Source organism: Silurus meridionalis, chromosome 13 (genome assembly GCF_014805685.1).
Source record: "Silurus meridionalis isolate SWU-2019-XX chromosome 13, ASM1480568v1, whole genome shotgun sequence".
NCBI lineage: Eukaryota > Metazoa > Chordata > Actinopteri > Siluriformes > Siluridae > Silurus > Silurus meridionalis.
Window position 1 is genome coordinate 22,859,325 of NC_060896.1, and position 57,716 is coordinate 22,917,040.

General features: G+C 37.7%; 4 protein-coding genes across 7 annotated transcripts in view; 3 read left to right on the forward strand and 1 right to left on the reverse strand.

The window, feature by feature from the left end:
* Positions 1-1,643, forward strand: part of pex16 (peroxisomal biogenesis factor 16) — a 12,817-nt gene extending 11,174 nt beyond the window's left edge. Inside the window, exons 10-12 of one of the 2 annotated variants that reach the window (XM_046864974.1) lie at positions 385-449; positions 552-643; positions 1,473-1,643. In XM_046864974.1, coding sequence (XP_046720930.1) covers positions 385-449; positions 552-610 — 124 coding nt within the window. In that variant the 3' untranslated portion in view covers positions 611-643; positions 1,473-1,643. Of the gene's footprint in view, positions 1-384; positions 450-551; positions 1,436-1,472 lie in introns of those variants that run through there. The other variant, XM_046864973.1, reaches the window with a different exon arrangement.
* Positions 1,644-6,288: 4,645 nt separating this feature from the next.
* On the forward strand, positions 6,289-19,079 carry si:ch211-71n6.4 (para-nitrobenzyl esterase). The gene is made up of 9 exons (XM_046863988.1): positions 6,289-6,435; positions 9,570-10,267; positions 10,473-10,568; positions 13,486-13,682; positions 14,083-14,282; positions 14,373-14,431; positions 14,532-14,699; positions 15,784-16,005; positions 16,107-19,079. The coding sequence occupies exons 2-9, from the start codon at positions 9,574-9,576 to the stop codon at positions 16,247-16,249; spliced, it is 1,779 nt and encodes a 592-aa protein (XP_046719944.1). The 5' UTR covers positions 6,289-6,435; positions 9,570-9,573; the 3' UTR covers positions 16,250-19,079.
* On the reverse strand, positions 19,080-37,552 carry arfgap2 (ADP-ribosylation factor GTPase activating protein 2). Of its 2 annotated transcripts, XM_046863989.1 has the most exons (18): positions 37,423-37,552; positions 35,137-35,368; positions 32,446-32,564; positions 30,420-30,492; positions 30,188-30,319; positions 29,210-29,290; positions 28,741-28,858; positions 27,763-27,819; positions 25,394-25,438; positions 24,413-24,465; positions 24,075-24,211; positions 23,509-23,640; positions 22,568-22,696; positions 22,239-22,394; positions 21,980-22,106; positions 21,722-21,812; positions 21,513-21,634; positions 19,080-20,336 (listed from the first exon to the last, which is right to left on the reverse strand). In XM_046863989.1, exons 2-18 carry the CDS (start codon positions 35,206-35,208, stop codon positions 20,316-20,318), a joined length of 1,665 nt encoding a protein of 554 aa, XP_046719945.1. In that variant the 5' UTR covers positions 35,209-35,368; positions 37,423-37,552; the 3' UTR covers positions 19,080-20,315. The 2 variants fall into 2 exon arrangements, with proteins under 2 accessions (XP_046719945.1, XP_046719946.1); XM_046863990.1 differs by lacking the exon at positions 25,394-25,438 and having other exon boundaries at positions 37,423-37,550.
* Positions 37,553-38,023: 471 nt separating this feature from the next.
* Positions 38,024-53,549, forward strand: cep126 (centrosomal protein 126). Of its 2 annotated transcripts, XM_046863985.1 has the most exons (12): positions 38,024-38,316; positions 39,443-39,562; positions 40,784-40,929; positions 42,520-42,625; positions 42,824-43,010; positions 45,776-47,693; positions 48,368-48,436; positions 48,787-48,875; positions 49,200-49,251; positions 49,354-49,512; positions 50,692-50,756; positions 52,707-53,549. In XM_046863985.1, exons 1-12 carry the CDS (start codon positions 38,285-38,287, stop codon positions 52,803-52,805), a joined length of 3,042 nt encoding a protein of 1,013 aa, XP_046719941.1. In that variant the 5' UTR covers positions 38,024-38,284; the 3' UTR covers positions 52,806-53,549. The 2 variants fall into 2 exon arrangements, with proteins under 2 accessions (XP_046719941.1, XP_046719942.1); XM_046863986.1 differs by lacking the exons at positions 38,024-38,316; positions 39,443-39,562 and having other exon boundaries at positions 40,814-40,929; positions 42,895-43,010.
* The last annotated feature ends 4,167 nt before the right edge of the window (positions 53,550-57,716 follow it).

Sequence of the window (57,716 nt, forward strand, 5' to 3'; positions counted from 1 at the left end):
TCTTTCTCTCAAGGTTTTGTCTCTCTCTACTTTTATCCACTCCATCACTCACTGCAACAGAGAATACTAGTTAGTAAAACCAGGTGTCCGATCCTTACCATATATAAACCCTACCACAGTATGGTTGCATAAGAACTCATCCATATTTTTTTTATTGAGGAAAAAAAAATAATAATTAGTTGCAGATGGATGCTACCATGACCAGGTTGCACAATGGGGGTGGTAATTAGGTTTCCACCCAATGTGGTGCTTTGGTCAAGGCCAAAACAATCAGTTCTGGTTTTTATCAATTTAGAGAATTTGTTTGCCACCTGATTCTTTATTTTTAATTTTTTACTCCAGCGTTTGGATTAGAGCAATCAGTTTGTTCAATGTCATTTACAGAGCTAAGATCCTGTTCCTTCTCCGGTTTTTGGCTGATTATATTCCCGGAGTCGGTTTAGTTGCACGTAAGTGAGATTATTTTTCCATACTCTCGGTTAAGAATAACACTCGTACCCGCTATTGTGTTCTAGCACGGGCATAATTATATGTGCTTCCTGTCTGCTCAGGTCCGCTGATGGAATACTTACCCATTTGGCAGAAGATCTACTTTTATAACTGGGGCTGAGGCTGAACATGCTGAAAAAGGTCATCCAGCCCTGTAAGCATAAAGGACTCCAAGTGCTTACATCTGCTACTGAACCACATGGGGAAGGGCGCACATGAGAACATCCTGCGACAATCTGAGTCGTAGATGAAGTGGAAGCTCTTTGACTCAACACAATATTTCAGTTTGTTAAACTAGCATGTTCGATTGTTTTCATAAAATGGACTATTAATTATTCGGTTCAGAAAATCATTAATGTCCTTATCCTGTTTTGTTTTTTGTTTTGTTTAAGTTTTCATTTTTTTTTGTTTGGCATTTCAAGTCATCAACTCACCCAGTGCCACATTTTACACCCATATTTTCTCAAGTTATTCTTCCTTATGAGCACAAAAATCTATTCTTTTTTTTTTTTTCAATTATTATTTATTTAAGAGATAATGGTTTCACGCAGCAGGACAGTGATTCTCCCTGACCTGCTGAGTCATTATTGCAGCTGATTTATTTTTCCAGCTGCGGTATTACCATTCGGTTAAGTAAAACTGATAAAAAGCTTCAGAGGGCATCCTGTGTTTCTGGACACCCCTTAACATCAAACCAGCATTATAAGCAGTGAACTGATGAATGTCCTCTGTTTTTCCACTGTGAACCGACTAAAAACCTGTTTTTGATAATTGAGTAAAACTGACTGGTGCAATTTCAAGAAATGCATTATGATTATAAATATTCATGATTTTATTAAAGGCATCTGAAAAAAAAATGGACTACAAAGCCAATGTGTGGAACAGATGATGGATTTTCTAAACACCTTTAAACATTGAATAAATCAGCCAGTGATGGGAAAAGCAATTTACCCCTTCCGCCTTTTTTTCCCTTTTCAAAACAGATGGAGATCAGAAGGTTCATTTCATCATAATGGTGCATTAAAACACAATGAGGAAGGATCCCACAAGTTGCATGCTCAAAAACAGTCCATAACTCAAAGTCTAATTTAAAATGAGTGTCTTTGAACTGAATAAAATAAGACAGCTTTTACACATGCATAAACTGACAAAAAGACCCTTGCAATCAACTCTGTGAGAAGGAATAGCCAGGAAAGGTGTCTGTTTTGTCGTCTTCAAATTCTACTACTTGTCTTTTCCATAAAATAGCTTTCAAGACATGGATTAGATTATATTCACTATGTACATTGGTGGACACCAGCCATTGTACCAAAATGTGCTTTTTTGGCATCATATTCCAATCATAAATATTTCCATCTCCTCCTCTTCCCTCTTTTTCCCCTCACTATTATAAGAATCTTCAGATTCACAAAATAATCTTCTTTTTGTAAAGACTTTCACTCCAAAAATGATGATTCTAGAAAGTAAACATACAGATTTCAGACATAACATTATGACCACCTGCCTAATATAGCTGTCAATACAGTCCTGACCTGTTGAGCATAAACATCATTAACTTCAGCAATTTGAGCTGAAGCTCATATGTTGACTTGAAACACAAGGGCCAGCCTTCGCTCCCCACATGCATCAATGAGCCTTGACTGCCCATGACCCTGTCACCAGTCACCACTGTTCCTTCCTTAGACCACTTTTGATAGATACTGACCACTGCAGCCCAGGAACAGCGGACAAGAGCTGCAGTTTTGGAGATGCTCTGACCCAGTCGTCTAGACATTACAATTTAGTCCTTGTCAAACTCGCTCAAATCCTTACACAACACTTGTTTTTGCCCCAATTTTTCATGAGCTGAACTCAAAGATCTAAGACTTTTTCTATGTACACAAAAGGCCTATTTCTCTCAAATATTGTTCACAAATCTGTCTAAATCTGTGTTAGTGATATTGGTAGGAACTGAAACATGCAGTCATATACGCCAATCCAGAGCATCCCAATTATTCTCAATGGGGTGACATTGCGTTTATAATTTTGTTCAGTGTATATGTTCTTAAGGGACAGTACTATAGAAATGAAACGTGGATCTATTTTAAAGTAGTCAATGTGCAGCATGTATAGCAGTATAGATTTACTGTCCCCTGAAAATAACTCAACATACAGTTGTTCTCTTTTAAATAGCTGGCAACAACAGTGAGTACAACCTAAGTGAACATGTCAAAACCAAAGTGTCAAAATTTTGTGAGAGCACCATTGTTATCTAGCACTGCCTTAATCCTCCTGGACATTAAAAATTCACCAGAACTGCACAGGTTCTTGCAGGGATCCTCTTCCAACCCTCCATCATGACATCATGGAGCACCTGGCACTTCTCCACCTTCCGCTTGAGGATGCACCACAGGTGCTCAATAGGGTTTAGGTCTGGAGACATACTTTGCCAACTTATCACCTTCAGCTTCCTCAGCAAGACAGTTGTCATCCTGGCGGTGTGTTTGGGGTCGTTATCATGTTGGAAAACTGGTTTGTCCCAGTTTTTGAAAAGAGGGCATCATGTTCTGCTTCAGAATGTCACAGTACATGTTGGAATCCATGTTTCTCTCAATGAAGCTCCTCAGAACCAGCAGCACTTATGCAGCCCCAGACCATATTGCTACACCACTATGCTTGACTGTAGGCAAGGCACAATTTTCTTGGTACTCCTCACCAGGGCGTCATCACACTTGCTGGACACCAACTGGGCCAAACAAGTTTATCTTAGTTTTATCAGACCACAGGACATGGTTTCAGTAATTCATGCTCTTGGACAGGTTCTCTTCAGCAAACTGTTTGCAGGCTTTCTTGTGAGCCAGTTTCAGATGAGGTTTCCTTCTGGGACGACTGCCATGCAAACCGATTTGTTGCAGTGTGAGGCGTATGGTCTGAGCACTGACAAGAGGGCCTTCCGCTTCTGCAACCTTTAAAGCAATGCTGGCAGCACTTATGCGTTTGTTTTTTGAAGCCAGCTTTTGCACCTGACTTCTTTGATCTACCCTTGCGAGGCCTTTTCCGAGTGGAACCCGTCTTGGAAAACATCTAGTTAAAAAAAAAACTGTGCTAAATCGAATGTGTGGACCAATGATTTGCTCTGGTGATTCCTAAAGAGAGCAGCTGAAGGTCAATAAAAAAGTGTCTTCGGGACAAACGATTTTGCATAATATGAGAAGGAACGGCTTTTCTAACATCAAACATAACAAAGGTTTCCAGGAACACTTAAGGACATCATCAGTTAAAAAAACTGTCCAGGATGAAAAATGGAATTGGGCTCCAATAAAGCCACATGAAAGGGACTTAATCTTGACAATGAATTTCATTTATTTTTTCCAAAAATTATTTTTTCAATTCCTCTCTGATCCTAATGGCTTACTTGATACATAAGAGAAAAAGTCCTATTCATTTTGGTACCACAATCAAGGCAATTTCTGACTGCCTTAAAGTCCTTCTCCACTGCATTTTATATATATATATATATATATATATATATATATATATATATATATATATATATATATATATATATATATATTTAACAAATACTTTCAAAAATCTACTATTTCCAATTATTTTATCATAATGGCATATTAAACCATAATGAGGAAGGATCCCAGGAGGGCCGGCTCAACAGTCCATAACTCAAATCCTAATTTAAAATGACTGTCTTTGCACTAAACATAATAAGATGCCCGTTACACACAAGTAAACATGAACCCTCAATATCTATTAAAATAAAAATTTCCATAGAACATTCATGGAGTAAATAATTAATGCTGCTGAATGGGTGTCTTATTGAGAAATGAAAATGGAACAACAGGACATAGATGATTTTAGATGGGAAGAGACAAACCACAAGATACATTCACAAAAGTTTGCTGTCTTCTTTACAGTATTACAGAGGTTTTGAATAAATATATAATTTAGTATTCTGAGTAATATATAATAAAAAAGCTAAGAGTATGTATAGCAACTCCTTGATAGAATTATAAGGATGTTAATTCCAGATTAATAGCATGCTAGCCTCATAAAAGATATTATACTGCAGTGTATTCTCTTAATTGTGGTAAAGGAATTTAAGTTACTTCACTTTACATTACATTAGTTATAATGTTACCAGAATGGCCTCTGATCTAATTAAAGTGAGAAATGGATAATGTTAGGATACACATAAGCCCAGAAAAAACCTCAGTCACATGACAAACATCTTAAAAACTATATAAATATAATACATTTAGTCACTGATTTAATCGGCATTTCAGAAAACTTTTCTAACTACTAATAACTCTGACTAATAGAGCAATTCTCAAATTTGATTGGTCAGAAACTGCTTTCATTTTTTTTTTTTAACAGCATCTATGACAGTAGTTCTGGCTTCAAGTCTTATATAAATGTGCTCATTCTAATACATTACCATATTTACCTTGTAAATGTATAAACTGATTTCAACATATGTATTATATGGTGAGATTTTCTGAGACTACAGTGCCAGTATTCTGTAACAGCAACTAAACCTACTCATGAAATCTCTTCGAGAGCTACTGGTATTGTGGGTGTTGCACAAAATTAAACAAAACTATAAATAAATTCAAGCATAACATGAACACTAAATGTTTATGGTAAAATAATCAACAATGGGCTGAGAGCATGGAATAGATTAATGCACAGGTCATGAAAAAAAAAGAAAACAGAAGGCCCAAAGAGCTATACAATTGTTATATATAAGTCTTCTAGTATAAAAATTGAGTCAGTAGGAGTAAGACAGAGTACATGTGTGTGAATGAGAGGGAGGGCAGTGGAGTGGTGCGGTTGCAGGGAGAAGAGGTGGAGAAGGTGGAGGAGTCCAGGTACCTGGGGTCAACAGTGCAAAGTAATGTAGAATGTGTTAGAGAAGTGAAGAAAAGAGTGCAGGCAGGGTGGAGTGGGTGGAGAAAAGTGATAGCAGGAGTGATTCGTGAAGAGTGAAAGGGAAAGTTTATAGGACTGTGGTGAGACCTGCGATGTTGTATGGTTTAGAGACAGTGACATTGAGTAAAAGACAGGAGGTGGAGCTGGAGGTAGCAGAGCTGAAGATGTTGAGGTATTCGTTGGGAGTGACGACGATGGACAGGATTAGAAACACGTTTATTAGAGGGACAGCGCATGTAGAACATTTTGGAGACAAGGTGAGGGAGGTGAGATCGAGATGGTTTGGACATGTGCAGAGGAGGGACATGGGGTATATCGATAGGGGAATGCTGCTAATGGAGCCACCAGGAAGGAGGAAAAGAGGAAGAACATGGAGGAGGTTTATGGATGTGGTGAGGGAAGACATGCAGGTAGTTGGTTTGAAAGAGGCAGATGTAGAGGACAGGGGGGGCTTGGAGACAGCTGGTCCACTGTGGCGACCCCTAATGGGAGAAGGAAGAAGAAGAAAATGTATATAACTTTTTTTACTTTTTTACTGTTTATATTTTCTGTTATAAAGTCTATGGAAAATACTGCACAAAAGTGCTGAATTTACCAGGTCTAGTCACGTGACTGAATTTTTTGCTGCATTCTCACATACTCTATACTAGATGCTATGCTGCATACTACTTGAAGAAATAATGAAGTATACAGGTTTCCCTGAAAATTGCAATAAAATATTCTCATAAAAAAAGACAACTGTGAACTGGTTCAAATACAGTGCTGTCTGGACGCTTTGCAATAAGTTGCCCTAAATCAGCCATCTTTTCTTTAAGACAATGGGCGGGGATTCTGCTTTCAGGACACTCGGGTGGGTTTGGTCCTAAATCCCTTAGTACTGTCTATAGACGTGCACTACACTAGGATATGAAATAATGGGCTTCTAAAGCGTATGTAGTCCACTACTTGTAAAAGAACACTATTTTATTACTCAGCCTTTAGCAAGGAAAACCGTTCACCCAATGCGTACACACTGCAAGGGTAAGTTTATAACATTTATTAATCAGGGTTCTTTTCAGTATATTGTACTACATGTTAGAAGTGTGTATTATATATTTTATAGTTATTTAACTGTTCAAAATGAAATTGTTTGAGTTTTTTTGTATGCTTTTGTATTCGTCTCTTCCTTGTGTCAGATACATTCCTATAACTGTACATATGATAGAAAGTTTCTTTATTATAATATTACTGTATAATATTACAAAAGAAAGGGACATTTATAAATCAGGATTGGACTCTTGACATGACTTTAAATATTACACATTACTAAACATGCCCAGATTTAACAATAATAATGATTTTATATCATTATAATCCTTATACATTATACTAATAATTATCATTTACATCATTCTCACTGTGTGCGTTTGTATGTCTGTGTGTGTGTGTGTGTGTGTGTGTCTGTGTGTCTGTGTGTGTGTGTGTGTGCCTTTTCCTGCTTTGCTTCGCACTGCTATTTGGTTGAGCACTTCCTTATTTTGTTCAACTTTATGTATGTCTGTATGGAATATAGCTTCTCCAAGGGTACACAAACTTTTTCACCTGGCTTACTTTGTGTAAAGAATCAAAAAAATCCAGGTACTAAAATGCTTACAGATTTCCTGGCCAGAATTACATTTTATTTAGAGTTTGTCGATTACATTTTGTTACATTAAATACATACTAAAATATCATTTGTTTTTAGTGTATAATAAAATATTATAATGATCATACATTTAATATAAACATATAATTAGTTGGGGTTTTTTGTATTTGTTGGATGTTTGCAAATATGTCAAGAAGATTCTTCCCCCAATAAATTATCAGCTGTTACCTCTGGCTGGCCTTCACTCACTGTCAGTGTACAGGAAATTAAGAAGGGATTCTTCAATTAGAAATAAAAAAACAAGTATACACCGATCAGGCATAACATTATGACATTATATCATTATGACTGATGATTAAATAACACTGATGATCTCTTAATCATGGCACCTGTTAGTGGGTACGATTTATTAGGCAGCAAGTGAACATTTTGTCCTAAAAGTTGATGTGTTAAAAAGCAGAAAGAATGGGCAAGCGTAAGAAGCAAGTTTGACAAAGGGCCATATTTTGATGGCTAGACGTCTGGGTCAGAGCATCTCTGAAACTGCAGCTCTTGTTCTCGGTCTGCAGTGGACAGTATTTACCAAAGGTGGTCCAAGGAAGGAACAGTGGTGAACCTGCGACAGGATCATGGGTGGCCAAGGCTCATTGATGCACGTGGGGAGCGAAGGCTGGCCCGTGTGATCCGATCCAACAGACGATCTTCTGTAACTCAAATTGCTGAAGATGTTAATGATGTTAATACTCAAACTGTTTTGGCAGCTAAAGGGGAACCATGACAATATTAGGCAGGTGGTCATAATGTTATTCCTGAACGATGTATATTTATAGGAATGTCATCATATACTTTTATCTGCGAACATACAAAAATGGAAACAAAATCTAAAAAGAAAAGGACTGCATGTGTTGACATTTAGAAAAATATTTCTCACATTTGTGCAGTTCTGCTCACGTTCTCTTCTGGAAATGTAAATTATAGTTACTTTTGCTGTGCTCTGACACTCAGTGCTGACATGTTTGCGCAAGTTTGAGCAGCAGTAAAAATGAAGGGTGTGATTATTGGGGTTTTTTTTATTTATGTTTTTTTTTTTTTCCAATTACATGCATTTTACTGCCTTACTTTTTACCGACATGTTTACCATGATTTGGCAAACTCAATATACAGTTTCATATCCTTTTTTTTTTTGCTTGTCATGCTTCTTCAAGAAAAGAAAAAAAAAAACAGCTTTGTGAAGTATACAGAAGTATGATTGTTTTGTGAACAACTTCCCTTATCTGAGCTGTGGATCACTGAGAGTTACCCTTGACATCTTGCTGGCTTCTCTGACTAACATCTTTCCTGTTTAATAGCTTTTGATTGCTGTGCATTCTTCTTTACATTGTTTGCATCATGGTTCGAATGTTGCTCCGCAGGAGGTTAACAGCTTGATTTTGTTATTTCACAGCAAGTCCCAGACTTGTTCTGTCATGTCCTTGGTCTTCAGGTTCTTGTTTATTTAGTTTCGCTCTCTGATGGCAGATAGTTAAAGCAGAACACATTTTTTTGGGGTTTTTTTTTAGTGTTTTTTTTGTTTGTGTTTTTAGGAATTTAAGTTGTATTAATACTTAATCAAAACACTGTAATTCATATGGTCCCTGATAAATGAGGTGCGTTTGTGTTTGGCATGAATTTATCCCAGTCTTTACACCGATAACAGTGTTTTTTTAAGTGTTATTGTTTGTGTTTTAGTCAGGGTTGCAACAGGGCAGAAATGTTCTGGTAAATGTCTGGAAACTTTCTGGAAACTTCAGTTGCGGAATTTGGGAAATATGCAAAGTTGGAAATTTACCAGGATGTTACGTGAATTTATGGGAATTGATTAGAAATTTTGGGAAATGTATATAAATATAAACATTTGAATTAGTCATAAGCTGACATGCATGCAAACTAATACAGGTTTTAAAAATAAAACTTTTGAATGATTTAATTGTTAGTATAAATTTGTTAGCCTACACACAGCACAAAGTTTTAAACATACATGTAATATTTATGTAATTTCCGTGGATACTCAACATTGTTATTAAGGAATACACAGTGTATGCACGGTGTGGTTTCAATAAGTATGCATGTGATTGATGCATGTGCAGGGTAGAAATTCTAATGAAATTGCATTAAATCTGGCTGTTTTAAACAAGATTATCCTGCAAGATTTATTTTTTCAACTACATTTTATTTCCTTGTTATTGGCTAACCTGCAATTTTGTACATTTCCTGTTAATTCCCCATATATTCCTGTTAATTCCCATGGAAAGTTTCCAGTCTTGAACATTCCTGGAATTTTGCAACCCCTGGTGCTACAATCACCAACAGTAGAATATGGGCAATTTGTAACGGTGTTAAAAGGGTGATTATTGAACTTGACAAGTTTGTTTTCATATTTACTTTATTTATTTATAATATTTACAATAAGGTGATCATGAAAAAATGACAACTATATTATATGTAAACTGTATAGATATTAATATGAACTGTGTAAACCTGTGTGGCTCAGAGAGATGAACGAAGACGCATTTGAGGTCCCTGAAAGGAACGAGTACCGCTACCTCGTTCAGGATGAAGCTGAAGATGAGATTCAATATGTCCGCCGCTACTACGTCAGCCCATTCCTGCAGGTGTCCCGCAGGTGCATGTTTTTGATCGGCTGCGGCATTCTCGGCCTTCTCACTCTCGCCGGATACCTGGCTTACGTGGCTCAGACTCCTCCTCATGGTTATGCTGAGGTGCTAACAGACTGTGGTTTGCTGCACGGGCAATGGAAAGACGGCGCATACTCCTTCAAAGGTATTCCGTATGCCGTGCCACCGGTCGGCGAACACCGTTGGCGTCCTCCAGCAGACCTGAAAGCTAATGGAAAGTGCTGGGATGGTGTTTACAATGCCACATATTTTCGTAGCATGTGTGCCCAGGTCCGACCTCTCAGGGAAGACGGGCATGTGATGGGTCACGAAGACTGCCTGCACTTGAACATCTGGACACCCAGCTTGGTGCCTAATGGTGCTCTGCCTGTCATGGTGTGGCTCCATGGAGGAGACTTGCACATGCTGAGTGGGCAGGAGAATGGCTATTCGCCCACAGAGAAGCTGGCGAACCAAACACAAACTGTGTTTGTCAGCCTAAATTACAGGCTTAATGCATTCGGCTTTATGGCTTTGGAGCTACTAAGAAAAGGTTCTCCAACTAATACCTCAGGTCAGTCCTTAAAACTTTTTGAAGCTTCTGTCTGATTAGATCTAGATTTGTCCGAAATTGTTGAGACCTTCTTGGAGAACTAGTTACAATATTTATAGACTGATGCTAGACTGAGGCTGAACAGCCTTGAAGTGTTTATTCCTTGTTATATAACCAGGGGGATTTGGTACACAGAGACTAATGTGGATAATATGTTTGTATGCAGGCAACTACGGCTTCATGGACCAGATTCAAGCTCTTCATTGGGTTCAAAAAAACATCCATGTGTTCGGTGGAGACCCAAAGAAAATCACCATATTTGGTCAGAATTCTAAATAGTTTTCTAGCAAAACAACCTCCTCTATACATCTTTTTGACACATACTACATACAGTGCAGTTTATAAGTAACAGTTTTTGTATTTCAGAATGTTGGCCTTAATCACTCATATGTTGTTTGTCCATATTAGGTGAATTGTGGTATGGTGCATTATCACTTCGATGGTGAATATTAGCCTGTAAGCACACATACTGAAGTGTTTTTTTATTTATACAACAGTAATAAGGCCAACAATTATGTTAAGAAACCACATTCATAGGTTATATATCAATGTTGTGGATCTCGCAAAAAAAAGTTGGTTCCTGTTACCACTAGTGATGTACAGTAAATTTTTACAGTACATTTTCAAGGAATCTGGACTTTAAAGTTTTTGGGAACACAAAAGAGGAAGTACACAAACCATGTATTTGAGTATAGATACACTAGGTAAATTATTACTCCAATAATATAAAAAGTACAAAAGTATTGGCCTTCAGATATACTTAAGTTTCCAAAGTATTATGATTTATTATGGCTATAATGTTCCTATTATAATTTTTGTCACAAGAATCTTGTTTATTTAAATCAGTTTATATGAAAAGACTCTAATGTTACTCTAAGCACACAGATTATTTTCTATTAAAATTATCATGAGCCCAAAACCTACTTTTCAACTACTTTAACTAAATCGTGCAAATAAGGCCACGGGTGTTGTGGCAAGTCAGATTCAGGAGTTTCTTCATAATTTATTCCTCTCAAAATGTTCTGCTTGCTGTTGAACTGACGCTGAACTGTATGTCGGTGATGAGTAGATACCACCAAGCGGCCATCAAAACAAGTTCAAAACAGAGCGCATGCTCAACCCTGATTGGTGGCTTGCTGCGTGTTTGAACAGTTAAATTTTGATCTACTGATAAATAAAAAGGAACGACTGATTTTGCAAAAATGTAGTTGAGTAAAAAAAAAAGAGATACACTATATTGCCAAAAGTATTAGGTCACCTGGTCATAAGTACGTTATGTGATTCTTGAGCATTGTATTTCACATTTAGTCCCACTTTGCTCTTATAATGCTTTCTACTCTTCGGGGAAGACGTTCCACTCGATTTTGGAGTGTGTTAATGGATATTTGTGTTCATCAGCCACAAGGGTATAATGGAAGGCAGGTACTGATGTAGGTGAGGAGACCTGGGGTGCAGTCAGGGTTCCAATTCCTCCCGAAGGTGTTCAGTATGGATGAGATCAGAGCTCTATAGCAGTCCACTCAAGATCTTCCTCTCCAAAGCATGTAAACCAGATTTTCGTGGAGCTCACTTTGTGCACAGGGGCATTGCCATGCTGGAACAGATTTCCAAGTTCAAGTGAATGCACAATTTTATTATAGCGCATCTAAAGACGCCCTGTACAATTGAGTGCCTCCAACTTTGTGGTAACAGTTTGGAAAAGAACCCCATATAGAAGGAAAGGCCAGGGGGCCCAATAATTTTGGTAATAAAGTGTATTTGACTTGGAAATGTAGTGAAGTTAAAGTAAAAGTTTCTTAGTAGAAAAAGCTACTTAAGTATAGTAACAAATTACAGTCCTCCACTGCATTTAACTCCACTCTACTCAGTAAAAACTTGCCACACAATGCTACTTTGAAGTGAATTGCGTTAAATGAGAACCTGTTGTGAGACCACATCTGTAACCCCAAGCTTCTGGCGAGAGTTTGTAAGGTTCTGTAATAACAGAATATTCTCTCCTTAAAAGGGTATAATGAACAGAGGTATGGAATAATTCTTATAGATGATTGCTTTTACTTTTGATACTAAAGTACATTTAAAAGCGAGCACTACTTTTTACTAATGTAGAAATGACAAAAGATTTATTTTACTTTTACTTGAGTAATATTTAATCCAGGGTGTTTGTATGTTTAATTAAGTAAAGGAACGGTGTGCCTTGTCCACTATTGTGGTATGCTATAGAAGCAATAAACAGTCATTTCCTCACCAGACCACCCTCCCGCATTCTCTCTCTCTCTCTCTCTCTCTCTCTCTCTCTCTCTCTCTCTCTCTCTCACACACACACTAACTCTCTCTTTTTTTTCTCTCTCTCCCTGTCTCTCTCTCAAAAAACACAGTGTGACATTTTACAGAGAAACCAGAAAGCATAAACACCTCTGTCCCAAAGTCTTTCCTGAGGAAAATTTGGCTGTAACCAAGATTTCTTCCCTAAATGTTGAATTGTCTCCTAAATAAACACAAACAAATTGTATATTTTAAACATATTAACATTTTTTTAGTGTTAGTCTTAGATTATGTCCACCATATGTGTTCATGCTGTTTCCATAGAAACAGCAACCTATTAGACATTACACATTAATAAAAATTAATTACAAAAGCACATTAATATTAACCTCATTCACATTACAGCCGTAACTACTTTCAGAGCTCTGCTGTTATACAGAAATAATGCACACCCCCTGACCAATAAGATTTAATGGTAATATGGTAAAATAATAATAATTATAAACACCTTCTGGCCAATCAGAATTGAGAATTCAAAACCTAAACATATTTGCAGACTGCACTGTAAATTATGTAGCACTGTCCTGCTAATTGTTTTCTATAATTTCACAAAATAGGACACATTATTGGATGCCTTTCTGTTTCTAAAAGAACTTATTTTTTAGAAAGCCTCATCTGATACAAGTTTGGCCTGATTGTCTCACTTCTAAGCCACTTGAAAAGACAGTTTTCTGAGAGGAAAGTTGTTGTGCAATCCAGCATTGAGTTGCACAATCATTAAAAAATAGATGTTTATTGAAGAACGTGTCCCACAGGAATGTGTCCTAACAAATCATGTTCACCACATTTGGCATCTTGTGTTCCCTCGTAATTTTTACCTCACTGCTATGCTTCCATTTTGTCTTTATTTTCACAAGGCGGGACATCAGTAGGGGCTTTGATGATTTCGCCTCGAGCTAAGGGTCTGTTTCATCGTGCAATTGGAATGAGCTCGTCATTCGTGTCTAACTCCTCTTTGAACGCAGCTGAACGAGGCAACCTTGAATTCTTAAAGAAAACAGGCTGCCAAGATGCCACCTGCCTTCGACAGCTTAACATGACTCGGATCCTCCAGGTGAGATGCGCATAGCTAAACTCCACATCCTGATTCTAACCCATTCCTATCGTTTGTTTTATGTTTCAACTTCCAGTACACCTGAAACCAGTAATCCATTTCAGGATCACCACCATAGACAGTTGAAAATAAATTATTTTAGTTTGAGTTAGTTCGATTTCAGAACCTTGGATCCAACCTCAAGTTTTGTAGTGGGTTTTGCTGAATTTAATAACATTGAGAGAAGTTTCTGACCTCAAAACAGCTCGGGTCATTAATCAAGCTTGTGCAGCTATTGATTACCTAGATTGGGCTTGATTCAAGCAGGAACAGTGTTCCAATGTGTTATGTGTGTGTTGTGTGCTACGGACTCACGAGCGATGTGTAAAGAATTTAAAAGATTTTCTTTTTGTCTACTCAGGCCATTCCATGGGAGCAATACCCATCTTGGGCAAAAAATGGACTGACAGACATCCCTATTATAGGGACTTTATATGGTCCAGTGGCAGTTTTAGATGGTCATGTTCTCCCCACTCATTCATTTAAAGCTTGGGAGAAAAGTGAATTTTACAATGACGTTCCATTCGTGGTTGGAACAGCAGAGCAAGAAACCGACTACAGGTACATGTTTGGTAACCTCCTTGCAATCTGGATCCCGATATCATGGCAATAAATGTATTGATGGTTCTCTTTCTTCTTAACTCCTTTCAGTCCACCAATGAAAAACATATCCACCTGGACATGGAGTGACTACCAGTGGTTTCTCTCAGGTATCCTAGTTTGTTCAATTGCTTACATACCTAAAGCTTAAAGGTTTTTAAATATTTCCCTCATACCCTATGTGTTCCCTCTCTTTTTGTTCCTCTATAGAGATGTTAAGGCCATTTGGAAATCAGGTGCTGTCCCAGGCCCAAAGACTGTACAACAGTTCTGCGCCATGCCCAACCAATGATCGCTGTCCTGAAAGACTCTACACCACTTTAGTGTCAGATATAAGAGCCAGCTGCCCGAGCAACCACCTGGCCAAGCAAGCTGCAGGTTCATATAAACCTAACCTTAAAAAAAAACACTTCTCTTCTTCTCTTATTGTGTTGTACATTCTAAAAATTATATAAATATATATTTTAGTATTGGTTTATGATACAAAGCAAACTGCATTCCAGACTTCACATCTTGCAAATCACTTAGTTTGAACTCTCATTTTAATATACCATGACTGAGCAACAAGCACACAAATTCACTATGGTGTGCACCAGTGGTGGAAAGTAAGAAAGTAAATGTAATTCATGACTGTACTTAAGCAGCGTTTTTTGCGTATCTGTACTTTACTGAGGTATTTCCATTTGGGGAGACTTAAAGTCGAATATATTATATATATTGGCATCTACTTGACTCTGAAAACTTATTTGAGATTTTTTTTTAAATAGTTGAAAAGAAGGTTTTGGTCTCATGATCATTTTAATAGTGTTGGACTGATCAGTGTTTGACTAGTTGATATTATTCTATTAAAAGATTGTTGTGATAAGAGTAACATTAGAGTCTTTTCACATAAACCGAGTTGATTAAGCAAAGAGTCTTGTGACAAAAATGATAATAGGAACATTATAGCCATAATAAAAACTTAAAGCCACTTAAATACTTAAGAATACTTAAGTACATTTTTACTTTGGATACTTAAGTACATTTCGGTACAAGTGAAAGTTTAAAGGGAGGACTTTTACTTTTATTGGATTAATATTTTACCTTTACTTTAACTCAATTACATGTTTTGTGCACTTCGTCCACCACTGGTGTGCACGCATTTCTGATTTGCAGTATTCGCAGTACATCCGTGTGCATCATATGTCTTGTTAACCCTGTTCCCAAACTAATCTTATTTGGTGTAAAAAAAAATAAAAAATAAAATTTGTTCTGGCAACCAAGATAATTTCTGGGCCAGAAAAGTGTCAATAAAACCTCAAATAAAGAAATCGGTCTGTTCATGAATTTAGCGTTTTAGACCGCAAATATGATGCACTCAAAAGCATGGTCAGTTTGATAAAACACCTACATAATCACATCTATCAGGTCATGAGAGTCTGAGTCGAACTGTCATCATTCATACATTTTTGTTTATTTACAGAGGCCTTGAAGAGCCCTGTGTACCGCTATCTGGTGACCTACACTCCATCCAAAGCAGCTGATTCATCCACGTGGCTCCCTTATCCGAGCCGCTTCTCCTTCCACATGATGGACGGCTTGGCATTTTTTGGTGGCCTAGAGATGGCACTGGGGACCATGACCTCTACAGACAAAGCATTTCAGGAGATGCTCACAAAATACTTCATCCAGTTTGCAAAAGAAGGTATGGTTTTCTCTGAAGTATGCTTCAAAATGGAGTTATTGAGTATTCTCACTGTGCAACGGCTCCAAAAAAATAAATCATCTGTCGTTTTCCTCTCGTAGGTAAAATGCCAGAGGATTGGCCTGAGTTCCCGTCTCAGACTGCGATCCTGAATCAGAAGCTCTCCGTGGCACAGAATCCTTTAGCAGAGAGATGTGCTCTGTGGGAAAAGAATAGCTTTCATTCATATGCTTGGTTCAACTAATATGGTTTTATTGGACTCTCAAAAGGATAAGCTTCACTAAACAAATATGCAGCAAGCACAAGCAGCTATGAAAATGAAAAGAAAACTGGCTGTTTTGTTTTGCCGTTTTTGGTCGATATTGATCTGGCCAAAAAATGCAGGAAGGAAGTATTTTATTTTGCACTGACAGTCGAGCACATTCTTTGTTTTATTCATTGTTAAACAAAAATAAAGAAACTTTAGTTTTTAATAAGGAAATATATTTTGACTTTGCAAAGCACATTATCGTATACTTTCTTACAGGGCTGCATATTAATCTCAAATATTATACATAATTTTTTACCACATTTGGCTAGGTTTTAGGTCTAGGTTAGGTCCAGTGTATTCATTTAAATTAAAAAAAGAGGAGATGGATTTCTCCTTGATAAGACGAGTGTTTTGATACGTCACACATCTGTGTTTGCAGGGTTGGACAGGTTTAATGATGTCATGTGACGTTAATGCATTTAAGTTGATCCGTGTCTGTGTTGCAGGAGGTTTACGTTTAGAAATGAGTATTCGTGAACAACTTCGATTTGAGCTCCTGAGAGTGTGTACATTTGTGCATTAGAAGACTGAAAAACCTTGACTTGCTTGATTGCAAATCATGTGATTTGTAAGGGAAAAGAGTACGATTTTGTAAAATCTAGTCATTTACATTATTAGGCTTAATTAAAGAAAATAAAAAAACTCCAAATTATTCAGAACACACAATTTACAAGAAATTGGAACAAAAGAAATGCCTTCGTTTGAAACAGATGTGGGTCAATCTGCGTATATCCAGGAGCCATGAACAAACATCTGATGGAAAAGTAATGCCATACTGGACAGAAAGGATCTGTAAAGACCAGTATGATTTTGCCACAGCATCTTATTTAACCTCCAGCATGTCTGTCATGAGACAAACAGGTTCCCCTTGCATATGTTTAGTGTGTTTTACATCTCCTGACTTAAATCCCACCCAGTTCACTTTTTGCCCTTAGAATTTGACCTTCACAGCATTTTATGCATTTTATGTTTCCGGCCCTTTGTGCTCTTTGCCATGGATTCATTTTTCCACTTGTGCCAGTAAAAAGAAAACCAAATTTTCCCCAAAAGTTTGGAAATGTTTTTTAACCAAATTGTGTTTAAAAAATAAAGATTGATTAAATGAATCTAACTTTTATTATCTTGCTACTAACGCAATTAGATGCAAAACAAACTAAATCAACCGAGTGCATCAGCATCCCTCGAAAGTGTGTAAATAAAGAGTTTGAACATTTAAATTATGAGCATGTTTCAATAAAATAAGCCCATTAGACATGCTATGCTAACCAACAGCAAAGTTAATTATGGATTATCAAAGAAAACAACCGATTCTTCCGCAGACTTAATTGATTTAACTAGATATAGAACAATCCTGAAGTGTTTTACTCGTCATATTCCATGGCAATTTACCCAAAATATCTATTTTTTTAATTAATCAGTTTATAGTTAATGTTGTGGAATGTGAATGAAAAACATTGTTCTTAGTTATATTATAGTAGCTATAAACAGTTGTTCCATCACCAAGCTCTAATTAGGCAGAAAAACATTATCACCTTATAGAGCAGAGATTTCCAAGCTGGGGCCTGTGGTGACCTTTGATTTGGCAAACCATGCAATATATGAAAAGATGAAAAAAAATAAAGGAAAATATGCCATTTGAAAAAACTTGGGATAAAAAAAAAAGTCCCAGCTTCATGTCTCTCATTAGAGGTCCCTGAATAGCTGAATTAGGCACTGAACAATTCCACTGTACAATAAATTCTCATTATACAAGAACTTTCACCAAACTTGACAAATGAAAATAAGTTAAGCATCAGTTAAGCAGATTACAGAGTAATTCATGTTTTCTTTTTTTATATTTTAAATATGACAACTTCATTTTACTCTAATGTTTGGTATATGCCAACATTTGGGCGACGGCCCTCAATCCAGTTAGAAATTTTGGCTCTTTGTATATAGAAAAAAGTGCGATAGAGGAACCAAAAAGTATTAAGACTTTGCTATATGGAAAAACCTACCTGGGAAGACTTCTTCCATAACTGCAAATCTCCTTACAGATGTTTTCACTAAATACTTTTTATCGGAGTGGCACCTCTTCTGTGGTGATGAAAGTTAATGTAAATATTACTGTAGAAATGTAACACTTTCTGTCCATGCAGATTCAAGCTTGATCATCATAGTACGACTAATTGTTCAGCCGATCAAGTTTTATAAAAAATTCCTTTTCCTTGAGCATTGTCAGTGCAAGAAAATGAACTAGATGTGTCGTTTGCATTCAGGTGTTATACGCATTTCTCTTCCCATCATCCTGAAGGGTGACTTTGCTTTTTGTTATCTGTGATTAGAGGGTTCCTGACCCTTCCAGGATGGAGGCTGTGATTAGAGAATCATGCTGTAGACCTAGGCTTATCCATTACTCCTCGTTCTGTCTCGATGATTGGACAGGTTGACTTGTGCGATCTGCGCCAGAAGACTAGATGAAAGGTTCTTATCGAAAGAGTGCGCATGAAAGCGCTGACATGTATAGACCTCACATCAAAGCGCTGAGGTTTTCATTTTGTGCAGCAGATTTATGGGGTCAGAATCTACACCACTTTTTTAATTATTATTATTTCCTTTGAGAGTTAAATGTCTTCCACAGCCACTGTTGATTTGTACTTTTTTTTTATATTTTGAAATGTTTTTATACACAATGATATTAAATGATTGCATTTTGGGGCTCAACTTTTATTTAAATAAAATCAATTTCCACTGGTCTACAATAAACCTCTGTTGTCAGGTGAAATCGAATTTAACGTCCTTTATTTTTTTGAAATTTTTTTATTCACACAAACGGACAGGCAGACAAATTTCAATAATGGACGTTGAGAATTTTCTCAAGAGAACACACTTTTTTTTTTTTTTCCCCAAAACCACAATCAAGTTTCAATCTAAAAAGGGGAAAAAAGAAACACCTTTTATAAATGTGTGGAAGGATCACATAAGGATGGGTCAAACTCATCTTTAATCTTATTTCACTTATTAAAATTCACACCAGTCTAAGAACTGACGCACGTGGAAGCAGCTGCAGACGCCTAGTCGTGTCTGTGAATCCGATTCGTGCTTTGATAAGATCTGCGAATTTTACTCTGCGCCGTCTGCAGCCTGTTTCAAGAACGAGGTTCGTTTCAGACTTTGAAATGAGTTTTTTAACGATCACGGGGCATGCTTAGAGAAAAACCGCTAAAAACCACAGACAGGAAAATCTGATGCGTCCACCTTTACAAACGATCGGTGACGTATTGCACATCAGCTCGTCGCCTTAGTCTTATTTAACATCCTAAACATCTCAAGTTAGTAAATTCCCACCATCTAAAGCTACCGTAATCATTCAGTTCAGGGCGATTTTCGTTTTCAGTCTCTGGACTTTTTCGAATGAACTTAAAATACGACCATCCCGGGTTCCCTTTTTTTTTTTGCATCAGGTGAATGTACTAGTCATGAATGCACACGACCATAAAGAATATAATACCACTTGTCTACATAAAAAAGCAATGAAAACATTGAAGAGCTAATGATAAGTTTGGTTATACATATTTCATAGAGAATACATAAATCAATTCTATGAAATCTCAGACCAGTAATATGGCATTTAAAAAAAAGCCAGCACAGTTAGATTCAACAGAAAGCACTGCGGTTCTGAAAAACACACTTTCTACATCTTTAGAGGATTGTTATTGAGGGAAAAAATTATTTCAAAAAAGAAAGAGAAAACTTAAATACTGTCAGTCAGTGTGTGTGTGTGCGTGTGTGTGTGCATGTGTGAGAATCTACAAAGGCCTGAAGGCAGACTGGGAGAATAGATAAGGAGGTCCTGTGCTGTGCTGTCTCCTCCTTTCCTTTTTCGTTTCTGTATTTTTCCCCTTCTGTGCTTCAGGTACAATGTGTTAGAGGAAAGAAAAAACCAAAGCCAGATCCAGTCAGCAGTGTGGTATGTCCTGTTTGATGTCATTTCCTTTCCTGTTTGAATGATGCAGTTCTGTCAGTAAGCGCCATAGCGATCCTAAAAAAAAAAAAAAAAAAAGAGGAAGTAAACAATAGGAACTTTTCCATTTGGTGCTAAAAATACAATCTGGGCTTATAATGCGCAGGTAATAACGTATAAGAATAACTATTATTAAATCCTATAGTAATAAAATTGACTAAGTAATAAATGCTGTAATTATATTGCAAAAGCAAGTTTTAAATGATCCCTCAGTCTAAAGATCAGCCATGGCTAGAGTTATGGCTCAACAGCGAAGACTTTAAGTAGGTCATGAATTTGATGGAATTAATGCTTTGTTCGACTCTTTCAACTGCATATATGTTTATATAAAAGTAAAACGTAATAAAAAAAGAGGAATGTATGCACAAACATATGCACACACAAAATAGAGAGAGAAAAAGATAGTAAGGCAGACAGACAGACAGACAGACGCCGAGAGAACGTTACTGCCTGCGCACTGTCATCGGAAGAAAAGGCATTACTCTGTCAATCATTAGCATCTATGAAGTCATTTATCCGAAAGACAACAGACAGCAGTTTGCTCCAAGTAGGTTTAATGGTTTGCTAGCGAGGAGGAAGCATATTAGAGGTTGACCGATAAATTGGAAACGATAGTTGATTGCTGGGACTGTCCGCTATTAGCAAAAATTCATACCGATAGTTTTTCCGGTTTTCGATCGGCTGCCATTATGAGAGCGGCATCTTTGGGCAAATCACTGATGCCGTGTGCTGTTTGTTTTTATACGCGAGATTGCATGGTGCACGGAGAGTGCTATATTTATTTAGTTTAATGTATTATATTGTATAATTATATTTATTAATTAATATATTCATATTTTTTCCTTTACCACATTTTCATGAATCAGTAGTATGTTTCTAATACAGTACTTTTTTTTTTTTTTTTTTTACATGGAGTGTTAGTTTTAAAAAATGGACAGTGGATAAAAATACAATCGGTTAATGTAATTGTAACTGTGATTGTCTTTATATTTATTTTTTTATGCAATAATGTCACACTGTTCCTGCTCTTAAACATCCAGTTCTCCAGCAGGCATGACAACCTTGATATTCACCAGTTTTATACTGTGTTATGGCCTCTTATGGTGTTCTTGTGCAACTGGTATAGTATTAAAGTTTTTGTCATGATTCAAGACGGTCACACAAATAATTCCTTGAAGACTTGATGTGTCTCACCTGGATGGTGTTCATAACCCCGTTAGCCAGCACGGCCATTTTTCCAGCCACAGTCTTTACGCCCTGTTTAAACTGGGCCATGTCCGGTCCAGAGGGAAGCACACTCTCGTATCCCGACCCCCCTACAATACACACATCTTTATAAGTGAACACACAAAGTGGTCTCTCTTTCAATTACACGCAATATTCCAGAAAGCGCTCACACTCACCAGAGGGGCGGCTGCTTCCGTCCCCGAACAGATCAGCAGAACTAATAGATGTGCTGCTGGACATGGTCTCCAGACGAGCCTTGGCCTCATACTGCAACAGATATTAAAGACGTCTGAGGGACACTCGGTTTACAAATAAAATGGCACGAGTGATATTAAGCTTGATTTGTTATCAAGCAGAAAACCATTCTTATTTCCCACAAGTGAACAGCTGTACCAGTGAACAGTGTAAGAAAGCTTTTTCCAAGCTGTAGTTACCTCAGCATTGCTCTCGCGGCCGAAGAACATATCAGACGAGATGGCTTTAGCGTTAGCAAACTTCTGCCGTGCCTCACTGGATTCTGCGACGGGCACAGAAGCATCAGGCTTCCTTCTGCTGGGCAACCTGAGGCACACCACCATGAAACTATTCATTCAGCCACTTAGCATCCGCAACAATACTACAGGGGCAGCATTTTTTTTTATTCCAGGCCAATTATGTAAACTGAAATACACTGCCTACAGTAGTCTTACAAACCTTTCCCCGATTGGCTGGATGCTGGAGATGGTGACTTCAGTCTCTTTGGGCTCATCCTTGTCTAAAGCCCAGGAGGTGGAGAAGGAGGCGGAGCCTGAATCAGTGTCCCACCGTGAGCCGAAGCTGTCTCCTGTAGTAAATGGGTTGTCCTTGTACCTGCCATAGTGCATCACAAACACAAGAACATAAAAAATTAAAAATGTGTAAAAGCTAAAATGCATCCTGTTTACATCTGAGGTAATTCCTGAAAAAGTTTGGAGAAACGTGGTGGCAGATGTGAACACACCCCCACACGTACTAACGTGTAAGCATGCTCATTGAAAACTTACTTTGGTGGTCCCGAGGTGAACCCAGGCTCATCAAACATGTCCAGTCTGGAGCGAGAGGAGGTCTTTGAATTCACAGGGGTCTCCTGCTCAATCACCTGCATCTCTGACATCACAGAGTGTGATACAACACTGGAGAAGAAACAAGAATTTTTTTTTTTTTGGACTCATAGTAGCAAGACAAAACACAAAAAAGTAACAAATAGAAAGAATAAAAATGTGTTTATTATTTTATAAAACATTTTATTGACTGCACGATATTTTATTTCCATTTCCGCCTATGCTCATTTCCTGCACTTGGGTCAGTCGCAGTTATTTCTATGCATCGAAAAGTGAATTTCTAACCAATTCTGCATTATTGTGAGTGGAGTTACATTATCATTATATATGCAATAATTGAATAAAAAATGTAATCTTATAAAACGTATAGTAGTTATATGATGTGCACGTTATTGAGTGTAATAATGCGTGTGACATGGCACCCCCTCTCCCTGGTCTAAGGAAAAAAAAAGGAAAAAAAGCGTGATCCGTTGTGCAAAAAAATTGTTTGAGACTGCTGATCTACAGCATGTAGAGTTACTAATATTTAACATCATGTAAAATATTCCTTATTGTAAAAGAAACAGCAATTGCACCATTTTGCTGTTACTATTTTTTATATTTACACCAATTTTAATTAATTATTTAAAAAACATATACAATATTAATAAATTGCTCAAAAATATTTACATTCTTTCAATGTACAATTTATACAGTAGGTCAAAATGTTTTTGTAATATTTTCCAGCTCTGTGCTGAAAGAAAGTCTAAACTATTTTAACAAAACAAAGGAAAAGAAAATACACCAAACATGTCTCAGCTCTTCAGCATGCCTTTAAAGACAAAGGGAAAAAAAAAGGCAGAACGCAGAGTGAGTGTAACAGAGAACAGAGGATATAAAGTTACCTCCTGGTTCCTAAGCCCATGCCGAGCCTCTCAGCTTGCTCCCTCTTCTTCCCCCCCAGGTTCTGCAGCCTTTTCTCTTCCATCTTCCTGTCAATCTCCAGCTCTTTGTAGGCCAGACGCATTGAAGCCACACTGAACCAACAAAACAGAAAAGGGTGTGTGTGAATAAAGAGCAGCTAATTCCATTTCGAACGTATGAATTCAGTTAGTTACTAAAGCAGGAAACTAATTGCTATACACAAACAATAAACAGTAACTGCTTGCTACCGGTAACAAGAATAATTTGGCACCATTACATTGAAGCACATGCAGATCTCACCCTTATTAAGAAAAAACTCCAGCTTTCTGATAATTTTACCTTCTATCCGTCCACACCCTCTGGTCCTATAGGACCTGCATACACACTATCCCACATTCGAAACTGCTTCTTCCAGAGTCTCTAAATTTACATCTCCAACATCTCTAACTTTCTTTGTTCAACTTGACTTGACATAAATATACCTAGATGCCGGCAAGGCTTCAAAGAAACATTAACTTGGTTTTCTCAGTGCTTTCTGTGAACTTACATTGACTCCTCGGCCTGTTTCTTAGCCTCAGCAGCTTGCTCCTCTCTCAGCTTTTCGGCCACCTGTGCCTGCTTCTCCACCTCGTTGAAGCTCTTGATGCTCACTTTCTGGGCGCCGAGACCCTTTTTAGCCCCGAGCTAAAGACATAGAAAATAATTGTGAATAAGACATTTTTCGATGATTACTTTGTATGAACTATTATTATAAAAATATATATATATATATATTTTTTTTTGGAATTTACAGACTGATGTTAGACTGACCCCTGCTGGTGAACTGAGAGCATCAACAAAATAGATTTAAGAGGGCAAACAGGCAACCAAAATCATAACACCTACCCCTTTCTTTGCAGCAACCAGCTTCTTCTTTCCGATAATAGAAGGTCTCACGTCTAAAAAAAAAAATTCAATAAAAAAAAAGCATGTTCTGTAAACATTAACACGCCTTCCTGTCCAACACTGTTTAACCTGTATGAAACCTCCAGCCAGTAAAGAAAGAAAAAAAAAAAAAAGCAACCGTGCTGCAGTTCTCTTGATGGAACACACCAACGTATTAGTATTGATAGCGCTAATGACACTCATATCGAGACGCGGCCAACTTTACACAAAAGGGCTAAATGAAGCCTGAGCCTTTAGAGACCCACTAAACGGAACAAATGGAGAATTTAGACCTGATTAATCACGCAAGCAAATACGCGCTCCATGTACTGAACGAGTACGAATGCATGTCTGATCTCATTATTCCAGTGCATTAATTCTCAGCGGACCTCCGTGTGCATCGGCTTTGTTCAGAAAGACTTTTAAGATAACAAGCCAGAGAGGTTCGACCTCGCGGCTGAAGCACTTTTGATGACATCACTGCTAGAACTAATGCACTGCGCACTTTAAAGTTTGGCTACTGCTGGGACTGGCTTTTAGATTCAAATCGAATGTCATCGCGAAAAGGTTAGAAACGTGGACTATTTGCGACAGCTTTTCCCTTATCATTTGTCTCCAATTCAATTAGCCATGAATACAGGCAAGGAAAGCCAAAAAGCTGCCTAAACATTCTAAACGTAGCAGCATGCTAGACTTCGGAGCTCATCACCTTGCAATAGGGTTAAAAAAGCTATTAACAGCGAACTTGTTATAACATCGCTGGCAAGACGTTAGGGTCACGATTTTAAAACGTTAATAAGAGGCGTGAGGCTGCAAGTGTAATGACGTGTCGTTGAAGATGAAAGCGGGCGAGTTAGAATCCGCCTAAGCATCAATCATGCAGAGAAACATGCTGCTGATATGCAGCCAGCCAGGAGGCCAATTCCAAACCACTCAAATCACCTTTAAGAGGCTGTGGCTCATCAGACGCCAATCTCATCGAGTTGTCTACATTAACAGAGCAGACATTGTTGTTACTCAAGAGAATCCAGCCATACAAGACTGTTCCCGAGTCGTTTGTTTCTGATGTTTTCACAGCGTTACGTTACTATGTTATTTCGCAACACTCCGTACATTACATGCGAAGGTCCTCACCTCAGGTGACGTATGTAAATGAATGAACCTCGATGCAAAAAAGGGTCAAATTTAAGGTTTAAAAGTAAGAAAGTCATGTTGAGGGCACAGATTGCTACCAGACAAGCATCAGGAACTCTTTAAAAGAAGCCATCCATATGATGGCAGAAAGGTTGGAACAAGGTCAGGTCCAGACATGCTGACTCAGGAATAATAAAAGCATGTGGACGTGGAAGTGCATTATGAATATAAAAAAGAAAATGATTGGATGCACTGTTTAAAACGGTATAAAAGCAGGTGCGGGGCTGGCTTTCATTTATGCAGCGGAATTATCATTGGTGATTTTCCGCTAGAACTGCATGCAGGGTTCTCCTATAGACGCTGCTTTTCAGATTCTCTTTCGCTGTTTCCATGGATTTTTGAAGACTAAGCATTGCTTGAGCTCATGTGCCTCGCTTTTGCCTTAGCAGCTACTGTCACCTCAAGTTCATTACTCCTATGATGTATAGTAGTCTATAGTCAGGAGCAAATTTCAGACTCAAAAAAATAAAGTATCTTTGTTTTAGACTAAGCAGCACAGCTCATGTATATGATACTGTGCTGTGAAAGACAAATGCTATTTGGGACGCTAAAGGGGTTTCCCCATGCAAGTGAGGCAGAGCTGACTTTTATTTCAGCAGATCATCCAGACCTGAACGTGCCGAGCAACACAAGTCCAGGAAACAAAGCTGTGAGCAAATAATTTTACCAGTAATTTTTTTTTATTTCATGCATGCTTCTGTTAAACCTTAGTTTTACCTCAGAAACTAGAGTTTGGAGTATAATGTACCATCTCCTGAGACTCTTGTGAAAAACTATAACGTTAATTATTAGTGCCTCATTTTCACTGCAAATGTCTAAACCATTTAAAACTCATCATCTACCTGCTGCCTGACTTACTGCTACAGACTCCCATCAAGCATCTTTTAGCTCAGAAGATGGCTCAACATCTCCATTTCAGGCCAGATATTCACAAACAGTCATCACTCCAGGATTTGGATCCTCAAACCGGTAATCCAGTGTCTTTAGGATCACAGCTGTTTACTAAGGGTGGCCCTACTACTCCTCCTAGTGTTCCAGCCCTGAGGCTTACAAAAGGATGGATGGATGGATAGACGGATGGACAGACAGACAGACAGATATTGGGACACCTGCCTTTTTTCAGCCATATGTGGCAAACAATTAAAGACATCTATAGGATGCCTTTGGAAGCGGTAGCATTAAATTTTCCCTTCATATGAACTAGCAGACCAACACCTGTTCCAACGCCCCTTTGCACAAAGCCAGCTCCATGAAGATCTGCTTTACAAGGGTTAGAGTGGAAGATCTCCTGCTATAAAGCTTTTAAACTCAACCCTACTGAACACGAATGAATGTAAACACTAACTGCACCTCAGGCCTCCTCACCTCACCTACATCAGTACCTGACTTTACTAACACCCTTGTGGCTGAACGAATCTCCACAAATCCGTACAAGCACACTCCAAAATCTAGTGGAACATCTTCCCAGAAGACTGGAGGGAGTACAACCTAAGACATGAGGCACTTCTTGTTGCTGGGCTTATTCTCTTTCAACAGATGGGGATATCTTGGTAATCTGGGAAAATCTCTGAGTAATGACTGATCCTCTGAATGAAAAGACCCAGTGGGTAGTTAAGATGGTTTGGGCCTCTTACAAGAACACCCCTGAACTGCTACCAGAATCCCTGACTCTAGACAGTGATGTCTAAACTGACCTTTTAACCCCTGTTCCCTTAGTGCCAAAAAAAAAAAAAAAAAAAAAAAAAAGAAAGTGAAAGAATAAATGAAAATTGAAAAAATATTACTTTTGGTAAAATAAACCGTTTCATTATAGTTAATCATTTATACAAACTAAATAATTTTTATTTGCGCACACAGTAATGTAGTATGGGTTCTCTTCATTTGCTAAAACCGATGATAGCAGTCAGGTCATTAAGTGAGCAGGGGAATTTTATATGCGAGCGATAACTAGGGCTTGTGCAAATCTAACATAGTTGAAGAGCTTGACCTGCTTACGGGATTATTTGCGAAGATAAATGAAGGAACACGGACATTTTCTTACACAATCCAAAAGTGAACACCATACCACTATGACCAGAGAATGCGTACATACACGCTTGAAACAAATAAAGTTTTACCTATAGCGGCTTTTGCATCTGTGTTCAGTCCCTCGATGCTGGGTCCTTCATCCAGTTCTGTGAAATGAAACGCAAATTCAGTGCGGATCACTGGATTTTCTCAAACTTTCATGTAATGTTCACCATGTCAACAGAATAAATTCAGCCAAAAATGACAAAATCTGCTAAAAGAATTTTACACAAAAATTGGCTGCTGTTCACCATCCACCCACTTGAGGCAGAAAACAGTGACAACAGTAAACAAAACCAAATAATCATGATATGAATTTGTTTACTTTTGCTAATGGATGAGTTTTCTACACAAGGTTACAAAAGATCTACGACAACAAGGTGCAAAATACTGACACTGAAAATCCTCAAATGATTTTAACTCGAACAGTTAATGAAAGCATAGTAGAACAGTGTTTCTGCAGGTTTCACCGAGTCAAATTCAAGACTTTTTAAGACCATTTAGAATGAAATTTAAGACTTTTATCATGACATCAAAATATGTTATTAGCAACTGGCCTCAAACAAGCCCTAAATTAATTTAATTCAAGCTAAGTATCGCTAAACTTGCACTTCCCCAAAGCTAAAAAAAAAAAATCAGTTTTACGTCTGTGATACGATTCAAAAGAGATTCGAGCCAAAAGCATTAAGCTGATTGGCTGTTGTATGCTGGTCTCTTGTAGTCTTAATACAGCGAGTTCTTTACATGGACATTGGGAACTTAAGACCTATTTGAAACTATTTTGAGACTACGTTCATTGTTAAAATCGCTATACAAATAAAAATAAATTTTTCCAGAACTGACTTTATATTAAAAGTACAAACACCAAATGCAAAAGTGCTGCCTCCCAAAAGGACACAGGAGTCACGGGTTCTTTTTGAAGTGTCCAAATCAACACACTGTGTTAAATATAGCTGTGTATCATATCACTGATTATTGGCACATGCTTAGACACTGGAAAAGTAGAACATGTACGGAAGCACACTTACGAGCAGGGGTGGACTCGGAAATTTTGGGGCCGTCCAGCTCCAGCTGAGGTGCAACAGTGTCCGTACCATTCTGCTCCGAGAGTGCAGAAGGAGAAGCCATGTCCCAGCTGTTGCCAGCCTGCCATATATAATGCAGTTTCACACATAGAACAGAATAGAATAGAATAAAATAGAATAGAATAGCTTTTTTTGTCACATGTACATTACAGCACAGTGAAATTCGTTCTTCGCATATCCCAGCTTGCTCAGAAGCCGGGCTCAGAGCGCAGAGTATGCCATGATATGGTGCCCCTGGAGCACAGAGGGCAGAGTGGCAGCTTTGCGATACCGGGCCTTGAACCGCCGACCATCTGATCAGTAAACCAACACCTTAACCACTGAGCAAACCACTCCCCCTCATCTACATACAAGTAGATGAGCTGATGTTCTTTTGCACCAAAAAAAAAAATCAGGACTCCACGCGTTCTACCTGAGTGTGTTCGTCAAAGAAGTCCGTCTCTTTCTTCTCTGGCGCTGGGGTCGCTGTGTTTCCAGAATTATCGATCCACAGCTGATAAAAAATTTAAAAAATTAAAAATCAAACTCCTGTTACCAACAATGCAAATACACACATGACATCAGCACAACCTGTTCTAACAAAGAGCATTAGATAATGCTTATCATAACACAAGAATCTGTCGGTCGTGCTCGCAGAACGCTGATGTAACATGGAATTTGAACCACAGACACTGTGACTCGTGGTCAAAGTTTCCCAGAGGCTGTAAAATGTGGAAACCTATCAGAGTTTGAGGAGATTGTTTAACAACACTGCTTACAATGTGCACCATGAGAATAAACAAGATCTGTTACAGCCTGAAATACAGAGGAGTTTCATTACAAAATGGTGACTCATTAATAATTTGATCAAATTGGTCTTTACTATCCATCAGTTGTTGCCATAGTGATATTTAAACAATTACAATCAGAATTTTCCAATCATTTTCAAGAACTATCAGCATCAATCTGTTATTTAAAAGATAGAAGCACAGTCGTATAGGACGTCTTTGGGTGTAGTAGGATAATAATTTCCCTTCACTTCCAATAGGAGACCAAATACTGTTCCAGCAGGATAATGCCCCCGTACATAAAGCCAGGAATATGAGCTTTACATGGGTTGGAGAGAAAAATCTTGAGTGGCCTGCTATAAAGTGCTGACCCTGAACCCCTCAGGCCTCCTCACCTACATCAGAACCTGACTACTAGCCCCCTTGTGGCTGAATGAGCACATCTCCACAAGTCCCAAAATCTAAACAGTTTAAAACCAAAAAGAAATAAATAATTAAGGCCACTAAGTAATATTTTTTTTTGCTTAAAGATCATTACATCAGAATCAGTACTCGTTGCATTTTCCGACTTCAAACTGATGCGCAATTCAAACAGACACAAAAATATCCAACAGGTGTCTTACATGAGTGCCGTGTTTGGAGAGCGCTGCGTTGGCTAGCTGTCTGATCTTGTCACGGTACATCTGTGCTGCGCGGCTGTTGTACTTCGCGTTGGTGTCGCTGGTAGTGCAGCCATGCTGACGGAAAAAGGCCATCTTCACCCAGACGACCGATGTACGGAAAGAGCGACTTTTTAGATGACATTCGCGCATTTGACGTATGTGAAACGAGTGAAGGAGGAACAGGGAAACTTACCGCATTGGCATTTCCTCCAACCTGCATACATCTTAGCTGAAACCAGCTCCAGTTGGAGTCCAACTCTGTGGATCTGGAAATCATACCAATCAACAGGAGACAATTAGAGCTTTTAAATTCTGTGCATTTAAAACTGGGGGTTTTGAAAACTTTACCTAATGAACCTTTAGAGACCCTTTTTTTATTTCATTTTTTACATTAAGGCACCTTTATGTAGATCATTTCAGGAGATAATTTCTGCTGAATAACAATCTAATAATACATGATCTTCCTCGTAAACATTTGAGACAACGTAATTAACACTTAATTAAAAAAGCTCTCTGAAACTATCAGCTTTATAATAGGTACGTCTAATTTTCTATCCATATACAATCATATTTACTGAACTGTATCTATTTATTATGCAGACCTTCTTTATACCTGTATGCTCCATTAACCATACCAGTTGCAAAAACACTTTCTGCACCTATTATAATATAACAATAACAGCAACATAATAATGCACATAGATACCCATTAATCAATTCTAAACATTAGGGAATAACATTTCTGTTCGCTCCTTAGACTGAGGAAAAAAAAAAAACAAACATGCAAATTTAAACTATTATTACAGTACACAAATTGCAAATACTTCATTACTGTACTTAAATAGATTTTTCTGGTATCAGTACTTTATTTTTTGGACAAGTTTTCACGTCTATACAAATATCTGTATTTTCAACTTCTTACATTTTGAAAACAGGCTCGTTTTTTATTTTATATCTATTTGGTAACAATTTTTTCTTCTCACTGAGCCGTTTTCAGGCCGTCAACTTATTTCTTGTCATTGCGCAACTTTTTCAACCTAATGCGAGTGTATCGGTTCCTATCTCTCACACACCATGGACGTAGGCTAGTTTATGAAGTTAGCAACAAGCTGATGAGACAGAGGGAGTCAGCGATGTAAACATGACTGAGAACAGAGACATTCCTGATCACCTGATCATCTTTTCTCTGCTTGTGTTCTATATGGTGGATGTTCAGCCTGAATACATGCATTAGGTAACAAACTTATGTAGAAGTAAAGGCTACTTTTGCTTAAGTACACATCAGAGCCCAAACTTCTTTACTTTAACTTGAGAGAAAAGGTGTAGTCAGAACTTTTACCCGAGTCTTTTAAAACATGAGTATTTGTACTTCTACTTGAGTGAAGGATGTGTGTACTTTGGGATCATGAATTACAGTAAAACCTATTCCAGGGCTCTGTAGCCTATCATAGGGTACCAAGCTACAATTGCATTTACTGTACTGCATGGGGGAAAAAAGTAGAATTGGTTCAGGACAAATAGTTTAGGACCTTTGTTCTAGAATAATGTTTCCGATATGATGAAATAGCAATTCATTTGTTTTCAGAAAATCAATAATCTTGATCTGCTTATATAAATCGGATTGAGCAGTTATGTGATAGCTGTGGCAATCCAGATGTTAACACAACAGCAAGAAAAAGAGAAAGAGAGAGAAAAAGAGAGAGACTTTAGAGAAACTTGACTCAACTGTGATCTATTGTTCTGCAAATACTAGCAAACAAAATAAATGCAACAAAAACATTGAGATCACACACACACACACACACACAAAACGCCCTTTTTTGATTATTCCCTTTATGCGAGCGTTACAAAGCATCCAAACCTCTCACTATTGCACCAGACGCAAGACATCTCATTTCAAATTACATTCTTCATCATACACCGATGAGAAATGATAGCATTTATCACTGGTTTACTTGTGAAGCCTCTGCATTCAAATGGTTTTTTTCCCCCCTTCCTTTCTGAATTCTAGTTTTGATATAGTAAATATTTGGTAACAAAAGTTCATTTTGGAGCCATTTGGCATGTGTTTTTGGATTGATTTGTTTTTTTAAACACTTCACAAACAAATTCCTCTTAGCTATTAATGTGAATTGAACAGTCTGAATGAACACAGGATACATACTTGATTTCCAGTCCACAACACCTTCACATAAACGGTTGAAAACATATATACAAACCTAATGAAACTCAGGTGAACACCCAGAGAACGGTGGATCCCTGAGCAGTCGATGCAGAGGAAAACCCCGTGAGAAATGCTGGCCCAGCTCGGGTTCTTAGCGGCGCAGTCAAAGCAGGCCTGTGGCAAAAGAGTTTCAAAAGTTGAGCAAGAGAGGAAACAGGAAGTTCCTTGCAGTAAGCAGACACTACATTCAGTCATTAATATAAATACAAATAATAGCTTTTAAAAATATGATTATATCCGAGGCCTATCCGAGGAATGAAAACTGATTTGATTAATTCTTGATTCTCCTGGTGTGGCCCATCCACCTCCAGGTTTAATGCACTGTGCATTTTGAGATGCTTTTCTGCTCAACACAGTGGCAAAGACTGATATATTTCACTCTTCTGATTGCCTATATATATATATATATATATATATATATATATATATATATATATATATATATATATATATATATATCTGCATTTTGTTGCTGTGTACCTGTACTATGCACTGACAAAGTTCTATCTATCCATCCATCCATCTACAATATCCAAGTGGCAGTTGTGCCTCAATTGTTAGAACACTGTACATGAGACAAATGAAAAGCTCTTCTCTCCCCCACTCCAACCAATCTGGCCATTTTCCTTCAGTCTTTTTTGCCTCAGAACAGTGGCTCACTCATTTTTTTTTCACAACAAGCTGTGTAAACTCTGTAGACTAACAGTGTGTGAAATTCCACAGGAAATCAGCAGTTTCCAAGATCACACTTTCTGTTCCTTCAGGTGTTTAAAATGAAGTTACCTGAAGCTCTTTAACTGTATATGCATTTTTTTGTGTGTGTATTGAACTTCTGCCACATGGTTGCTTGATTGGATAACTACATAAAAATCCTAATAAAGTAGACTTTAAGCGAATATAAAATTATAACCAGTCTGGGAACTACATGTGTGTAGATAAAGACTTTAAGGAGATTTGTTTTTATACCAACTGGACAATCACTGCATCATAATGTCAATCCCAGTCACAGGCCAATGTGTACCATCTTCTCTGCTTGGTCATCGATTTGTGTTGTGTAATATGTTTGTCACATGTAATACATGAAATCAGCCTGGACTGTCTTAACAGTAACATATGAGGGAATCATTACTATGTCAATGTAGACGAGATGAGACTTTTTTTTCCCCCATAAAAGTGACCGACTATGACGGATGATATAAATTATATTACCACACAAATAATACAATCTAAATAGGGCTGAATTATTCAAAAAATTTTGGGCTGTTTAACATTATAACTGTATAACATTATTAGAACCTAATGACATTATAACATGGTGATTACACTGATTCTCTCTTTAGCATGGCACCTGTTGGGATTTATTAGGCAGCAAGTGAACATTTTCTCCTCAAAGTTGATGTGTTAGAAGCAGGAAAAATGTATAAGGATAGTGATGTGTAAGGATTTGAGCGAGTTTGAAAAGGGCCAAATTGTGATGTCTAGACGACTGGGTCAGAGCATCTCCAAAACTGCAGCTCTTGTGGGATGTTTTCGGTCTGCAGTGGTCAGTATCTATCAAAAGTGGTTTAAAGAAGGAACAGTGGTGAACCGGACACAGGGTCATGGGGGGCCGAGGCTCATATTAGACAGATGTATAGACAGACAGATGTATAGACAGATAGTTAGATAGATGTATAGACAGATAGACAGATGTATAGACAGATAGTTAGATAGATGTATAGACAGATAGATTGATAGATGTATAGACAGATAGATTGATATAGGGATATAGACATAGATAGATAGATGTATAGACAGACAGACAGACAGATATATAGATAGATAGATAGATAGAGAGATAGAGAGATAGAGAGATGTAGACAGATGTATAGTCAGATAGTTAGATAGATGTATAGACAGATAGATTGATAGATGTATAGACAGATGGATGTATAGACAGACAGACAGACAGACAGACAGACAGATAGATAGATAGATGCCCTGTATGCTTCTGGAGATTTTCAAAGGCAGCATAGTATAATTAGTTTAATTATACAGGAAGGGAGGAGTCATTATTTTACAACTAACACGTATATACACACTTTAATTGTTCTATTATTTGTTTAAAAACTCATTAAAGGTAAATTTTCTGTCAATAGTAAAAATGAAGAAAAATAACAGAAAACAAAAAGCTACGATTAGTAAACGCGATAAAAAATGCCTTTGTCCGTTTTTGAATGTATTTTGATTATTATTTTGCTATCTATATTAATGTGTGTTTGTATGTATTAGCTCGTGTAGTATTTCAGTAGTGTGTGGTTGGTGTGTGATGTCACATTTCTACGTGGATCGCTAATGGAAAGCTTGAGTAGGGCGAGCAGGATCACTAAGCGGTACAGCGTTCGTGCTTTTCAGCCATCAGTCAGCGTTAAATGTGAAACGAAATCCGACATCCATGAATCAACATGGATACTGTGTACTATAGAGAGTTTTCCAGGCGGAAACAGAAAGAGAAAAGCAGCCCGGGAGACACAGTAAGAGCCGGGAAAAGCTAAAGGCCCGGATCACAACCCGGCTTCCCGGGGAAGCGCTGGAACGACACGTAATCACACAAGTTCTGAAAGATCACCATTCCCCCAATCCCCCAGCTGAAACCCCGCAGTTTCGGGCGAGCTGTGAGCGCTACACCGCCTCTGTTCATCCTTACCTTGTTAGTGGGAATCGAGCGAAGCCTTTTAAACACTGTCAGGATTTCCGTCTTGTTCGGCTCAGACGCCATCTTGCCAGCTTAGCAGTATGAAGCTGGAGACTGAAAGAACCCGAGGGATTCTTTTACGGAAGGATTCTCTCTTCCAAAATAAAAGCCTCAGTCTAAATGGTGGTGGGAGGAGGAGGAGCAGTGGTTACTGGAGACTAAAATAATCCGAAGGTTTATCTGCCTGCCAAAATAAAAGCATAATCTCATGTAGCGTTCGTATTAGCGTTAGTATTATTTTTCTTTTTTCGGCTGCTCCCTTTAGGGGTCGCCACAGAGTCTCATCCGTATCCATACTGATGATCTGCTGTGGCGACCCCTAACGGGAGGAGCTGAAATAAGAAGAAGATATCTGTATAAACACTTTTTGATGGCCTTTAGTCAGAACCCTGTGCTGAAGCAGTAACCTCCCCGTGTTCCTTTATGATTAACTGACATTAACACAGGTTATGAGAATGTTAGGAAAGTTCACTTTCTAGCTCGAAGGACCAATTGTTAGCGTGTAAAAACACGGTACAGGATTTAGAACACTCAAACTTTACTGGGTTTAGATTTGATCGAAGGAGGAGAAGAAGAGGAGGAAGACGTCTACAGATACGGCAGGGAAAGGAGAAGTGTAGGAGATTGGAGGTTTGGGTGGGAACTTTAAATGTTAGTACTATGACTGGTACAGGGAGAGAGGGAACTGATATGATGGAGAGAAGAAAGGTAGATATGTTGTGTGTTCAGGAGACCAAGTGGAAAGGGAGTAAAGCCAGGAACATTGGAGGTGGCTTTAAACTGTTCTATCATGGTGTGGATGGAAAGAGAAATGGTGTAGGGGTGATTCTGAAGGAAGAGTACAGTAAGAGTGTAGTGGAGGTGAAAAGAGTTTCTGATAGGGTGATGAACGTGAAGCTGGAAGTTGAAGGGAACAGAGGTGATGAGAAGGTGATGGGTAGGTATGGTTTTAAGGAGGGGAATGTGGAAGGGCAGATGGTGGTAGATTTTGCTAAAAGAATGGAAATGGCAGTGGTGAATACTTATTTTAAGAAGAAGGAGGATCATAGGGTGACGTATAAGAGTGGAGGAAGGTGCACACAGGTGGACTATGTTCTATGTAGGAGATGCAACCTAAAGGAGACTGTAAGATGTTGGTGGGGGACAGTGTAGCTAGACAGCATCGGATGGTGGTCTGTAGGATGGTTTTGGAGGTAAAGAAGAAGAGGAGGAGCGTGAGGACTGACAGAAGAATAAGATGGTGGAAACTGAAGGAGGAAGAGTGTAGTGTGAGGTTCAGGGAAGAGGTCAGACAGGGGCTCGGTGGTGGTGAAGAGGTGCTGGATGATTTGGCAACTACTGCAGAAGTGAAAAGAGAGACAGCTAGAAAAGTACTTGGTGTGACATCTGGAAATAGAAAGGAAGACAAAGAGACGTGGTGGTGGAATGAGGAAGTGCAGGAGAGCATAAGGAGAAAGAAGTTATCAAAACAGAATTGGGATCGACAGAGAGATGAGAAAAGTAGACAGGAGTACAAGGAGATGTGGCAGCAGGTAAAGAGGGATGTGGCAAAAGCCAAGGAAAAGGCATATGAGGAGCTGTATGAGAGGTTGGACAATAAGGGAGGAGAAAAGGATTTGTACCGATTGTCCAGACAGAGGGACTGAGCTGGAAAGGATGTGCTGCAAGTTAGAGCAATAAAGGATGGAGATGGAAATGTGTTGACTAGTGAGGAATGAGACGGAGGGCAGTAGAGTGGTGCGGTTGCAGGGAGAAGAGGTGGAGAAGGTGTAGGAGTTCAGGTACTTGGGGTCAACAGTGCAAAGTAATGGAGAGTGCAGGGAGGGTGGAGTGGGTGGAGAAAAGTGATAGCAGGAGTGATTTGTGATAAAAGAGTATCTGCAAGAGTGAAAGGGAAAGTTTATAGGACTCTGGTGAGACCTGCGATGTTGTATGGTATAGAGACAGTGGCATTGAGTAAAAGATAGGAGTTGGAACTGGAGGTAGCAGAGCTGAAGATGTTGAGTTTTTTCGTTGGGAGTGACGACGATGGACAGGATTAGAAACGAGTTTATTAGAGGGACAGCGTTTGTAAGACGTTTTTGAGACAAAGCAAGGGAGGCGAGATTAAGATGGTTTGGACATGCAGAGGAGGGACATGAGGTGTATCAGTAGGAGAATGCTGGTTGGAGCCACCAGGAAGGGGGAAAAGAGGAAGACCAAGGAGAAGGTTTATGGATGTGGTGAGGGAAGACATACAGGTAGTTGGGGATGTGGAGGACGGGGGGATGATCCGCTGTGGCGACCAGGTAAACGGGTGAAGCCAAAATTTAAAAGATATGATCGTGTGTGATTCTTGCTGTTATCTGCTAGCTTATTTTGGGTAGGTTGCGTGATGTCGAATGTCAGTGTTCTGACCTTTTTTACTCTTGATGGAGAACGACGCACTGTGACGTCACAGGTAATTTATCATGAGTGGTAAACTCTGTATCTCTAGTGGTGAAGCGTGGAACTACAACTGAATTGGAATCCTTTCCTAAAGAGAAATACAGAGTTAACAGAGTTATATATTACAATTCATTTGAGATAAAAAATTAATCGAAAAAACTGCAAGCTATTATTTGCCAAATTCGTAATTTTTGCATACATTTAAGCCATTACAGATCCGAGTTAATGGTTCACTGCCAAGGTGAAGTTATTATTGTTGAATTCCAAATCAGCCTCTGCACCCTTCGAAGCCGCACTCCGTATCATTATCTTCGCACCCTTTCTAGTGGACTAGACAGTTGAACAAGTCACGGTTTGAAATTGAATCTTTGTTTTTGGTTGTCAGGGAAACGCGTCTGTGGTTGTCATCCACGCAGAAACTACTAGTATAGTACGCGCTTCTAAGTGTATACTGCGTTCATTCTAATCGTTTAGATCATTTAATATATTATAATTTCGGGACATTGTGTTATTTAAACAATCTGGAGCGTTTAAAAGAAAAGAAAAGAAAAAAAAACTCAAAACGCTGAAAGTAGACCGTGTAGCCAGCTGGAAAACGTTTAGGATCTCATGATCCTTCATCCTCATCGTCCACCTCTTCATCCACATAATCATCATCAAGCTTTTCTTTAGGATGCAGGTGCTGAAAGACGCTCTTTTTTATTCGTATCCTTTTCCACGTGTGTCCTCCGATATGATCCAAAGTATTGTAACATTACATTTCAGCTCCAAATAGACGTAATGGCACATTATTAGATATGGAGAACACGTGTGTGTGTGTGTGTGTGTGTACATTTAGCTTTGATGACAAGGTAGTTAATTCACAGGTGTGCTAAGTTCCTTTGTGATGTTTATTGTCTCCTAATGTGCTTCAGACCATCAGTTGACTTGTGCAGGGTAAAGTACAGTGAGTCAGTAGCCCTATTAGTGCTTCTACAACTATTGTACAAATCCATATTACAGCAAGAAACACTCAGTTAAGAGAAGAGAAATGACAATCATCACTTTGAGAAATGAATCCGGTGTCAGTGAATCCAAAGAAATCTCAAGAACTTTGTGTAATCACCAAAACCATCAAACGCTATGAGGAAACCAGTGCTTGATTTGAGGGTTCACGGACCCCCTATCAGACATTAGGGATCCCCCAGGACAAGCAAAAAATCGACTTTAGTAAAAAATATGAGTTACACGACAACTGGGGATTTCCCATAAAACTTCACTTAAATCGAGCACTGGATGAAACAGGCTCTCATGAGGACCGTCCCAGGAAAGGAAAAACAAGAGCTACTTCTACTGATTATAGTAAAAGTAAAACTGCCGATTTACATAAATCCTTTTCTTTTAAGTGGAGCCTACATGAGTTAAGCCTTCACGGTCAAGTGTCAGCAAAGAAACCAATACTTTGGAAGAACAACAAGCAAAAGAGATTTGCCTGGGGCAAGAACCACAGGAAATAGACATTAGATCAGTGTAAAACTTTGGTATGATGAGTCCAGATTTGAGATTTATAGTTCTAACCGACATGTCTTTGTTAGATGTAGAGAGGTTGAACAGACGGTTCCTAAATATGTGGTTCCCACTGTGAAGCATGGAGGAGGAAGCAAGTGAAGCATATGATGAATTTTTATAACACTCCATAATGCAATCTTGTCTTTAATCTTTTCACTGGCCGATTTGTAAATAACATTTTAACGCAGAGCCCACAAGACTGTGTCCGGGTTTTCTGAGAAATACGAATCATTTGTATGCTGTGTATCTGTTCAATACGTGTTTTAACTTAACACACCATCAGAAATGTTAGAGCAGATCCAGATGGAGAGGCTGATGAAGACAGGCAGCTTCTGATCCAGGAACAAAAAGCTGGCCGAGCTCGAGCCCGTCAGTACTGCCTGGAAACGAACCGACGTAGAAAGTAAGATCATTTTTTTTATTTAACTGCTTTACTGCTTCAGATTTATATTCTCCATACAGGCAAAACTCAGCTTTTTGCGGTAAACTGATTTTCAGGGAACAATGCAACCAAAAGATTATTTAAAACAGTATAATCTCTTATTTAAGCGCTCACACATCCATGTCTCAGCACCACTCGTATTATATCACTTCATTATTACAAACTATTTACCTGCTGTTTTCTGATCTTTTTAATTGCTGCTATTGCTGTTTTGCACAAGCCTTTTTGTTTACATTTTGTTTATTTACAAGGTAAATTTTCTCCACGCACTGCACTGTGTTATATACAGTAGGTCTACTGGCGGTGCTATTTTGTGTTTTGTGTATTTTGTCCTACTCTGTCTTGTGTTGTCTTTCTGCTGTCTTTTATTGCACTGTTTGCACCAGGTTGCACATAATACACTTTATGTGGCGAGGACACTTACTAGTCCTCAGCTCTGTGTTTTCTGTTATGTAGCTTTATGTTGTCTATGTAGCACCAGGGTTCTGGAGGAACGTTGTCTCATTTCGCTGTGTACTGCGTCAGCTATATATGGTTGAAATGACAAAAAAAGCTTCTTGACTTGACTTGATTTGACTCATTGGTTAAGATGTTCTAATGATAAGGTTGTAAGTTCAAATCCCACTGCTACCAAGCTGCCACTGTTGGGCCCCACAGAAAGGCCCGTAACCCTCAACTGCTCATTTGTATAAATGAGAGGATTGTAAGTATCTCTGGATAAGGGCGTCTGGCAAATGCGAGAAATGTAAATTTACTGTAAATATACTGTTTATATTTAAATTAAAATCCCATCTTATCAATATGCATCCTTAATGTTGTGGGTGACGTTTTTATCACTAGCTTTAATAAAATCATTCCAATGAAGCAATTGCTGTGTATATTAATATAAAGATATTGTACACCAGAACTTCTGTGCCGTTATATGAAATGAAAGCTTACCTTCTAACCCAGCAAATTTTTGATTTCAACCACATTGAGTTCTATATATATATATATATATATATATATATATATATATATATATATATATATATATATATATATATTTTTTTTTTTTTTTTAAGTGGATCAAGATTTCTAGTTTGGAATATTCTATTATAATAGCTGTTCGCAGAAATATATTTCCTATGCTCTTTTCATTAAATATTTATCTGTCTGTCTCTTACACATCCAACATCTCAGAGCACTTGAGGACAGAAAGAAGCGGCGGGACATTCAGGAGCAAAGGCAGCGGGAGAACATTCTCCAGCAGCGTAAGCAGAGATTGCAGGAAGCTACAGAGCGTTTTCAGAGATTTTACCTTCCTCCGACTCAAAAAAGAAGATCAGGTGAGGCCTAGCTGTCCTCTTTGTTACTGTCCTTTCTGTCCAAAGCCAACCAAATCTATGTCTGTCTATGTCTGATTGTTTCATAGGAAGGAAGTTATTACGATATAAATATCGTAATAACTTACAATATGGGAAAGTGGTAGCTCAGTGGTTAAGGTTCTGGATTACAAAACAGAAGGTCAGGGGTTCAATCCTAGTATCGCCAAGTTGGCACTTTTAGGCTCTTGAGCAAGGCCTCAACCCTCCATGCTCTAGGGGCGCTGTATTATTCCTGACCCTGCGCTCTTACCCCGGCTTCCTACATCGCTGGGATATGCAAAGAAATAAAAATGATTCCCTGTGGGACCAAAAGATTATTCTATACAAACAAATTAAATAAATACAGACGAATTGTTCCTTTTATAACAAACATTTTCAAATATTACATATCCCCAAATGTGGCATAGGGAAGGAGTGTATTTATGTAAAATATTTCAGAGTATGCAAAGATTAATGGTAAAAGAAAAATCTTAAAAAATGTGTGAACAATAATATACTGTGTGTATTGCATTGTATATGCACTGTACAGTTATGATTACTATAAAATAGTAACAGTGTCACACTGGATTATGGTAATGAAAGATCAGGAATGAAAAAACATTATCTAAATACATAATCTTATATTATTGTACCTAAAAGTAATACTTAATTACTTAAGTAATACTGCTTCAAACTATTCATGAAATTGAAAAACTAAGTTAATATTTTTATTTACATCATCAAATGACTCATTACAATCATGAAGGTTTCTTCTCTCATCCAACCAATGACTGTACTTTATAAATCAATCCAATAGGCATGATTTAGCATCCAGAAAAGTTTATTAGTGTGGAAAAACTATTAAGAATTATTTCAAGTCATCATCTTTGGCATCATGCTTCTTGTCTTAGATGTCACTACATAAGATATTGTAAATGTCACTGTTTAGTTCTATTTAATTCAGTTTTATTTATATAAAACTTTTAACAATACGCATCATCCAAAAGCAGCTTTACAAGGATAAAGAGGTTATAAAATGTTAATTTATATGTTACTGCCTATAAGATTAAGCTATATATGAGCGGGCCAGTGGTCATGGTGGCAAGGTAAAACTCCCTGAGATGGAATGAGGAAGAAACCTTGAAAGGAACCAGACTCAAAAGAAAACCAATCCTCATCTGGGTGACTCCTAATGTGGGTGTGTGTGTGTCTGAAAGTGAACAAGCCACTGACAGGCTACAGTGCATATTAGTTATGCATAGAGATTATTAGTTTAGTACAAATTTGCAGGGAATATTTTTACAATTGGCAACTTTTGACTTTTCAGCACAGCTTTGACTGGATGCTACCAATTATAATAGAGTAAATATTTCTATCCTTTCACTTATGTATTTTTGTACATATATAGATTTTCTATTTATAATGATACATGGACAATTCTTTCTAAAATGCTTTCCTATACAATGAGTGTGCATTTCTATTATTGACACAATTGTAATGTTTTCTTCTCTTCTTCTTCTTCTTCTTCTTCTTCTTCTTCTTCTTCTTCTTCTTCCTATTATTATCATCTAGCCTTAAGTGTAAGAGTACCTACCATGGATGAAGCACTCAATCATATTCAGGGGAACCAAACCACTGATCACTCTTCCTTCTTATTCAACACCTCCACCAATAGCAAGTAAGTACAAGCGTAAAAGTAAAAATAACTTTATTCACTACCTTGCTGTTTCCTGGAAAAGGTTATTACTAGAAAAACCATACCAACTATTAAAATGTGCATATGTCCTTAAAATAATGTCTTTAGATAGGATCAAATCTTTTATGACATTTTTAAGAACACAGCAACAATATTGCTATATTGCAATTGTTTTTGTAGGACTTGCACTCCCTCTCCTAAACCCCCAGGGGGCTCTAGAGCACCTCACAATCTGCATGCTGTTTCTGCAGCTCAGGCCTACTCAAATCTCATGCAGGAGAGAAATCTGGGTGACTTTAATACCAGCCAGCTCATCAACCCACTACAAGAGAATCTAGTGAAGGATCAAGAACAACATCAAGCACAGGTTTGTCTTCAACAAACTTAACAGGTTGGAATTTCAGGGGGTTTTGACAAGACCAGTTCATTTTTTATACACTGATGACACATTCTTTTTTCACTTCGATGTGTTAAACATTTTGGTACCTTTGGTGGCAGACCACCCAGTCTCCTCTTCAGGTGTATGATGAAGTTCCTTTCAATTAGACTGGTTGCATTTCTCAGATAAACAAAATGCTTCTCTAAAAATTCAATTCATTCTGTTGCTGCTATCATTAGTTACTTCATCACAAACGAATAGTGAGCTCATTCCACAAGCCCAAGCCATGACAATATCTACATCACGCTTGACTGGTGTTTTCCTATGTTTTCGATCCTATCTTTTTACAACTGTGGCCTGTCTATCACTGTAATGGGGGTTAATCCTTGGTTTCAGAAATCTCTTTATTGCTTTGTGAAATCCAGGTTGAGCTTTTTTAAATCCCACTGTTAATGAACGGTTTGCATGTTACAGTATGGCGTCTGTTTTTCTGCTCTTGTAAATAGTAATGTCACTGACTGTCAATGAATGTTTTTTTCATAGCTTTCACAATGTTTCTGTCATCAACTGCTTTTTTTTTTTTTTTTTTCTTGCATCATTTTTTTTTCTCAACACATTCCAAATTGCTGCATTACCTATACAAAAATGCTTTCTTCACGGGCAAAACCCAAGGCTCCAACCAAGAGTAGACATTCAGAGCTGTTAATTTGCTTAAAGAATGAATTCAACAAGGCACACCTGGGCAACAAGAAATACACATTACCCACATGCTCATTACCTTTTTATTACATAAAAACTGGGTGACGTGTTCGAAATCGTTTAACACGTAAATAAGCGGAAATGTCAGCTGAAATTTTGATCTGCCCTCTTTCATTCATCTGGGTTCTAACTAAAGTGGCCATGTTGTAAGTATTAACATAACTTGATATATATGCATTCTGAGATGCAGTAGCAAAGACTGATATATTTCACTCTTCTGATTGCCTTCTGCTGCAGATTCATATATTTTAAAGAGTAAAACAAATGTGCAGACACTGTTGTAAAAGGAACAACAGGTAAAAGGATATGGAAATGTGCAGAAAGCTGATAATTAAGTACACTGAATATACATATATTCAGTGTATATACTCCTCAGCCTTATAACCTTTTACCTGTTGCACCTTTACAACAGTTTCTGAAAAAAAATATTTTTACTGCTACACCCTTTATATCTATTTACTCTACATACACAGTATAGACAGACAGACAGACAGATAGATAGATAGATAGATAGATAGATAGATAGATAGATAGATAGATAGATAGATAGATAGATAGATAGAGATACAGTATATATATATATATATATATATATATATATATATATATATACAGTATATAAACATGAAAATTGTTGTTTCGTTATTATATATGCACAAAAATGTTCATGTTTATATACTGTTAAACAGAAACAGAAACTAAAATCCAGAGCTACTATTTGATTTTCATGTTTTGATTTAAACTCAAATGTCTTCAGTGTAAAGCAAAACCAGTGCCTTCCCAGTGCTCTTTCCATTTTTTTAGATGGTACTGAGTATGAACATTATAGTTTGACTTCAAGTGTTAATAAGCTGTCACAGTAGGACCAGAACAAATAGAAAAATATCAGTTATTTGTAGGAGTGACAGGGTGTGTGTTGAGGAGAGTGTGTGGGTGTGTGTGAAAGGAAAAACCTGTGGGTGTGTATGAAGGGGTGTGGATTTGTCTTGAACTGGTTAAAAATAAATGACACTTCCATTCTAGCCTTGAGCTCCACCTGCAACAGCGCGCTAGAACATCGTCTGAACAAGTACAAGGCCCCATAAACAACCTTCCAACACACACACACACACACACACACACACACACGCACGCACGCACACACACACACAGACACAGTGGAATGTTACCTGTGCTGGATAGAAGCCAGCACACATAATCCCATAATTCAAACCAGAATCTCCTTACATCTAAACCATCATGTTTAGATGTAAGGAGGGTTTTTGTTTCCCTTAAAGCAAGACTTTTTGAGAAATCTGCATTGTATGTTTTGAAGTCTGACCAAACACCAAATGTGCTATTTTTTTATCAGCTGTCTGTAAATATCCCCCTGAAAACCAATTCTTGGGATTCCCAGAAAGTTTTGTGAACTCTGCCTTACCTGATATTTTATCATTTCGTATATAATTACTAGTTACATTGAAAGCTCTTTATCCTTATCTCTCTTAGCACATTTTTGGATTCAGTATTATTAGGCATAAGGTGATTGTAAAAATAATCACCTTCCAGCTCCAGTGTTGCATTTTAATTTAGAATCTGACATAAAGAAAACATGCACTTGTTTTTGTTTCAGCCTTCTGAATTTATAGTAAATAGAGCATTAGTGTAACATTCAACAGCATTAAATGTTCAAAAATATAGTTGAGCATGATGATCAAATGATGTGTTCTTAATAGAATACAATAGAATACAAAGATGCCCATACTTATGGCTTTATAATAGTATAGTGGATATAATCCTGAGATTTTTATGAATGTTTGTTAGAGGATAGAAAATATCTAAGCTGATTACAATAATTGAGTTTATAGATAAATTGTAACAAATGTATAGTTTCTTCAATTTACTCAAAACAGCTAAGGATATAAACTTCAATGCTAGTCAGTTTAAATAAAATCACGTGTGATTTACGCATCCATGAGATTCAGTACACTAATATTTTGCTGTATTGATTTCAGGAACACATTGACACTCAAATTAGCTATGCGGTAAGCCTGTCTAGCCTGGACAGCCTGGAGAATGAGGTACTTCAATGTGGTCATGGCAGTGAACCCGACAATCTGCAGCCCTCAAAAGTCCATGATACTAGGAGGACTATGTCACTGCAGAGGCAGCTAAATCCAATAATTAACCAGTGTCTACCAAATAGTTTCCTGGAGACTGTATTAGGTCAGAAAGGTCTGCCTAGTTCATCATCTTCTACTTCCTTATTACCTGTGGAAGATGAGTTAGCAAATGAGATTCAAACTGTCCAGAATTTCTTAAAAGCAGAAAAGCAGTACAATATAGGAGGCCAATCCAAGTCTTCCAACATCAATGCTACCATTGCTTGCCAAAAGCAGCTGTCAGAGTACCACTATGGTACAACCACTCAGGAAAACATACTGAGGGACAAAAGCACAGTGTCGACCAACTGCAAAGTTCCGACAGCCCCAGACATAATATCTCTGGAATACTCAGGCATTCGTCAAAAGTCCAGCCCTGATTCTGGTGAACTCTTAAAATTCACCAAGCCTCTGTCAGAGGTGCAAGCTGCTCAGCAAACTAGCAAAAGTTTATACAGCATGGCTTCTGATCTGAACAAAATCTCTCCCAGTTTGGAGAACTCCACCTTAAAGCCAGCAGAAGCAGAGAAGTCTTTCCAGTCCACAAAGGGGAAACCAGATGAAGATGGTGCTGTTGTTCTAGAGAGGAGAAACCAATGTGAGAGCTTTGAGAAATATAAGAGAGCAGAACGTCCAAACTTAGTCGATAAATACAGTAATAGCAAACTGTCAAATACCATTTTGCCTAAGTCTTTAAAAATGGTTGAGAACCCGGACCAAACATCAGCTCACACTTTGACCAATCATATTGACCTAAAAAATGGCAATGTCCAATTCATAAAAGGAATCCTTAAGGAAAAATACAAGTGTAAAGGGGATGAAGATGCCAAATTCAGTTATATCCCAAGCCATTTCACTTTCAGCAAACAAGTAGCCATAAATATTAAGGACAGTCTGGAGATCAGTCGCTCTAAAGGCAGGGGACCAGGTATCAACAAGTGCACTTGTAAAAAACTTCGCTGGTTTGACGAGGTGAATAGTGACGGAGAAGAAAATAAAGAAATAACCAAAAAAGAATTAAGCAAGCAGGCAAAAATTGAAAGCAGACAAACTCAACCATCTCAACAGCCGGTAGTGGACCAGCAGCAAGGATCAGTCTATTCATGGTATATGAACAAACCATCAGGCATACAAAAAAAAACTTCCGCTGACCCAACTGGCCCCAACACAACCAAACAAGCCTGGTCAGATTTTGGAAAAAAGTTGGAACCTACAGTTGAAACCAAAATGGAAAAAGCAGCTTTTAGCACTAATGGAAATTGGGTTCCCCAGCGGACACAGTCAGCCAAAATTGGCTCTGGCAACTTTTCATTCCAAGCCAGACGTGGTACCACGATCAGGCCGCAATCTTCCAGTCAGGTGCAAAATATAGTCAAATCCCAAGGGAAGCTCTTGGTGCCTCAGCCTCCTCCAAAATCTGAGGTAACTGGGGGAACCTCAAGTCAGGCCATAATGTACAACTCAAAAAAAGGCAATAACGATGCGTCTTCCCAAAGCAAAGCATGTCTGGCAGTGGAGCGGGGTCTTTGTAAGGACTTTCCAAGTGAGCCTTTACCTCAGCATGAAAGCAATATATTGGCCCCAGTTCCACCCTCCTATGTCTGCATGTACGAAAACGTGTCTAAAGGCATCTACACTGTCTGCCCCTCAAACAACTACATGGGAAGTGGCAGAAATGGATTTCGCAATGGTGTCTTGGATTGTACACCAACTGATGAGGAGATCTCACAGCTATGGCATGGAGTGCGCAGTGCCTTAGCCAGCAAAGATGGTAATACCTGCATCATCATAACAACTAATTTCATGACCTTGTTATTAATAAGATGCATTTTTTGGTCACTGTATTTATTTATATTTTTTCATTTAAATCACACACACATATGTATAAATAATGTATATGCTCTATGTAAAATTGTACAGCGTAAATGTGGGAACCCTGAATCAGGAATTAAACAATAGTGTGGCACACTGATTTTAGAACTGGGCATCTTATCCTTTTTTATAAATATGCCACATTCCAGCAAGATAATGCAATACTCACAGGTTGTTAGAGGGCTGGATGTCCATGAGTTTTCATTGCACCTTGTCATAAAGTCAGACAGGAGTCTTTTGAAAGAACTGAGCTCTCTTTGTGTGCTGGCAAATTCAGCAGCTTTGCTCGAGATTCTTTCTGGGTATTTTCGCGAAGGCCTCTTTTTGTCTAGTTGTAGTGTGTGTGTGTGTTTGCTTTGGCACTTGGTAAAACACTGCACCACTTATGAGATTGAACAAAATCCATAAACAAATCCATATGATGATGAAACTGTTGTTTCTTTTAGGTCCTTTATTTAGTTATATTGCAATTTATTAAGTTTATGCATTTTTTACTTTACTTTGAATTATGTCAAATCTCTTTTGTTTTTTCTCCCTCCCTTTTCCCACTGTCTTTCTTAAAAATCCACTTAGGTGACACTCAAAGCAGTGGTGTCAAAGCAGTTGCAAAAATGGGTGACTTTTTTCTGTCATCTTCCAGTGGTAAGTAGCTAAAGGTATGAATATAAAAAATTATTATTTCTGCCAACGATGTCCTTTTAAAAGGCTATTATAATTCACAATTCTCGCTCTATGTATGATTTACTGTGCAAGATTAGCATTTAAAAACTTTATAAAGCTTGATATACCCCAAATGAAATACATCATAAGCTGCTCATTTGTGATATTAGTCCTGGAATGTAAGCTATTTTTGGGACATTTTAATTTAATTTCTGGCCTTGAGCTTTTTTTTCTAGGTGAAAGAATCTTTTCAGGACATTGGCTCTGTTTAATTATGCAATAAAAAGAGACCATATTTCTTTGTGTATCCATTCATGTGTTGTGGCAATCAGTGAGGAGTCCAGAGAGAAGACCTGAAAAGAATATGTGGAAAAACAGAACTGCTGCATCAAGTTACAGGAAACCCCCGGTTCTTTATCAGGTACAACAATATGCTTACGCACTGTATATAAACACACCTACAAACTCATGTCTATGCCCAGATCTGTGTTTTTGTTACATATCAAGGGTTCTACAGTGTATAATCCTATAATTGAAGAACCTTGTTTAACAGTGATAATAGACTGCTCATACTAGGATAGACTGACAATAGGGTTTGTTTCCCTGAGGACAAGGAACCTCTTTTGAACTGGATTACAATTGACGATTGAATTTTGCTGTCTGGGTTTAGTCTGAACGAAAGTGCAATGGTTATGTCTACAAGTCACACTGTTTGTGAATCTTTCATTTATATTTTTGGTTGTAGGCTACAGTGCCAATAGCTGTCTCCAAACCTGACCATATTGCCTATGATCAAGGTATTGGCCATGATTCTTTTACATCTAAACAGTCCAGATAAACAAGAGTAGTGTAAACTATAAATATTTGAGATTCAACTTTGTCGCTCTTATGTGTGTTAGATTCTGATGTGATAGATGGTGACCAGCAGGTTGCTGTAGACTTGGATCGGTTCCAAAAAGCTACTGAGATCCGGCAGTCACAGCAAGGCCTGAGTGCTCTTTCCCTGGAAGAACATCAACTTCTGCAATCACTCGAAAGGCTCAACCACCGCCTGCAGTGTAAGCTTTATCCTTCAAGTTCGAAACTTGTCGGAACAGGCACCACTTCATAAATACACCATACCTGCATTACTTAGTTGTATTTAGAGTAGTGTGGCAGAACTAATTAGCATTAAAAAAACATAATTGACAAGGCCATAATGATCATATTAAATGTTGAGGCACAATGGGGATTATTATAATAATTTCCATCATTGGGACATTTTCAGGATCATGTTTTCAACCGGAGGAACTTTTCAAGATCGATTTACTTTCCTAGTTCCTTTAGCTATTATAGGTGCTGAGAGGTGCTCCAGAGTAGGTACTAGGAAGTGTCAGAGCAAAATCTGCCACAAAAATAGCTGGGTCTTCTGGTACCAATGGTGAAATAATTCCTCCCAAAAATAGACTTCAAGAAGGGTGGATGAGAAAAAGCAAAATAGAGAGCATACTCATGCCATGCCAGAGATTATCTAAAATTCAAGTGGCAAAATCTTCCTCATTTATACACAATGTGAAATAATGATTTGTCAAACACACCTTTCACAGAACAGCCAACACTCTAACTTTCTGTGTTTAATCATTAACTGGTAGTTATATGCATGATGAATCTGTGCTGCACACTAGAATTTATGGGGTTTCCTGTTTTGTGTAAAAGCATGCATTTCCTGTAGTCCTACAGCTGTAGTTCCTGTAGTGGGTACACAAGGTGACCTCGTCTTAATTCTTGTTTACCGTAGTTCCGTATTTCTTCAGTTCCTAAAAACATTCCTGTACCTTATAGTAAGCATGCCTATTATAATATAGTTTATGTCAGACTAGAATAAAGATAATTATGAGGGTCCAGCTGCACTTTTTCATCAAACCAGCTCGGAGAAAAGCATTTTTTGAAAAATTGATTCAAAAGTTTATCACAGTATAAACCACGGATGCATTTCAAAGTGAAAATAGTTCGGAGTATAATGACAGGATTTTATTGTATGTGTTACAGTTCGCTTGTTATTTGAGTGATTTTTAAAGCTTTTGTTTTGTTCTATAGAGACAACTAGCTTTAAAAAAAGCATAGCTTCAATTAGAATCCAAGTAGATGTTCAATACTGTATTGTTATTACTCTCATTTCAACACTATTTCTATATTTCACATATTAATCACATTATAAATATTTAGAACTCTTAGTTTACTCTTTTTGTAATGGGCAGATGTGCAAGATGCTGCTGCAGGAAACACAACACTGAAGGGAATCGTTGGCATGAAACCCGCACATGTGAGTATTGCAAAACTTTTCAGCTGTAAATTTGTCATACTTGTGCCGAGTCTTAAGCCATTCCATGCATTTCTATTGTAAAAGGGCTGTTCATCAGCAAAAAAAATTGTTTAGTTCCAGCACCAAAATGCAGCAGGTCTACAATCAGAAACCAGTGAAGTCTGATACAATATTGTTGGAATGACAGCAATTTGAGACTCTTGAGTTATATACAGTGCATGAGTTAAACTTACAACAACGTTAACTGTGTTCTTTAGAAATCATTAACACTTTAATTATCTATGCGTAATTATGATTGTTGATCTGTGATCGTAATTGTGTTGTGAAGTGTTGTTATTTAACCAAATGCAAATATATCTATAATGAACTGATTAAATGAAATAATCAAAATAAATACAAATGCATATATAAAATGAAGAAACACCTTTACTTATATATTTAGCTGTTTTTATTCATTAATTCATTCATATTTATTTATTTATTAATTGGAGGGGTGTTTTTAGAATGTATACAGATATATATTAGAACTGAGGTCCAGCAAACAGTATACAGCACAAAGAAGCATTGGAAATTAAGTTTGTATTATAACTAACAACTGTATTTATTAACATGACCCTACAGGGCTGCTGCATCTTTAGCAAATGGCAGGTCAGGGTCCCGGTGCTTGAATTTATTTTACTAGTTTACTTGTTCTTTTAAGAAATAGACCTTTATGAGTGAGATTTAAAACAGTAGTTGACCAATTATGAACTAGAGTGATGTATCTGCGGATTAGAAACCGTCAAATCCACAATTGATCAGAATCAGAATACTTTATTGATCCCATAGGGAAATTGTTCAAATTACCGTATTTTCCGGACTATAAGCCGCTACTTTTTTCCAACACTTTAAACCCTGCGGCTTAAACAACGAAGCGGCTAATTTATGGATTTTTCCGTGGTTTTTCCCGGTTTCACAAGCTTCAAGATAAAAAAACTGAACCCTGTAACATTAGACCAATGAAATTGCCGAACGAGTTCAGGTGAACCAATGAAACTCTTTATATTAAATCAGATGCGCTCCCACTGAATCGGGCCGCACCACATCATAAATATGGATGAGGTTCCTCTGACGTTTGACCTGCCGCTCACTCGGACTGTCAACAGGAAATGTGAATCATTCGTCATGCTGAAAACAACCGGGCATGAAAACACACACTTCACCTGTGTTCTGAGCTGCACAACATCGGGAGAAAAGCTTCACCGATGGTGATTTTTTAACACACGACGATGCCTAAAGAAAAAACTCCCTAGAGAAATTGTTGTGAAAGGAAGGAGGAAGACAGTGAACAATGACTTTCTTGGTAGGCTACTGTTTAGATACAAGCCGTGTAACAGGCACTGTCTTTGTTAAAGCCTGTGTAAAGTTCATTAGTTTCAATGTAGACACCTGCGGCTTATAGACAGGTGCGGCGTATTTATGTTCAAAATAAAAATCTTTGTCAAATTCAGAGGGTGCGGCTTATATTTGGGTGCGCTTAATAGTCCAGAAATTACGGTATGCTGAAACTACTACTATTACTACATCTAGATTTTTTTCAGCGCTAGAGTTCATATTCAATTAAAATCCAGTTCCATTTAAGGACACAGCCATTTGGGGTTCAAATCCGAATATAGACAAAGACACGAATATGTGGAGCACTAAACAGATATAATGTCATGGTCGTTGTGTTACACTTCTAGTTAACCGCATGACAATTATGCGCAATCAGAGAGTGCTGTATGTAAAGGTAGGGTTTTTAAACCAGTGAAAGAACATGCTGGTTCTTAGAAAAGGTTTGCTGTTAATGAAAGACGTGTGGTTTTGTATTTTCTCTTTGTTGTGGTGTGATAGAATCTTCAGGTTATCTCTTATTTCCATCTCTCTTTCTCTCTGAATCACTCTGTCTCTTTCTCTCCCTCTCTCCTGCAGAACCAGTCTCCCCAGCCTGGTGAGCGCTCATGTGCCACCCTGCGCAGGTACCACGGTGTTTCAGCTGACAGCCACACCCACCCACACAGACGCTTCTGACTTCGCCTCCCAGAATGCTTTTCTATTCCAGTCTGTCCCTTTAACCCTTACTGACAAGCACTTTATCGTTTTTACGCTCACTTGAAACCAGCAGGTAGTCAGTATTGTGCCAACTAAAGCACATTTTTTTTAAAGATCTTTCTTAATTATAAAGTCGGTCATATTTGCAATTTATGTAAAGGAATTATTTGAAATGTGGTTTGCTCTTCACTTATCCAATCTTATTGTATTTTTTACTTATTTATATTTGGAAGTGTATTTATTTCAGAGCTATCCGTTAATACACTTTGATTAATGGTTTGAGCATTAATAATGGGGGGAAAAAGGTCTAGGAAGTAGAATTCTTATGTAATAATATAATAGTTAGTGCCGATATAATCAGGACAGGTTTTCGAAGAAGAGTAGATACGCTTTGTAGAAATGACCGTTGAGGTGGAATTAGTCTAAACGAACCGACTCCACTTGCTCTACAGGGTGAGGGAGTGAAACCCAGCAATGAATTCACTGTTCCACCCTGATACACCGCCCGTTCCCTCCCTCTTCAGTTTACACAACCGCAGTACTGTCCTATTCCACACAAACACACACACATACACTCCTATAACTGTCTTTAAGGAGGGTTTCCAATAAACCATTTAATACAGAGGTTTAATATGAATCCCAAGTAAAATCGTGTTTTCTTTTTTTTCTTTTTTTTTTTTACAGCAACCAAATATCCATGTTTCTTTATATTCGTGTAAAGCAATAAAGTAAGACAGGATTTTTAAGCATTGTGTGTATGTGTGGGGAGTGGGGGGTTTGTGTCTTTGCATTGAGTGTTATATTGGCTGTTTTAAAAAATATTTATTTATTTTATATAATATATATTGATTTTTTTAATTTATTTATTAAGGATACCTTCCAATTGTTACAGACGAGCAAGGGTCTTCAATCATGACTGAAATTGATTTTGAAATAGGAAATATCTGCCATGTGCTTTTTGGGTTTAATTGCATCTATTGCCATCGTGTGTTTTTAGCACTTTTTCAGTGAGAAATGTTCGTTTAATTCAATAATTAACTCCCACACTAGCTGGTGTGTGCATGGCCAACCATGCAGTAAGGACCAAAAAAAAAGAGGAAAGAAGACCTCAAATTCACCTTGCCCAATTTAAAGGAAAAGTTAAAGTTTCGCCTGCATGTGCAGTTCTGCTAATCTGTCACGTCTTTCCTGTATGCGTTTGAGCTTTGCCTCCGGTCAGCCTGCCACGACTTGTTGCAGCAGGACGAGGAAAGCCACACAGTGTAGAACAATCTGGCAGCAACTTGTCTCAATAGAAAGGTGATGAAACTTTTGGTGTGTTTCATGAACACACCTGCTGAACAGGTTTCAGCGCTTTGTGCCTTAATCTTACTAGATGTTGGGGGTTGTTTCTCACACACATTATCCTGTCTGTTTGGGCAAGGAGAGATTTTACAAGATTTCCTCTTATGATGTTTAAAATCCATGGGATTTGGGTATGCACATGTTTCAACAGGATGTTTCCATTTTTATATGAGATAAACTTTTAAGTTTGAAAAAGCAGAGCCCTTTTTCCGTCTATTTGTTGAAAAAAAGCATACACATTTATTTGGCCTGATTATGTCAGCCGTCTCTGATTGCATGTGAAAAGTACATTTATTTGAAACCTATGATAAATGAAACCACGTTAACCACGTCCATTAAAACCAAACCATGTCTTACATGTATGTGAATCACATGTTCACAAATTACAAAAATCTCAGAACTCGTAAAAAATAGATAGATAGATAGATAGATAGATAGATAGATAGATAGATAGATAGATAGATAGATAGATAGACAGACAGACAGACAGACAGACAGACAGACAGACAGACAGAGAGACAGATAGATAGATAGACAGACAGACAGACAGACAGACAGACATAGATAGATAGATAGATAGATAGATAGATAGATAGATAGATAGATAGATAGATAGATAGATAGATAGATAGATAGATAGATAGATAGTAAATCCTGTGTGAAAAAAATAAATAATACATAAATCAACAAATAAGGTCTACAACAGCAGAATGACATGTTGGGGTCCACTCCTATTAGTCAAGAACAGAAAAATATTAAATGGATGATGTCCAATTTCAGTATTCATCAATTTTATGTCACTAATAATTCAATTACATACACACAATATGCCTTATCTAAGAGTCCCTATGCTTTACAGTCCCCACAATTAGTACCACTTTTCTAAGCAAGCGTCTTTTGTACTCCCTCCAGCTTCTTCCTGTAGCACATGCAATAGCAACTGTAGCAATAGTCATCATGCAGAGTGCCACAGCCACACATTTGTAAAAAAAGGGGATTAATGTCAGTTAATGAGCATGGAGCTAAACATTATGAGTGGCAGTTCCAAAATACAAAGTGTCCAGAATGAAAAAGTCCCTCAGGTAGGATTGGCTCAGGAAGACTAAGATATCTGAGACGACATGCCTGAGGCTAACACCTGGCCTTTTCAGCAAGCTGCTATTCTGCACTGACCCAAACACACAATTAAACACTCAAACACTAATGTAGAAAACATGAATGTTAAAAAGCAAATAGGACTCAGGTAAAAGTGCTTTTGAGTAAAACGGAAACACAGGTGTGATGAAGATTTTGCATGAGATATGACTGACAGTTTAAACTAAACATTCTAATATATGTTTGTGGTTTTATCTCAATCGAATGACACATGAAGTGGATTTGGAGCACAAATCGGAGCCACTAGCACAGAATCTTAAAATGCTAATACTCCACAATTCTGCAATAAAATCTTAGTACTAAATTGTATTCCAAGAACAAAATGCTACACAGGGTTGTACAGTTTAAAGAAATACACAATTTTCTTAATTCTTTTATACCACAGCAATTTGCCAACACTAGCACTTATTGTTTTATTACAGAACGACATACTTTTTGTCATTTTTTAGTAAAGTTTGTTCCTGTTATCACTTACATTATAGCAGCTACAGTATTAAAAGCAATTTCCTTTACCAGCCTTTAAGTTTTTCAGCAGCTTTTCCTTGTTACTAAGAACATGTAAAACATCATGTTCTAAAGACCTGGCTCTATGGTGAAAAACTTCCAGTTACAAAGCAGTGACACTGGAGACTCCTTCCATAAGTGCTAAACAAACATCTCCGTACAGTATTCTTAACAATACCCATGATTTTTCCTTGTTAAATAGCAACAGATTATAATATATTCGATATTAGTCATAAATGATGTTCAGTATATAACTTATAAGTCCTTGTCAATTTGTTGTCACTGTACAAACTATATTTGCCAGATCTATGTCAAAGCTGTACTTATAGAAAACCGATGCCTGAATCTGATTTGAGTGCAGTGCTATAGAATGATTCTATTTCAGTTTCAATTGCATGGAAATAAATATATATTGACATAATAAATGAATCATTAAAAATGTCAGTGATTTTTAAAATACCGTATTACTCCTGTTTTTTTAATTAATGGTGTGTCAATTGACATCCGATAGGCGTCCACTGACCTGTAGAGGGCGCACATGTTCAGATGCGCCACATCTAGAATTGTAACGCCTATGGTGTAAAATTAAATCAAATGAAACGTTAGCATTAGATTGGAGCCTAACTCAGATGGACCTTCCTTATGATAATTTCGAAAACAACCCAAAAAAACAACATTATCAAACTTATTATTAACTAAAATGAAAGAAATATCTCAATAAAGTCTCTGGAAATGTGTGATAGTTGATTAAGGTGATATCATTAAAGCGCACTGTAAGTAAAAAAGCTTATTGTGTAAATTATGGGTCACAAAACTGTACTTAATCACTAACCCCAGAATTGAGATGTAGTTCTTAAGTGGATTTATCATCAATGCTGGGTGTACTGGGTTTTGTAGCTGGGTTTTTGTCCTCTGAAAGACTTCGAAAATCACTTCAGTGCTGTACTGACCGACTGATGGTGTCCCCAAAACACTCCCCTCCTCCTTCTTCTCTTCGGAAAGCATGGTGGGTGGTCCAGAAGCGATCAAAAAGACAACAGGCCTGCATGGACACTCTAGCACAATTAGAACACTTTAATGAGCTTATAACATGGAAACTAACATCCTCTCATAAAAGCATGTGACCGTAGTCACTGGCCATGACTAAAATAGAAGCAAATCAATTTGTCTGTATTTCAGAAAGAGCAGAAGAAGAGGATGAAGAAAGCATGAGGTATTTAGAAAGTGAGTGTTGGTGCTGCTGATAAGATGTGTTTCCCTTTAGGTGATGACTATCACAATGAATGTTGTTCTAGTTTGCCATCAAATGCAAATGTATAGTAGATTATAGCATTGTAATCGTATACTGTATGTGCACAGCTTATTGCCATTTCTTATCTCAAAGTCTTTATGTTTCACCTCCTCTCAATTACATTGACTTCAAATGCAGTTTAACGTTAAGCAGGATAAAGCTGTTTTTGAGGAGGAATAAATGAATGAATGAATGAATGAATGAATGAATAAATGAATGAATGAATGAATGTCAACTCATACATTTTATCTGTGTAAATCTATCTGAAACTTGGTTGAATATTCAGCGCAACCAACTAATTTTCTTTCATGAGTTACGTTTTAGCAGTTATGGTATATATATATTATTAAAACTTCACTTTTTTGTTCTTCCTGCTGTACTCCACTTTTAGATTAGAGATTTTAAGATTACAATTATTCTTGGACCATGACCTATTTGTATTTCAGCATAAAGAAATGTTTTAATAGGGACTTTTGTAAGTCCCTCTAAATAAAGATGCCTGCCAAATGCTGTAAATGTAAAATGATACAATATTTATGTAAAGATGCATATAAATACAGTACAATTAAATACACAAAGACTTTTCAAGGGTCTGT

Excerpts from the sequence above, each read along its gene's own strand:
- si:ch211-71n6.4 (XM_046863988.1), top strand. The coding sequence starts at position 9,574 with ATGAACGAAGACGCATTTGAGGTCCCTGAAAGGAACGAGTACCGCTAC. Across the intron at positions 10,268-10,472 it reads TTCTCCAACTAATACCTCAG|GCAACTACGGCTTCATGGAC; the intron begins GTCAGTCCTTAA and ends GTTTGTATGCAG. Across the intron at positions 14,700-15,783 it reads CCTGGCCAAGCAAGCTGCAG|AGGCCTTGAAGAGCCCTGTG; the intron begins GTTCATATAAAC and ends GTTTATTTACAG.
- arfgap2 (XM_046863989.1), bottom strand. The coding sequence starts at position 35,208 with ATGGCGTCTGAGCCGAACAAGACGGAAATCCTGACAGTGTTTAAAAGG. Across the intron at positions 24,466-25,393 it reads TGAGCCACAGCCTCTTAAAG|ACGTGAGACCTTCTATTATC; the intron begins GTGATTTGAGTG and ends TTTTTTTTTTAG. Across the intron at positions 24,212-24,412 it reads TGGTTGCTGCAAAGAAAGGG|CTCGGGGCTAAAAAGGGTCT; the intron begins GTAGGTGTTATG and ends CTATGTCTTTAG.
- cep126 (XM_046863985.1), top strand. The coding sequence starts at position 38,285 with ATGCAGGTGCTGAAAGACGCTCTTTTTTATTC. Across the intron at positions 39,563-40,783 it reads GAAACGAACCGACGTAGAAA|AGCACTTGAGGACAGAAAGA; the intron begins GTAAGATCATTT and ends CCAACATCTCAG. Across the intron at positions 49,513-50,691 it reads GCTCAACCACCGCCTGCAGT|ATGTGCAAGATGCTGCTGCA; the intron begins GTAAGCTTTATC and ends TGTAATGGGCAG.